Raw genomic sequence first — 72089 nt, forward strand, 5'->3', positions numbered from 1 at the left:
ACTGCCTTTCTTGGTGACAGGCATTGAGTGTGCATCCAGGTTTTCGCTATCATGGTTACCATTACAAGACGAAGGCCCTTGTATGTACCTCCTGCTGAGCATATGCAAGAAGCTCTCTTGCCTAGGAAAGGATGAGTTGGCTCTAAACTGCTTGAAATAAATCTAAAGGGCAGCTAGAGCTAAGCAGGGCAGAGAGAAAGAGGAAGGAAAGAAAGAGGAAGGAGGGGAGGAAAGAAAAAGCAGATTCTAAAAGCCTGACTTGGGGGCAAACTCAGCATAGGAGCAACATTGCTCTTTGTGATTTGATGGCAACAAAGGACCCAGATACAGACTTAGCCATGTTCATTGGGGAAACAGAATTCTCCAGAAACAGTTAAATCTGTTCTGGTATCCCAATAAGTAATGTAAAGAATGTCATTGTGCTTGGAAAATAGCCAATCCTGACAAAAATGGGGTAACATGTGATATCACTTCTATATAAAAAGAGCCTCAAATATGTTCACATCCTCTGTTCTAGAGACAATTCTTTTGGAATTGCATGCAAGATGTAAAATATAAAAACTCTCCTTTCTAAATGCCAGTATTATTGTCTCTGGTTTCAATAAACTAATAAGAAACCATCCAAATGCACTTTAAGTAGGTGTTGATTAAGTGAGTACTTTTCATTTGAAAGGTATATGCAATCCTTAATTTTATTCATGAAATTTCATGAAATGCTGCTATTCAGGAAAATGAGCAGAAATCAAAATGGGATGTACAAGGTGATCCTAAGAATGCTTAAAAATAAAAGTGGAAATACTTAAAAATTAAATTGGAAAGAAATACTCTTTATGTTTTAATACCAGTTCCTAGTGGGTTCAGAACAGAAGCTAGAAAACTACTGCCCATGGCTAATCCAGCCAGCTCTGTCTTTGTATGGCCTGCAAACAAAGAATTGTTTTACATTTTTAAATGGTTATATAAGCACCTACATATTAAAGTTTGCCCCTTGGCTCATAAATTCTAAAATACTTACAATCTGACCCTTTACAGGAAAAGTTTGCCAACCTCCTGTATAGAGATTGTGGATTATTGTCTTGTTTTTTTTTTTTTCAGTTTCCTAAAGTCAAAATATGTTACTTCAACAGTCAGAAAAAAAATAAATAAATAAACGGTTTTAAAAATGTAAACTGTACTTTAGAAAGATTTCCATTCAAAATGGTTATATTTTTTAGGTGGCTGTGTATCAGTCATTAAAAAATTCTTCCAGCGTATACAGAGCTCATTTCTCAAGAGAACCAGAAAGTGGGGTGGGGGTGGGGGGAGGCCCTGCAGCCATCGACATCATTCCAGGAAGATGGAGCTGTGTCCTGGATTAGCACTCTTGCAAGAAGCCTGTGGATGTTGCACAAGTCAAAACACGCTTAGATGTCAAGAAGTGATTGCTGAAAAATGACTGTTTTTTTTTTTCCCAATCTGGGAAGCAACAGGGAAAACATTTGCTTCCCCATTTCAGCTGCCCAAGCTAATCCCTCATCGTACATTATGAGGAAATTGCCATGGTACGGTCTGGAGAAAGGGTGACCCGGAAAACAAGGATGTGTAGAGATGGGTGGAGGGACAACCGTTGGGCAAAGAGAAGACACAGAAAAGCAGAGAGACCCTGAAAACATTAATGCCAGAAGCCTCCTCAGCAGTCACAAAGTTCAACTTCTTGGCCCCATTTTACAGAGAAGAGAATGAGGCCTAAAACTAGAAATGATTTAGAGACATCCTGTCTCAGTGAGATCAAGAGCTGTGAAAGATGTCAACTCCAATCATCTCTTCAATAATTGAATTTCCTCTAAGACATCCCCCAATAAGTAGCTGTTCATATCCCGTATTTATTCATGGGACAGAGAGCTTCCACCTTTAGATGTATCATCAAATACCACTGACATAGTCTGAAAACTGAGCTGAAATGTTCCTTGGTACTTTCCACTCATTGGCCTGCTTCAACTCTCTGAATATCATACAGAATGGTAAAATAATAACGACAACAGTGATGACAATACAAGTTCACAGCCCAAAGTCCAAAAAGCTCTAAAAATCTGAAAGTGGTTATGACGCATTTGGAAGCAGAAGCTGAATTGAAAGGCGCACGTGTGCATGTGTTCGTGTGTGTGCATGTGTGTGCATGTGTGTGCGTGTGTGTGTGTGTGTGTGATTGCTGGGCTGCAGAAATATTTCTGTGTTTGATTGTAGGGTGCTGTTCCAGAACAACTGAGAATGTTATTTACTATAAGGCACATAGAGTGCTTTATTAGGGCGAACCATACGAAATTATTACTGTTTAGGTCAAAAAAGGTCAGATAATGTCAATTTCATATGATTCAATTTAATGTTTTTTTCTAAAACCTGACCCCAAATCCCAATGGCTCTCTCTTCTTCACTAGGGCGACAGCCTCGGTGTGTCATCCTAGGCTCCTGTGGCTTCAGCTGGTTGCCCCAAAGACTTTGGATTAAGGAATTGACCTGCGATTAAGAGGAGCCTTCATTTTGGAGCATAACTCTGTGGTAAGTGCTGTGCCAAGCAAGATTCTCAAATTACCATTCCCCCCAAGCCCCTCTCTGCAACTCTAGAGTCATCATTCAACTGCCTCCATGACACGTCATCTCCATTCACATGTCTCAAAGTTGCCTTAAATGGTGCACATCTTGATCTGAGCTCTTGAGCTTTCTTTCCTGTTTTCAGTAATCGCATCTCCATCCTTCCAATGTTCCAACCAGGAACCTGGGACCCAGACTTTTCTCTTTCTCTCTCATCTCACATCCAGCGTGATCGTTATGTCTGCTCTACTTCAAAATATATCGAGAATCCGCCATTGTTTTGTGATCCTCACTGTCATCACCCTGATCAATCCACCAACATGACTTGTTGCAGGATCATTCCTGACCTGTTGTCACAATAGCCTCCCTGATTCCACCCTTCCCTTTCAGGCTGTTCTCAACACAGCAGCCAGGATGATCTTTTTGAATTGGAATCAGAACCTACTACCCTTCTGCCCTTCACTTTCCAGAAGGAGAAGCCCAGTCCTACCCATGCCCAGAGGCCCTGAATGGTCAGCTTCCTGCAGTACTGCTCTGATGGTGTTGCCCCCACTCCCCTTCTTACTCATCGCTTCAGCCAGGTTGGCTACCTGGATGTTCCTAGAATACACCTGCCTCAAAGCCAGAAGCAGTCATCTGCCAGACACGCATGTGGTTTCCCGTCACTGCAGGTCCTCACTCAAATGTCTCCTCTCACAAAACGTGGCCTTTTCTGACCACCTTATTTTAAACTGCAACTAAGGTTGACTTCTTATCTCCCTTTTCTGTTTTTTCTTCCTAAAGCACTAAAACCATCCAATATACTATAAATTTAATTTATTTATTTTATTTATTGGCCATCTCCCCCACTGGAAAATAAGCTTTATCCCCAATACCTAGAATACTGTCTTGCATGTAGTTGACACTCATATGCAGTAACTCATTTATTTGTAAACTATTGACCTCCGGCCTTAGAATCCACTGAGAACCAAAAAGGAAGTGAGAAGTACCTTGTCACAGCCAAACAGATGTCTGCGTCACCAGGGAGTTTATATGGATGGAAAATAAACATGCTCAACATTGTTAGCTGGTAAGGAAATGCAAATTAAAGCCACAGTGAAATATCACTATACACTTCCAGAATCACTAAAATAAAAATCAAAATTAAAAATTAGTGATAGCACCAAATTCTGGAGAGAGGCTGGAGAGAGGGAAGAACAATGGTACAGCCATTCTGGAGGAAGGTATAGTGGTTACCTACAAAATAAAACAGGTACCTGCATATGACCCAGAAATTTCACTCTTGGGCTTTAAACCAGAGAAATTAGGACATGTTCACACAAAAACCTGTACACTAATATTTGTAGCAGCCTTATTCATAATAACTCCAAACTGGAAATAATCCAAATGTCCTTCAGTGGGTGACTGGTTAAGCAAACTGTGGCCCATCTATACTATGGACTACCATTTAGCAATCAAAAGAAATGAACTATTAGTCATGCCATAATTTGGTTGAACTTCAAGGAAATGATGTTAAGTGAAAAAAAATAAAAGCCAGTCTCAAAAGGATGTAGACTGCATGATTCCATTTATACTTGCAAAACGATATTATTATCAATTTGGAGAGCAGATTAGTGGTTGCCAAGGATTAAGGGAGGAGGAGATGGAGGGCAATATAAAATATAGCATGAGGGATCCTTGCAATGGAGCTTTCCTGTATGATGACTGTGGTCACAGTCGCACAAATCTATACATGGGATAAGTTACACAGAACTAAATATAGATACACAAATGAGAGCATATAAAACTGGTAGACTCTGAATATCAATGTCAATGTCAATTTCTTGGTTGTGATATTGTACTGTACTTATGCAAGATGTTGCCTTTGGGAAAAACTGAGTAATGTATTATTTCTGACAACTACATATTATCTCAAATACATATCTATAGGCCCGTGACTTAAAAAACTCTTATTCTCTTCCTAAAGGACATTCCTCAGGCACAAACTCAGAATCCGTTGATACTTTAAACAGAATTATGGTAATCTTAGTTATCAAGTTTTGCAGTAGCTGTATATGTTAGAATGGGAATGTTCTAGAGCTCTCAGGCTCACATGATAGAGGGACTAAATGCCAGGTTTCCAGATCCCCAATGTGGTGTTTTTTATTTGCTATCTTTCTAGACTTTTTTATATTGCAGATGATAATATATAGCTCTTCACTTGAGCCCATACATTTACCACTTTTAAGACTCTGGTTTGATCAGGCATACCAACTTTCTAAAAAAGAAATGCAAAGGTAAGAATAAATTTGTAAATTCCTTCAGGATGATGAGATATTAAGTGAGATTATGTGTTTAAAAGTTACAACAGCAAATATTTAGGTTAATCTTAAGGAAAAGTTTCTTACTAGATTAACCAAGAATGGGTAACCAAGAGACATAAAAATCATCCTATGCTGGGATTCTTTAAAAAAAATATGTTAGATGCGTATTTCAATAGATATTGGTTCAGAGTCTATTATGTGACAGTCACTGTTAGGTGCTATAGCCACAGGGAAGGAATGTAACCTAGTACTTGCCCTCACAGATCTGATGGTTTAATTGGGGGTGGGGGGTGGGGTGATGGAAAAATAGTCAATCACAGTCTAGTATGAAATATTCAATGATAAAAGATCTGCAGTTAGCATTAATGTAATGTCTAGGTGGAGGGCCAGAGGAGAAAAAGAGCAATTAAGGGGATCATTTTATAAACTATATAAATAGCTAACCAATGTACTGTATACTTGAAACTAATTAAAATAAAATAAAATAAAATAAAATAAAATAAAAAAGAACATGGATGAGCATCTCACCCAATCTTAGAAGCAGGGAGATGCAGGAAAGTTTTCTACATGAAGTTGAAAATAGAGGAGAGTGGTGATATGAAGGGAAAAGACTGGAAGCTTTCACAGTGAAGGGAAGAGTGTGTACAACAACGCGGCTAGTCCATAGTGCATTGTGGGGCATGAACTGAAGCTTGGGAAAGTAGTAAGAGATGAGGCTGGACAGGAGCAGGCAGGAACCAGGTTATAGAAGGCCTTTCCAAGTACCCTGAAGGGTTCGGGCTGTGATATAAGCAGGAGAAGCAACCGAATGGCAATGCTTAGGTGGACTGGTTTTCATCAAATTCCATGAGATATCCTTGAGCTTGTCTCTTTCTGTTACCTCTCTTTTTGCAGGGTCCCCTGCTCTTATCTGAGATCACCCTCTCGAAGCTGCAAGGTCTAGTTCCAGGACTGCACCTTTCTCCAGGAAGCCTCCCCAACCCCTAACTGGAAGGAGGACCTCCTGCTGAGTAGAACTGGGGCAGGTGTCCGTGTACATATGCCATAGAGCAGCACGTCCAGGGCGGTGTAATGGAAAGGTGATGTGGAGTGACCCTGGCCAAGTTCCAATTCTAATTTCACTGCTTACTCTCTATGCTTCATTTTCCTTAACTGTTAAGTGGGAATAACAATATTATTATGTCACAAGGTTATCTCAGGATCGAACAATTTCATTGATACATTGAACTCATAACAGTGACCAGCACAGCAAGTATTTAATAAACGTTAGCCTTTTTCACATGTTGTGGGCCCCATACATACCCAGCTGTGGGCAAGGCCTGTCGCTGGTGTTCAATCAACTTTGGACTAATTCAAAAAGAGAAGTCAGTGTCCTCTCCTCACGGAGTGTCACCTCTATGACTTCATACTCTGCCTAGACAATTGGTCAGCACAGGCTAGAAACTTACTTTCCTTTCACAGGTAGTTGTGTGGCAGAGGTGAGAACCCCGAGCCATGATTTAGGACACAAGCATGTCCCTAGCTTCTCTGTCTTAATCCCTGTACAACCTAGGACACATGCCTTCACCTTCCAGAACTTCAGGATTCCCATCTGTGCAATGGAAACAGGCTCTTACAAGGTTCGAAAACGACGAGGGCTTGGCAGCACTTTGAAAAGGGGTGATGCAAACTTGATTTCCATTTTCCAGTCTGCAAGCCACATCGCGCACCTCCCCATCCCTCACTTTCACTTCCAGAAGCAGCACACTCCCCAGACCGGCATACTGGCAGCCTTCCAGCACAGAAACAGGTATCTTTTAATTTGCTCCACCCACCGACTTGATGAATTATTTTTCTCCTCCTGCAGGGACTTTCCTGACTTCCTTCTGTAAATGAAGGAAGGAGCACATGAGCACACTGTACGTAAATACACTTGGGAAGCTTTCTTCTTCTTCTTCTTCTTCTTTTTTTTTTTTTTCTTAAACCAAACTTGGTTTCTGTTGTAGGCGGTACATTCCCTAGCAAGGCGGGGCACAGTGTGTTGTAGGGTGAGAGAAGGGGAGGCCAGGGGGAGGAGTAGGCAGTAATTAATTCACCCACTGTGAGAGCTGGTCTTCTATTTAATGGGGGGTCTCTCTGCCCAGGAGTCAGAGCCGTCTCCAAGACCAGCAGGAGCATGGCAGAGGATCAAGGGCTGGGCTTTGGGGAAACAGCCAGCATGGAAATGCTGCCGGAGGACGGCGGCTGCAGGCCCAAGGCCAGAGCTGGGCTCGCAGCCAGGAGCAGCAGCACCTGCTGGGCTCTCACCTGCTGCCTGGTGTTGCTCCCCATCCTGGCAGGACTCACCACCTACCTGCTCGTTGGCCAGCACCGGGCCCAAGGAGAGGCCTGTGTGTTCCAGGTAAGCAAGACTTTCCACTGCCTGGGGGATCGGTAGACCCTCTGCAGGCTTCTGGCAGCTACTGCCACCCTGGACAGAGCTCCTTGATTGTCAGGCTCCTTTTCTTTCTTACGTCCGTCTACATGCAAAGGAGACATGGATTGTGAGGGGTGGAGAGGCCCAGTTGGGGTTTTATTCTCAATATTTCCAGGAAACGAATTGTTCCTTTTTATGTTTATATGGGAACAATTTCAAGCCACACATTTTTAGATAATTATAATCATAGTTCACTGATAATTTAGGAATGTTCCTTTTCTTTGGGGGGAAAAAAACCTCTTTAAATTACATAACTAACACAGTCATTGAAAAAAGTCAGAAAACACAGATGTGGAAAAGAAATAATCATTATTACCCATAACCCCATAGAGGTAACCACTCTAAAATGTTAACATTTTGGAGTACGTAACTTCGTATTTTTAATAAGATGGAATTATTTGGAATGTCCCAATATGTTATCATTGAATTTATTGTTACTAAAGCCACGGCAGCATGAGGATACAGGTGGTTGTATTATATTCCGGTATATGTATTTGCTATAATTTATTTAATCAACCCCCTTTCTCAAGTTTAGAATACTTTTTCAATGCTCAAGAAAGAACCATCTGCCAGATGGTCTTGCTGGGGTTAGGGGTTATGGGGGTTGGGAGGAGCTTCGTCAAAAAATATACATAGGGTCTAGAGAGAACAATGAGGGGGTACAGGTGTCAGGCTAAAATGTATAATTCTGCACTAGGATCATCAAAAACGTTACAGCCGGAAGAAAGTACCATTCAAGTAATATCCCTTTTAAAAAAAATGCTCTTGCATAATCTGTTGATGGCTGCTTTAACTTCAGTCCAAAGTATTAAATTCCAGAGAAGAAAACAGAGTTTTCAATGGATTTAATTGGAAACCTGGCTTCTGAGCAATACTGGCCACTTCAAAGCAGAGACGTGGTGAGCAAGCCATGGTGAATGTGTAACTCACACTGGTCCACCAAGGTTAGCAAACAGAATGTGTGCGATTCAGGCAGCAGCATCCATGGCCACATGCCATGGTTCAGAAAGTGTAGAAATGTGCAGACAACAAGGAAATGCTTTTTGTGTTAGAGAAGCACTGCAGGGCAGGGAGGTCAGGCTGTGAGTCCCGGACCACCACGGTGCTGCTTCCCGGGAATCGAATGGCCATGTCTGGTCAGTGCTCTGGGACTCTCCCTCTTCAGCCAGAAGAGACTGTTTTTGCTGAGGCATTGAGTGACTCCAACAACCTGAGCTCTCCTGCGTTCTGAAGGGAAACATTCCCTCTGCCCAGGATGATATCTGGGATCACCTGTGTAGGCAGAAGCCAGAGAATACCTTTGCTGATCTAGAAGACCATCAGATAAATAGAGTCCAGAGGGGGCCAAAAATTTGCCAAGTCAGAAAGAGATTTTGAGACACGAGCTGTCACTTTACAGGAAGCCTATGAGGGAAGGCACTGAGTGCTGCCCTATTGTAGGTATTCATGACATGAAAGGGCTAAACTTAAATTCGATTATAGTTAAAGCATCTCCAGGGAGAGTGGACATGTGAGGACATTTGGAGCTGTGGTTTGGCCGGGAGATGTAACTTGTTGGTGCCTCAGAAGAGGAAGGGAAATGGGGGTGAGGCACATGTAACAATGGGGGTCCTGGAAAGAAATAGCTGGCCCATTCAAAGGAGAGAGTTTAAAGAAGAAAGTTTAAAGAATTTAAAATGGGTTCAAAGAAGGGTCTGTATGCTGAGATGCTGAGATGCAGACAGAATAAAGGAGCCTTCAGGACTGAGAGCATCTTGGGGTTAGCACAGTGGAAGGCCCATCACCACACCTTGGCCTGAAAGGGCAAAAGGAGGGAAGAGATTTAGAGGAACCCAAGGAAACTTAAAATTAAAGGGGGGAAGGCTGCCTAGAGGAGCTGGGATCTGAGTAGGGGAAAGGCCTGTAGTCTGCCAAAACAGCAGGGAGGGAGCATAGAAAGGGAGGGAAAACTTGTCATTCTGCTCCCAGCAGGCACGTGTGTCCAGTGATCAGCCTTGCAGGGCACAGGGAAGGGCCGAGAAGGGCAGAGAGGGTATCTGGAGGGGCTAAGGGATAATGACCAACTCAAAGGAAATGAAAGATGGGATTCAAAGAGGGAAACCCAAGTCACCATGCAGAGCCTTATTGGAAGGAACAAAGCCTTTTAAGGTTATCGAGCCTAACGCTGGAAACCAGACCACCTGACACCCTGCTCAGTGCTCCCCTCCACAGTGTTGCTCCTCTGACTTCAAAAAGATGGCTCCCAGGTCACTGAGGAGAAAAGGCTCATCTGGTCTCCATAAGGATTTATATACATTTCAAAGAAAAACTTACTTACATGTTTTTCTAAAGTTAAATGCTCTAGGGAAAAGGTGAGATAAGAAATCTCTTCTTTTACTTCAACAGGAAGAACTAAGCCTCTTAGTTTTAACCTGCTTTTGTTCTTATGATCTAGATCCTTCACTTAGAAAAACCTACATCTAGAACTCGAACCTAGATCAGTCTCCCTATAAGGCAGGGACATTTCACGAGCCCTACAGATACAAAGACCCACTGTAATCCCTTTGAGTAGATCCCCTCAAACTTACCTGGGGACAAATAAACACTTCGGTCTCCCCCCTGCGGTCCCCTCCCCTTCGTGTCCCAGTCCTTTTTCCCTTCTTCTCTTTACCTCCCCCAACCGAACTCCACTGTCTTCTGCCCACAGCCTTCAACTAGACTCATGAAATCTGAGATTGTTTATGGGATGAGTTTTCCATCCCCATAGTGAGCCAGGCTCAGGTTATTCAACCCTAACACAAGGAGAATTAAGAGAGAAGGATCTCACAGCCTTTCTAATACATTCATAGCAAGCCCAGCAGCAGAGGATAGTCCAATGATAATAATAACAATAAGAACGACATGGTGTTGACTCCCATTTCACATTTGCAGAGAGCTCTCAAAAAACATGATCCCACTGGATATTTATAGCAACCCAGAGATGCACTGAGGGCGTGAGCAGTCACACTTGGCAGATGAGGAACTTGAAATGAGAGAGTTAATGTGAGGACCCAAGATCACAAGGCTGGAAGGAGACCAAGCTAGGTCTCAGAGTTGGCAAGTCCACGGCTCTTGTGGTTTTCATGTTGCTTCCCCACTCACAATCAAGCATTATGATCACCGAAAGCACTTTCCATCCATTCCTTTGATAGATGAATGAATGGATCACCCTCATGTAAAACAAGAAATTCTGTAAAGATAAGCCTGGGCTTGAGTCTCCATACAAAAGCCAAAAGGATTCTCTGAAAACTTTCACTGGATTATGTCATGACCTTGCCTCTGTGGCCTCGTTTTTTACCACTCTCCCTCTTCTTCCCTTCCCCATCGGTGGCCTCTTAGCCACCCTGGCTTCTCTCAGTTCACCAGCACTCAAATATTCTCCTGTTCCCAGTCTTTACTTGGCTGTTCCCTCTGCCAGGACTGCTCTCAGGGACTTCCTCATTCCATCCTTGTACCAACCACAAGAGACTGGCCTTGCTAAGAATCTCTTCTAATCTAACACAAAAAAGGAGTTGAGGATTAAGAGGAGGCTCAACGGGGCTCAAGAAAAAAAAAATGTGAGCAAAGTACATAACCTCTCTGAGGTTCAGTTTTCTCATATTATCTACCTGATTCAAGTGCTGTGAGGATTCCGAGTAATCTCCATAAGGCCCCCAGTGAGTTCCTACCGACATGGACACTGGGTGTGTGTTTGTCCATTTCATTCCCCTAAGTAGAAAAGAACTAGGAGAAGAAAACACCCAAAGGCTAGGGGTCAGCAATTGTGGCCCAGGAGCCAAATCTCACCCACTTCCTGTTTTTCATAAATAAAGGTTTATTGGAATGCAGCCACACCCATTCACTTATGTATTGTCTATGGCTGTTTTCACACCAGGACAGCAGAGTTGGGTAGTTGTGACAGAGACTACACTGTCTGCCAGGTTAATGTTTACTATGTGGCCCTTTACAGGAAAAGTTTATTGACCCTTGATCTACTCCAATCTCTTCATTTTACAGTTGAAGAGACCTAGGATCAGAGATAGAAAGGAAAAGTTGTTCAGGGTCATAGAGCATGTTAGGAGGGCAGAACCAGACCTAGATTCTATTTCTACGTTGCTTGGCCTCATTCTACCAGAAAACAAGACTGACTACATGCTTGCTGGGTCCCCGGATACAGACATTGGAAAAAAAACATCAACTGGTGTGGAGATGTTCCAAATTTTTAGAAGCGGCAACAAGAACAGTTCAGGACTTTTAAAAAGATATCTTTTAAACTGGACTCTTCCTTAAGAGTTGTGTAAAAAAAGATTCAATGTGACAAACTCATTAACCAGGTACGTTACAGAGCAGAAATCGAACTTAGATGTGAAAAGATTTGGGATTAATACCTTTAGGTGATGTGTTCATAAATACGGCATCAGTTAAATATATCACGGTCCTTCCATGCAATGGAAATCTGAAGCTGTCACTTTTTTTTTTTTTTTTTTTTTTTTTTTTTAAAAATGAGGAATCTTTATATGCAAGGAAGAAGAGTTTCTCTTAGAGATGTCATAAAGAGAAAGAAGCAAAGTGCATGATGGCATATAGAACATGAAACACTTCATTTCTAAAAAAGATAACATATTCACACATATAAATAAGTTTACAAATGCACAGATTATCTTGGGGAAGACAAAAGAGACTGGTGACTCTGCTGGCGCCCAGGTAGGGGAACCAGGGAAGACATTTTTAAACATGTACCCTTGTATGTGTTACTTACACAAACAAAAAAATAGACATGTTAAAATGTGTTAGGTATTTAGACTCCTGGAGAATGTTAGGTAGATGTGCATCTTGGAAAAATCATGAGTCACAGGTTCAAACCCAGTTTGAATTCTGGCCTAGCCATTTCTTAGCCATGTTACTTAATTTTCTTGGGCCTTAGCTTCTTTATGGATGAAATAAAGATAATTAGAAATAAAGTATTTAAGGTATCTGGCAGAAAGTAAGGGATTAGTAAATGGCAATTAGGGAACTTCCCTGCTCACGGAAATTACCTCATAGAAAACAACTTCTCCACCTGCTCTAGAATCTGCTATCAGCAGGCCAGAGGATAGGTTTTGGCACCGAAAGGCTTTTCTTGGTCTCTGATGTTTGTGAGCTATCTCCATGCCTTGTTCTCCACCCTGTCTTGCACCCTTCAACCTACACTCAAATCCCTTCTTTACCTAGCTGCACTTGACCATGGCCTGGGCCTTCCGTAGGTCCTTAATGGCTTCCACTGTGCTCCAAATTGGTCCACAGACCCCACTGAACCACAGGTGCCCTGAGGCCAGGCCGTCATCTTCTCCAGACGCTGTGCTCTAGGCATAGCAGAATGCGTGACAGTGGCTCGGCCCCAAGCCTGATGCAGAGTCGGCACTCAGTATTATGCAATGAATTGTCAGGGATGTCATAGGAGGCATTGCTTCTCAGGGTTCTACCAGTGCCCCATCTCTGTCCTTCGCTTCCAGGTCCTACTAGAATCACCTGCACATGTTCTCTCCCATGTTCTCCCTGGTTTCCTCCAATCTCACTTCCACCCCTTCCTGAAAATCACTGCTATGCTCTTGTCCCTTATTCCCTGCACCCCACTAACTCCCCCGTACACACGCACATCCTCCTGAGAACCCCTCATCTCCCCCCAGAACAGGATCCCCTAGTGATGCTGGCTCAGGATTCACAGGTACACAGACTTGAGAGAAAGCCATGGCTCCACCACGTCACAGTTGCGACCTTACAATAATGTATTATAGACCAGACTCTATTCTAAGCTTTTCATACTTACGATTTTGAGAAGAGTAAATAAGATCATGTTTATAAAGTCCTTAGTGTGCTGTCTGGCATAAAAACACATGCAACACATGGTTGCTGTTATTACAACAGGCATCATCTCAGTTAATCCTTGAACTTGCACAATGAGGAAAGGATTACTATTCTCTCCATCTAGAGATGATGAAACTGAGGCTTAGACTAGTTCAGCTACATGGCAAGTCATACGGTTAAAGTGTGACATTGGGGTCAAACGCACCATATACATTCTTCCTAACTGCTATGCTAGTCTGCCTCTGGGTATAAGCCTAACAAATTATTCACCCCCTGAGGTGATCAGGATAATTCACCAATGATACCCTGAAAAGTGCTTGTCACATAGAAAGTACTCAATAAATGTTAGTCCCCTCCCCGCCCCCCCCCCCGAGAGCACCTAGCTATACCTAGCACACAGAAAGTACTTATTAAGTGTCTGCCGGATGGAGAGAAGAATGGACAGATGCACAAGGTACCTGACCTCCCTAAGCTTTACGCTTCCTGTCTATAAAATGGGGAGGTTAACATGCTGTCTTCATAGCACCATGCTGAGAATTCTGCAAGAAGAAATCCAAAAAGCGATTGCCATAAAACAGTTGCTCACCTTGGGTGAGCACTTTTATCTCACTTAAGCTATTTCCTCAGTTGGCATAATGACAGTAATAATCCCCTTTCAGTGTTTTCTAGAGGAAACAAACAGATAGTTGAGATAAGTTCTTTATAAATTACAAAACACCAAGCGCTCAGTGATGCTGCCCTTACTGTAGCCTCAGGAAGTCCCAGCATCCCTCAAACAGAAGCCCAAAGGTCAGGCTGTGGGCAAGGGGCAGAGAAACAAGGTAGTGGGGGTGAACTGTATAAGTGCAAAGAAAGGGGGGCAAGCGGAGCTGTGAGCATGAATCTCAAACGTCCTCTGGGAATTCCAGGATCCATTCATTCACCTTTTAAAGTAAACACACACATCACTCAATACCCAGTGTTCCTTACAGTCCTCCACAGACCACACACTGCCTGGCTGCAGCAGCATGGTGGCTGCTAAGAGATTCTCTTCCAGCCTGGTCTCTTTAATGAGGCCCAGCAGCTGACAGCAGCAACGAGCTTGGGTCGTGAAATGTGTAGGCTGAGGTGTACATGCCATTCCCTCAACCCCTTTGCATTCTGAAAAGGCAGAAGTCCAGAAGCAAACTGTGGACTGAGGAAGCCTCTCCTGTTGGGAGAAGGAGGAAACCTTCCAGAACTCCTAAATGATCCAAATCTGTTGGCCATAAAGAAACGCAAAAGTGGCTTCTGTTTGTCACTGAAATGATAAAGCCAAAGAGAAGCTCTATAGAACCAACAGCACATACCCCAAGCATTTATTGAGCCCAAAGAAGAAAAATGAATTAGATATTCATTTTATGTGTATGGTCTTTCTTAGCCATCAAAATAGTCCTGGGAGGAAAGAATCATTGTCTATTTTTATTGATGAAGAAACAATCTCACTGAGGTTAGGTGACATGCCAAAGTCAGACCACTAGGAAATAACAGAGCTGGGATTTCCACATTTGTTCTGCGGCAAACACCATTTATTTGCTTTTCACCACTCTGAATATTGCGTGTAAAGCCCTATCTGCTGCACCTTAGCAGATGATGAAATAAAATGGCCTTGGAATAAAACATTTCTAGGTTGGCTTTATCCCTGTGTAAGTATAGTCAGGGAAGCAAAAGGAAAAGTCAAGGAGGCAAATGTCTGTTTATTTGTTCCAGGGAGGATATTATGAGCCCTAAAACACTTAGGCCCTTGCAATTGTGCAATTTATGAAGGGGAGAAATGGATATGTCATCCTGTGTACAAACATGCTAGAGAGTGACTATGGAAGATGGGAGAAAGGCTAAATAGGTCATTAGTTTAAATAGACACAGGAATTTTTCTAGGGAAATGCCAGTAAGAGAACCTCAAAGACCATCTTGCTTCAGGTTCAATCATCCACTGTGTATGTTCAACTAATGATTATGGGGTTCCTGATATGTGCCAGGGTCTATACTTGATCTAAAGGTTCAGATCCCAAACCCTCCATTTACTCTTTGACTGTTAGCTTACAAAGGCTATTAAAAGGTGAGATGCTCCTTTGAGAGTAGCTGGACTATTAGATAAAGAACACATGTAAACACCCAACACAGGACCTGGGACCAGCCAGCACTGCACTGGACAGCAGTCTCCTCCTTTCCTTCATCCTTCTTTTTTATTTGAAGTATTAGAGTCATGTCAAAAATGTCTATAGTAATCAGCTATGGTTAGTTTGAGTCAGGTATCACAAATCAACATATCAAAAAAATTAAATTGAGAAGAAAAAAATCAAATGAGAGTAAAAATTTCCTGACTTATAGGAAATAAGGGGCAAAATGCCCCAGCTTGCTCAAGTCTAAGAAATGCTGGTGATGGTAGGCATGTATGCCCATGAACAAATGCAGTTGCCTTTTCTGGCTCTGACAGCCAAAGCTCACAACTTTCAACACACATTTCTGGAGCAATGAGTATGCTCCAAGCAGAGCAGGGTGAAAACCTGCAGGGGCCCCTGCAGTTCTAAAAGAAATGTTTCAGGTACCTACCTCTAGTATTAAAAATAAAATTTTTTTGTTAATTTAAACAAAAACTCAAAAGTTCGTATGTTCTCTTTCTTAGTTTTTCTGGATTGCAAAACTCTGGCTAAAGTCACTGAAGCTGAACCTTACTCCTTCTTCTTTCTTTTCTGCCTATCTTTCTGATGCCCAAGCATCAGCATATTTTGCCAATTGGATAATCCAACAGAAGTTCCAGGCACTGTCCAAGGCACTAGGAATATAGTGGTGAGCAAGATAGACAGACCAGGTACACGCTTGCATACAATTTGAATGCTACTAGAGAGAGAAATGCAATAAACACACAAATAAGTTATATCACAAATATCACTTCAGGGGGTGATAATGCTCAGGAGGGGAAATAAAATTGGATCCTGGTTCTCAGCCAGTGGTTTGAGAAGGCATTTAAGGGGGAATAAATCACATTCTTTTGGGGTGCACTTGCTTGAATGCTGTGTCTAAACAGATTTGGAAGTCATCCTTTAGGAGTCACTGTTTCCTATATTCCCTGGAGTAGCCCAGAAGCAATGGAAATGAATCAAGGCAGGAGGACAGTAAAGTTTTATTAGCCTGTTGTTGCCAGCAACCATCTGGAAAGTAGGCACTTAGCCAGCTCAAATGCATAAACCTTTCCCAAAATTAGCTACTATTTCTTCCTGTCAAATCTCTTCATTTATTTCTGTTTCCCGAGACAATAATCTTCTTCCAACGATAGACAGAGTTATTATTAAGAGAAGTAGCAATGGAAGGCTTTAGATGTTGTTCTTGGAAAAAGAGTCGCAGACAATGTTCTTGAGGACTGTGGGAATGTTGTGTTCTTCAACACCTGCCAGCTGGCACTATTGCAGCCTCCAGATGTTTAGTGGCATTCCGAGGCCACTAAGATCCATACATATCCATTAATAATTGGAAATAAAACGTGTGCGCAAGTCAAAGAAACTCAGCAGAGCAAATAGGGAAATATACTCACACTCCCAAATACGCGTCGGTGACAAGGGGACTGTGAGCCAAAAGGAGCACTCTTAACTCTTAGCCGAGTGTCTTCTTCACCAAAAATAAGCAGGATGGTTAAGATTTCTCAGCAGAATGAGTGAAGCAGAGAAGACCAACCAGGGAAGGTACCATTCTCTACACGAGGGGCTGTAACCAAGCTCCCCCTCCCCTATTTTCTTTGAGAACCCCCTTCATCAGTTCTGTCAATAGCAAGTAAGGAAACAGGATACTTTGTTAAATAAGTTCATTTCTAGGCTCCTTCTCCTCCCTCCAAACCCATCAAAGTTATTGATGCTGGACAAGTAGTCACATCAGTTGGGTTTAGCTTTTCAAAGATCACTGTACTCATTACCCTATGCTAAATGTATGTTATGATAGTCATCTGGCAGCAGAAATCTTTGCAATTTCCCAACTGCTCCCACACTCTATTGGGCCTCCTTACTCTTGCACAAGTTGTTAGCCTTTTCTGAAAAATAGCCATTACCTTTTATCACCTAGCTAATACCTGTGGGACTTGTAAAACTCAGTTTAGGGGTAATTTCTCCTGATTCCCCCACTTCTGGGATGGGGATGGTAAATTGGGACTTTGAATGCCAAGATAAATGTCTCAATAAAGTGATGTTTTAGAGAAAGGCTAAGAGATGGATTAGAGAAAAGGAGAGAATTGATGCAGAAGAGATCTCTTAGGAGGTTCTGGGAGGATCCAAGAGAGCAGCATGTGAGACCTAGAGTGGTGGCACGAAAGACAAAAACTGCAAAATAGAAATGACAGTTTAGGTTTACGAAAGAAGGAAAGCAAATGTAAGCCTGGTAACTGAGGGGAAGCAGTAGTGGCATCATTAACAGATTAGGAAGCAGAGAAAAGGGAACTGGAGAGACTATAAAGTCAGTTTATCAATCAAAGACAAGATCTTTGCCCTCGAGAGAGCTTAGGTTAAGTTAGGTAATGAGGCTTAGATGTAAAAAGAGCCTCACTGTGTGGGTTCTAACAAAATCACTGTTATCACAGAACTGTTCATAGACCTAGACTTGGAAATGGCACAGCCACATCCACATGGCCACACATATGCTCACAGAGACACCTGTGCACACACCACCACACCACAGACACATGTATAAACACAGATGCATATGTGTGGAGCTGTCTTCTCTCAGAGTCACATAGACACACAATTCCTCATTCACAAGCACACTCACACACATATGTGGGCTTTAAGATGTAAAACTGATCAAGTGTCCATGGTGATGGTGAATATCACTGTGGGGACTGGATACAAGAACCAAATCAGAAGACTTGGTTGAGTCAAAATCATTCCAGAGAAGGTTATTCAGAAATATTGTAAAGTGTAAAATTGTGCTTTTATTCCTAAGCTAAGAGCTTAATGTTACTCCTCAGCTGTCTGTTCAAGCATATATATCATGATTCCTTCCATTTCCATACATTCTCTGGACTGACTCATATTTTCTGAGTTGACCTTCATCTCAAACCTGGGGGTTACCTAGGGCTACAGATGTTATTATTCCTATTTTATAAACAAGAACACCAAAGCTCAGAGGATAAAAGTGTCTTGCTCAAGATCATATTGTTAATAAATGGTGGAATGGATTCAAGTCCAGGTCTGACTCCCTCCAAAGCTGTTATTTTTCCATTCCCATGTGGTATCTGAAATGGCTCACAAACTAGGGTTGCAATGAAGAAAAACTTATCATGTATCGCAAGGAAACAAGGAAGGATTGTAGAGGCTGATGAGAAAGAGAATATAATCATCACTTCTTTTTTATATCATTGTTTGACTAATAGTTCCAATTTTTAAACTGTGGTGAAAAAAAAAAAAAGAAAATAAAGCAAGTGCTACTGTTTGTTCAAATAATAGAAGCAATGATAAGATGTTGGAGTGCCCTAGAATGGAACAGGAAAACCTCTCAGGACAGAAAGTGAAAGCTGAGCTTCAGAGATAAGCATAACAGAGGGAAAGGTCACCGGGGTGCTGCAGGAGGAAAGAGGAAAGCTTGGTGCAAGATTCCCATCAACCAAATATTTTCATTCGCATTTCCCTCATTCCAGAGTACCCAGGCTAGGTAGTAGCAGCATCTGAATTATATCCATACTCCGGGCAGCTGTGTGGGTGTTGGGGTCAAAAGGACCACAGATGGTCTAAACCATATCTTTCTTTCCCAATAGACTCCAAAAGGACAGGAGTTTGGACCTTCACATCAGCGAGCTTGTAAGTATATTCTTATTTGATGCCTTTTTTAATGGGGAATAAGAATATATCTAGTAGTTCTGGTATGTAGGCAGTTCAGAGGGATGCAAACGCAGAGAAGTAAGGGGCCTGCTTAGCTGCTAAGAAGGTAAAATGGTGCCATGGCCAAGTGCATGGCCTGTGGAATTGATGACCTTTGGGAAAATAATTTCCTGTGTCTCCATCTCAGTTTTCTCACCTATTAAAATGGTTATAACAGTACCTACCTCCCAAGGGTAGTTTAGATTAAATTAGTTATTTCCTATAAAGGTATTAGAACAATGCCTAACAAATCAAAAGTATGCATCATCATCATCATCAACATCATCTTTATCTCTGCAGTTAGAACACACTCATCCAATATAATCATCTCAAAGAACCAAAGGGAAATTCTGAGGATTTCTGGAGAACTGATAGAGAAACTGAGGACCAGAGAGGAAAAGGGACCTATCAAGTTCGTATAGCTATAAAATAGTTTCTACCCCATTGTCCAGGTCATCTAGCTGCCTCAGTGGCCATAGTTAAAGGACGAATGAGATGGCAAAAGGCCAGTTAGCTCCCACAGGAGGAAAGCAAAGGCAAGGTGAGCTTTATTGAGCACTGACCATATACCAGGACACATCCTAAGCACTCTCCATCCATGGTAGGAGTTGAAGTGCCCATCTTAGAAATAACAAAAAAGAGTCTCAGGTTAGAGAACCTGCCCAAAGTCATGGGGCCAAGATTCATTCAATGCCCCGAATGCTATCTTCACTCCAGTCGCCCTTTTACTCATAGACAACTTTTTCTCTTTCATTACAGACGTACCTCCCAGCACTGGTGGAGATAAGCCAAGGGCACATCTGACAGGTAATGCTCCTTGGAATGTTTTCCAGAAGACCATAGGTCATGGGCCTGAGATTTCTTTCTGCATGTTTGCCAAAACTTATTCTAGTAGCTTCAAACTGGAAAGCACACCCTTTGATAAGAAACTCCTCTCCTCAGTCAAGGGTTTTCAGATGTCTTCCTTCTTGGAGGGATTCAAACACCCAAGTTTCTTGGGTATTTTCTTTCAGATTCTGTCAGCTCCCCTTCCTTTCACTACTGTTTTTCTCTTTCATTAATACACTCGGTCACTCAGAAATGGCTTTCCTTAGACTCTGAGATTCTCATAATTCAAAATCTGGTCAAAAATGAACAATCCCAAGTTGCCAATTTATAGAGTCCATCCATATCTTACTCAAAATGAAGTTATTGGACATTTACATTCAGGCAGGTATTTCTAAAGAATTTCCACTGACATGAAGAGATTAAGAGTAATCTCGTAATATCACCAATTGGCCAGCTCTCCAAATCTAGTGTTGAAATTTTGTCATCTTATACCTGGAGCTGTACATACCTCTAAGACTCCAGAAGGAAGAGCAAAACAATGCAGAAAGATGTTAAAACCTCATTGGAAAACTAGAGTTAAAAAGCAAGCATACTCTCCTGAACTATAAGAAAATTTGCAATCCACAGGGAGATATCCTTGGGCAAGAATTTGTCTTAACATTTAATCCAGAGGAAGCTGTTTATGGGGAGTTTTGAGTGAAAATTAGGACCAGGGATATGTCAAGTCACCATCACTTACCACTTGCCTATAAGGATAGGAGGTATTGAACAGGCTAGGTAGGGAAATCTTAAAAACTAAGTATGGAGATGCCACCGCCCTTTCTACTAAATAGGAGGAATAGAAATTGGTAAGAGAATCCAGGTTCTACTGAACTCCTAATATGTACCAGACACTGTGGTAGACATTTTACATCCATGGCTCATTTAATCTGCATATAAGCCAAATGACATGGGGAAACTGAGACTTGGGCAGCTAAATTCACTTGTTCCAAGTCACATGACTAAGAAGAGTGAGACTTGAGCTTGACTCTCGGAACTACACTGTTTCCATCACAACACACTTCCTACCCAAACTCCTGCTTGCTGCTGTGTTGACACAACTAATTGCATGCTAATGTAACAGAACTTGCTTTATCTAGAGACTAAATGACTTTTGCTTTTGTATCATCTGAGAAGAGTTTTTCTTTTTTAATCTACTGTTTCACCAGCAAAGAAGTAGAGACTATCACGGGTGACTACAAAAGTGCCTTTCAAAGATTTTACAAAAAAGCAATAGAGCTCTCCAGAGGCCACTTAGTGCAGGGTCAAGGGAAGACCACACACATTCCGAACATGTGTCATAGTTGCAAAAGAAACAATAATCCAGTTGGCAATGGGAAAGATGATTTAGAAAAATCCAGGAACCACGTTTCTGGTCAACTACTAGGTGTGACTAAGTGCTTCTTAAAACATAACCTGTCCCCAAACTGTGACTGAGAGGACGCAATGATATTTCTATGGATTTCAAAAGCAGTCGTAGACTTAAAAAGGGTTTTTATTTTTCCTGAAAATTATTAGTTTTATTGCAGATTATCTTATTTAAAATAATGGTTTGATTCTATTCATTTTTCATGCTATAGACATACTTCATGAAAGCATGCATTCATGTGTTCTATAAAATGTATATGTGTAAATAATGAAAACATAAGAAAATATAAATATATATAAAATAAATTAGGCCTATTTTTTAATCTGTCAAAATGAAAGATGCTAATTTAATTGAGGAAAAAAAAGTATGTATTAAGTATGCTGTATCCAGCTATCATGATAAAAATGTCCATGTCTTTTTCATTAACTTGATCTTCAGAACAGTGCTGTGAGGGAGATTTATCTCCAGTTCACAGACAGAAAATTGAGACAAAAAAGAGAAGCCAATTAATAACCTAACATGTTGTAGAGTCAGAATTGGAATGGGGTCTTAGTTGCTGAGAGCCCTGTTCCCTGTTATTCCACAACTCAATTACATTGGCTTATATTTAGGCCCTGTCAATGTGGAAGAAAGATTTCAAAAATGTTCTGGATCTCTGGTTCCAATATATATCCTTCACATTGATTTTTAATAATTACTGCCTGGATTTCATGTGGCCTTGGACCACAATGTTAAAAGGGAGTGACAAGAAACATCTGACTCTCTATGAAATGTCCTCTTTGTAGCAGAACATGTCTCAAGCAAAAAATCTAGTAAAAGTGAATGTAGTTTAGAAAATATCCCTAATAATAGGGTTTTTATACATACCATGTCTTCTAATCCTGTCCATGGGTATTATTATCTCCTTTTTAAAAAAAAAAAAAAAAAAGGAAGGAATGTTAAATAAAAAACAAATCCTGACAGAGTAAGATGAGAGTTTATGCAAAAGGATTATTGCAGGATGGGGAGGAGAGGTAGGGAAAGGACTATGGCAAAAGGGAGAGGTCAATTTCAATAGAAGAGCCCCTAATCATAAAGTCTGCAAATGTTTCAAGAGTTAGACTAAGAGGATTTTCCTTTTCTAGAGAGGAGTGAACAGCACTAGAAAGAACCAGGTGTAGGAATGCAGGGAGAAAGGTTGTCATGATAGGAGAAGAGGATATTTTAGAGGCCACCCTATAATCAGGAGAGACTATACTGGCTCAGGCTGAGGGTGGGCCAAAGCTTGGGGTCCTAGAGAAAGGAGAGAAACTTAATCAGTTTGGTTAACAAGTATTTTGTTCTTGATGAATTAGTAAAGATAAAAGAGTTTGGTTAATCATTTATGAGGCAAAGAATGGGAAACTGGAGGGTTTGATGTCTGGACTTGTCATAGGTAAACAAGGGGGAAGGAGAGGCATTCCCCAATCTTATCTAAGTCATTTGGGGAAGACTGCTTCCTGATAGTAAGCTATTTTACAAAATGAAAGAGTGAGGAGATTTCTTAACTTTCATTGTTTTCCAGGATCACGGGGCTAGGTAAAATTTTTAATTGTCAGGTAAGAAAACTCAGGCTCAGAAAGGCAAAGTAAGTTGCCCCAGGTCACCAGCCTACGATGCTACTTTCTGAATAAATATCCACACACATTTCCACTCGTTCCTCCTCCAACAGCTCGTCAGCTGTGGGTTTTAGTCAATCACTTTACTCTTTAAAAATGATATGAGACAATCTTTGCAAAGTCCACAGGTTCTAACACAAACAAAATAAATTTCTCTCTTGTCTTTGCAGTCGTGAGACAGACTCCCACACAGCCCTTAAAAAATCAATTTCCAGCTCTGCACTGGGAACATGAACTTGGCTTGGCCTTCACCAAGAACCGAATGAACTACACCAATAAATTCCTTGTGATCCCAGAGTCAGGAGACTACTTCGTTTACTCCCAGGTCACATTCCGAGGTACCACATCCAAGTGTGGTGAGATCAGCCAAGGGCACAGACTGAATAGACCAGATATCATCATCGTAGCCATCACCAAGGTAACAGACAGCTACCCTGAGCCCACCCAGCTCCTAATGGGGACCAAGACGGTGTGTGAAATAAGTAGCAAATGGTTCCAACCCATCTACCTAGGGGCCATGTTCTCCTTGCGAGAAGGGGACAAGCTGATGGTAAATGTCAGTGACATCTCTTTGGTGGATTACACAAAAGAAGACAGGACCTTCTTCGGAGCCTTCTTGCTATAGGGGCAAGGAAGACATCATTGACTGAAGGTCCTCTCTTCCTACCTCCTACTTTTCTTCATTTATATATAATGACAGTCATGGTTTTCTTGGAGTATTCCAGAGAGATAGTGGTTTAGCTATGAAATTTAGGGCCCAAGAGTTCACACTTTAAATGCATTACTGATGAGAATACTAACAAGAAAAAGGCAGAAGAAAGCAGACATACTTGTGGTTACTTAGAAGTGATGAGTTTCTAAACTTTTAAACTCTGGTCACCAAATGAAATGATGAGATCTACTCAAAACCCATCCACACTTTTCTACTACACCAGTGGGCCTAGTTGTCATTCAGTTCAATTATGAAGCATTTTCTTCAGTGCAGGAGCCTTGAATAAAATCCAAAGCCACAAAAAACAGTGTGAACCTTTCAGAGGAGAAATCCCTGATCAGTTTCCCCAAACATGGACTTTAATGCCTTGCTTAAAAAAAAAAAAAAAAAAATTAAAGCTGGTATTTTCATGAATGCTCTCAAAAAAGAAGCTAGTTTTCATGCTATCTATGGCAAATGATAAAAACTGCCTTACTCTTTGTTATGTACACCAGAGTCAAAACAAGTAAATATGAGTTCCACAGGCATATCAAAAATACAATAGCATTCACCACAGTTTTCTTGAGCACCTACCTTCTGGGAGCAACCGTAACCGAGAAGACACCATGAAGAAAAAGGCAAACTCTAGTCAAAACTTACATTAACATCACCAGATGGCTCCTGGTCAAATATGTCTTAACATACACCAAGGACTAGCTTCGAGTCCTAAAAAAATTTCGTCTGACAGTGTTACGTTGAGTTTCTGAAACACTCCTGATTGTGTCAGATATCCATCTGGTTAGGTCACTCAAGAAGACCGAAGACAGATTTCTAACTAACTAGACCAACTGTTCAATACCCTTGATTGATGCCAGGAAACAATGGACTTATCCTCTAGGGGGAAAGAAAATCAATCACCAAGTGGAAAAGTGAACCTAGATGTACTTCGAGGTTTTATTTACAACTTTATATGCAGAATGTTATATGGGCATTTTTCTCTTAACGTAGTCAACAGGATTTAAATGTAGGATTAACTAATCAGTTCAGCTGAGGCTGCTTACCTAGAGGGAGGGGCTGGACATTGAAAAGTCCCCTCCTGTGCTTCAATGGGTCTGTATCCTCTAACCTGTATGATTTTCCTGTATTAATATGTCAAAGATGAAAAGAGCATTTCTGCTCTCTTAGCCTCTGTTGACTTGTCTGTAAAGCAGGAATCCACCAATTTGCTTCCCAGGATCAAACGAGTTCATGGGCATGAAACGTTAACTTTGAGCATTCTGTGAAGGCTGTAAGCATGTCAGTGAGACATGCAGAATGACCTTCAGCACCCTGGGAGACCTCACAGATGGATCTGAAAGCAAACTTGGCACTGAAATCATTCTTCCCCTTGTTTCCTGGAGAATATAGAGACCAGAGGTGTGTGATGGGGCTCTTGAGCACAGTGATTGGTGTAGTGGTATGTGATCAATGTTTGTTGTTGGAATTAAATAAAAATTTCCAGTTGTTCAGTTGGGAGATTAAGGCTCTAAAGCCTTCAGCTTCTCCAAACAGGAAGCGCAGCGCTCAGCGGGAGCACAGAGGAGGGTGTGGTCTCCTCCACCTGGTTCAGAAGAGTCTGCATGAAGGAAGTGAAGCCTGAGCCAGTTCTGAAAGAGGGTGGGCGGGCAAGAGACAGCCTCAGAAAAGGGCATCTCATTTGGAGGAAATACCCTTTACTTAAAGCAGAAAGGAAAGGTTTCTCGGTAACTACAAAACCAGCTTGAGAAGAGAATGTTTTCTCCATGGACTGACCAACTCCGAGAAGAATATTTATTGGTAGAGGTCAGCAATGTTTTATCAATGACCGTCAACTGGCTCCATGATCATAACTAATGACTCATTAAGAAAATAAAATACTCTTTCTGCATCTGCACGAGAGCACCAAGCAACTTGGGATACGGGAAAGGATTTGCATAGTGGAGGCCAGAGTGGCCTGCCCATCTTCTCCACTAAAAGGACTTTTGTGCCAAGTGTCCACCCACTGTTCCATAGGCGATCTGGTGGATTTGGAAGTTTACTCAAGAAACTGGCGTTTCATATGATTCTAAAACACTTGAGGCATTGGAAAATCCTCTCACATATTTATTTTGCTCCTGTCATAAGCTTGTTTATTGAAGAATGTATTATGCTCAAGTTTTCACTGCTGAATTTGTTAAATTCTCTATGATACATCTTTTACTGTTTGGAAAGGCCCAGCCAAACATTCCTAATAGGACTCAAGTCAGAACTTCTGTTTCCTAGGCATTATCTCCATGGCAAATATTCATGCTCTAGTACTTAAAATGAAGTGGAAGAATGCTTTTTAAGAACATGTGGAAGACTTCTAAAAGGTATAAAGGGAATGAATTCAAAAGTTTGCAAGGGAAGCAAAAGCACGCTTTAGAAAATAGTAAATTCAGGGGAAAATGGTTTACTTGTTCAATGTCTCTCAAAAGGCCAAATTCAAATCAATTCCACAAACATTTACTGAGTACCTACTCACCCTGGGGACACAAAGATAAATTATTTTAGTCTCAGATATGTTTATTCTAACTGCTCAGCATCTCCGTTGTCTGCAGATTCTTTAATTTACTTTGGTTATATTAGCTAATTAATTAGCTAACTTTAGGCACATGGATATTTTCTCACTATGAAAATGGGTGCCATTTGATGAAGGATGATTGTTAACAAAATTGTTTACTCTAAGTGACTTTTTAAAAAGCTACCCAAAGATAGTTTTTTATAAATAAAAGAGGAGAGAATAAAGATATTGTTTCTATAGTAGAATCCATTATTAAGCCAAATGTGGACAGAGGTTATTATCTCTTGGACTCAAGTTTAGCCAGCAACACTCTTGAAAATAATATTAGAACTTTATAGATGACCCAGAGGTGCACTGAAGAGCCTATGTCTCTTGGTAAAAACAGGAACCATAACCAAAGTGCATGTCACTAGTATTTTGATCCTAGCATGGTTTAGAACCACTCGATAGAGCAGAATTGCTTATTACTATAATTCCTAAATTTTTAAATTAAGGTTCAATAGAATATGAAAGGGTATGCTGAAAAATATCTGGTTCAGTTCAATAGCAGGACATGTCAGAGCCCTTGGCTCCATTTCAATCTAAGCAACGTCACTCTAGAGGAAATTTCACCTCTGTGTTCGTCAATAATCTCTCTGGGTTATAAAAGTTCAGCTAGCTCACTGTGCATGAGGCACAGTCATTGCCAACATTCTCTTGCAAGGTATTTTCCAAGTCCTTTCTCAATCGTATTTCCATAATTATGACATTAGGGATTTATCCTTCAGGACAGGGTGGTTTACATTCTGCACCTTGCAAAACATGTGCAGAAGTCTCTTGCCTCAAGATTTCTTGCTCTCTTAGGGCCCAGAACCCTAGAAGTGTTTTGTCATTTTTAGCCAATTTTTTTTAAGTGTGTATCACTATCCCGGATATTAACAGCAATTGCATCATATTGGCAGCTGGGCCTGATGAGAATTCAGTGGACTGTTAACTCCTGAATGCTTTTGCTCCAGTGGTGAGAGAGTATGGGTTAGAGCACTCACATCTGTGCCCTGCCCCACTCCAACCATATTTACAATTTCCCGAGCTCTGAGATATATTTGCCCCCACCCCTTTCATCACCTCATTTTGAGAAGAATATATCATTCCAGCTCAGATGAAAGTTACTTATTCAGAGCCATATAAGGAGTTAATGGCAGATCTAGAGCCAGGATACCGTCTTCCTGAATTATAATGCTAGGCTCATCCAATTACCCTCTGCTCTTAGCAAATAGTATTCGTTGTAATAACTGGATGAGAAATTGGAAGAAGACATGAGAAGTTTTATCAAATGCCTATAGGATGATGTAGAAGGGGAGAAGAGACTTCTTCCATGTCTCCCTGGAGGAAGGACTAACGAGTTGCAGTTAAAGGGTCACCATTTCTGGGTTGATACTCAAAGAAACTTTTCACCCCAAAACGGAATGTACTCAGTGATTTCTCAGTCTCTGGAGATATTCTAGCAAGGGGCTTATCTCAAGGGTTTTATAGAAGACATTCCTTCATTGAGGTATGAGGGATTGAGCCAAAGGATATCTGGGGTCTTTTCCAAATCTATGATTATGCCATTTTTTAATTAACTTCTGTGTGTTCTATTTGATCATTAAGAACCTGGGAGGTCTTGTCAAGAGTTCAGTAGCTTCCAAGCTAGGAGTGAATGCTATTTCTCACTTGTTCAAAGAATGTCCAACACAAAGTAACTCTGAGATCTTGGCCAATAGAGAAGTCATGGAATTTTAGAGTGAAAGGGATATGTTGAGTTTACCTCTTCAAGTTACATCATTTAAGGATGAAGAAACTCAAGCTCAGAAAGATGACACGAATGGCCCAATACTAGACAGTAGCTAGTAGCAGTGTTGAGACTAAAATTCATATCTCCTGACTCCTAGCCCATCAATCTTTCTATTTCATTCATGAATCAGTTATTTTTGAGCATCTGTCACATGACAGCACTTACCTAGAAATTAGAGAGCCAAAACAAGAGGCAACACAACAGGCAAGCCCCGCTCTCCCGGTGCATATACTCGAGAGGAAGGAGACACACAGTTTCAGGTAAATAAAGTAGCTGAATTTAATTAAATGATTTTATTCTTAAAGTCATTAAAATATGTAACTTTCCCCTCTTTTGTTTCAGAGGTGTTGATATTGAACAAATGTAGGTGTTTATGTGGTTTTAGTGATAAGCCCCATATGCTTTCATTGATTTTATGTTTTATGTTAAAACGTCATAACCCCATGGTAAATTGCATATTGTATGTTGTTGGATATGTACTTCACTGGTACACAGCTCATGTCTTCAGGCACTACTGTGTCAGCTCCAATCTCTGTGAATGAAAAGTTGTATGTATTAATGTATTTAATAGATGTAATTTAATAAATTGGCATAGAAAGCCATGGAATTTAAAAAAATCGGTCAATCTTTTGTTAATCTGTTAATTTAAGGTCTCTGAATAACCTCTTGGGGTTTTGAAAATGCATCTAGTTCTTTTATACTTCAGTGCCAAATGGCAGCCAATTTTCACAGGTTGTAAAAAATCTTATAACAAATTGACTGTGAAAACCCATAGATTGTGCCACTGCTCAAATGAGGAGGGAAAGGGAGAGAAGAAGGGAATCTACTGAGTTCCTTTTATGAATTAGGAGACTCTGCTTAAGTGGCCTAAACTCATATCCAGAGAGGCCAGAGAGAGCCAAGTTAGTATGTGTTGGAGCCAGAACTTGGACCCACATCTGACAGTGCACCCTGCTGCCTCTCACAAAAACAGCTACCGGCAGGAATCAAAAGGGTTCAACCCATCCATCTCTCTCCATTTTCCAGAACAGTAACTGGAGTCACTATTGTTGTTCAGCCAATATTAGATTGGGACCTTCTTGAGTTACCATTTCTGTGGGTCAAAAATGGTCAAGTAGAATGTGAGTTGTTTCCATCTAACAGTTGTAAGTAAAATCAGACGTAGATTAAGAGAGAAAAGGGTAAGACTCTCCTCAAAAACACCAGTCTCAAAAATTCCCCCTCCCAATGGGAAATCTGCAAATGTATTTATGTCCTTCCAAAATCGGTTCCTACGTTTAGCTTGCACTCACTTCCGGGGGTGATAAAAACAAACACTTTTTACACTTATGAAGAGATATGAATTATTTGCCCTAAATTTATTAAAAGCCAAATATATACAAAACTCACAATGCTGGTTCTCCAGATGAAAACCACTGTTAATCTAATCTAGCTCACCAAAGACAACTTTTCAATCAATTCTCAAAAAAGACTCTCCCATCCCTAGGAACTCTGAAGCAGGAAGAGAAAACTAACCAAATGTTACTCCTGATATTTGCCCAGTTGTCCATAGTAAACATATCAGGTGTCCAATCAGAGTCCAGCTAACATTCATCCAAGATGCCCTGGGGCAGTGTCTGGTTTGGTTTGTTAGACATGATTCTGACTGGTGAATGCTTATGGCATACTGGTTGTTAGATATTTTGAATACCAACCCTGTTTACATTGCTCTCACTCACACACACAAACACACCAAAATAATAATAACCATCATCATCATCATCATCATCATCATCAATAATAATGATAATGCTCCAGGGTGGAACAGTAGAAAACACAGTGGATTTGGAGTCAGCAGACCTGTGTTTCAGGTCCAGGTCTGCCAGCTGGCAAATTCTGAGCCCTTGGGCCAACCACTTTATGTTTACAGATCTCAAATTCCTCCTCTGAGAATCAGGAGCAGAGGTGGATGAAGTGAGCTAAAGTCTCTTGCATTTGCAGTTTAGAAATAGGTCTTAATAATTCTATGCTTGGCTTTCAAATGAGCTTCCTTTTTTCAGGTATAGGAAAGGGGGAGAGAAGAGAGTTTCTCCAAGAGAAAGCAAAATTCCCCCATCTACCTCGTGCTGCAAAGCTCTCCAACTGGCACGTGGGGACTTTTCACCCCATCAGTACAGGAAGTAGAAAGGTAACTGGAATCAAGATGTAAACTCCAGGGCTGGTGAATGCTGTTCCCCTTTGACAGCTCTCTTCTTTCCCACTCTGCTCAACTGGCCCTGTAACTTTCACTGGGCTTGGCAGCCCACTCGCCATTCCATGTAACTAGGGTGGCACCCTCATAGGCTAATGTTGGGCTTTCACACCAATACTTAACAGCAGGCACTTCTTGTGTTTCTACGTGATGTTAAGCTTGGAGCTCCACTCTTCACATAGGTCATCTAATTCCAAAATGTTATGAGACTGGCATTGTCATCACATTATACAGATGAGGGAAATGAGGTCTAAGAAATTAAGTCCACTTGCCCATAATTACTCAGCTAAGCCAGATTCAAACTCAGACAGAATCAAAGTGCCCACCTCTCAGAGTTTACTGTTAGAAGTAAATAACATTTACTGGGCTAACATTTATTGGGCACTTAGAGCAATACTTACTTCTCCTGCAATATCTCATTTAAACCTCAGAGCCTGGTTTCCCAGCTCCAAGTTAGTAGAACACATCTTTGCTCAGAGAGATTGGCGTTCCCAGGAATGGCCCTCCAAATCCCCAAAAGGTGACCACGTCTTTCATTCAATGCAGTAACCATCGAGGGAACAGCCACACTAACTCAAGCAGGGATCCAAGGATTCCCTCCCTTCCTGAATGCCAGGTCCCACTTGCTGTCCCATCCCTAGGACCTATAAAGGCAGCACTGGCACTGTGCAGCCTTTCCCAAGCTGGGGTGCCCTAACTCCATCACGCCCAGCCCTCACACTAGCCCCAGCTCCCTACCACAGGATCATTTGGGTCTTTACTGGCTCCAGGGTCCTCTGCAATGTCATCACCCACCCAAGGTGGCCTCTGTAGCCCCATTTTGCCTTTGTCTCTAGTCTCTATCCTGCTTTTTTCAATCACAGGAAGACGTGAGCACCTACCCTGCATCAAGCACGATACTATGCACTTTGTAAACACTATTTACTATCAGCATCACAAAAACCAGGACTGTACATACTACTATCATAATGTCTATTTTGCAGATGAAGAATCTGAAGCTCAGTGAGGTACAGTGATTTGCCCAGAGCCACAGAGCCAAAATGTTAAATCTAGACTTTGACCCATCAGTCAATCTAATTCCAATTTCTTGTTCACTGTCCTGTTCTGATTCTCTGCTTTGCCCATCTCTCTGCCTCTTTCTCACTGTGTACTCTTGGGCAAGTTGCCTGACTTCTTTGGGCCTCAATGAGGACCTCTTAGATCACTTCCAGCCCTAAGGGTCTATGAGCACAGCTAAGCAATGCCAGAATTGTTATCATCCCTATATTACAGATGAGTGAGTTCAGGTCTTGCTTTCCTACCCAGAGCCTTCTCCTCTCCAGGCTATGCATTCATCCCAGGGGTTTCGATGCACCATCATTAAGGCCTTTCCCAGGGGCCCTTGCCTGGTGCCTCCCCCAAGCAAACCTGCTTAACTAGCTCTATGTTTATCTCATGTTTTTCAGGACAATAATTCTCAATTTTGACTACACGTTGGTGGGAGTAAGGGATGGGGAGATTTGAAAACCTAATTCCCAGGTCATACCCCAGATTAATTGTTAGAATCTCCAATCATGGAAGATGAACAACTGTATTTTTTTAAAACTGCCAGGTAGGTCAAAAGTACAGCCAGAGTTCAGAATCAGAATTTCTGAAACCCTGGCATATGAAGCAAAGAGCAAGGCATTGAAGCTGGACAGCTCTGTTACATTCTCTGCTCAGCTACACTCCATCTGTGAGATTTCTCATAGCTCAGTTAGTCTAGCTGAGCATCACCTTCCTCATCTGTGAAATGAGAATGATAGTGGTATATGCCTTATGGTGCTCTTCTGAGGATAAAATGAAATAATGCCCATAACAGTGCATGGCTCCAGGTCAGTATGCAATAAATGACAGTTGTCATTCTGTCAGAAAGTGAACTAGAAATTCTGTTTCCTGTATTTCTTTTCTGTTTCATTTAAGAAAGCAAAACCAAATTATGGAAATCAAAAATCACAATAAAATGGGGTCGAGTAAATGATGAGCTGGGGACTTGGTTATTCGCTCATTCAACTGATATTCGATAAGTACCTTCAATAAATCAGGCTCCTCCTGGGTTGAGTGAGTAAAATAAACATGATTTGGCTTCACCAAGCTTCTGTACTATTGACCTGAAATTGTGAGGGGTACAATAATGTAATTAATAATTGTAATAAGTAATCTCAAGGAAACAAACAGGGTGTGAAAACAGAGAACAAGGGGTCCTCCTATTTTACATGAGTGATTCAGTGTATTTGATTTCATTAACATTTGGACTTGTGACTCCACAATACAATTACTAACTGATAGCAAGTGTGACTCATTCGGCAGGTATTGCTAATTACTAGAACCTTCAAGGGCAAAGAATTAGATGACTGAGCACTGGCCAGCTGCCAGCTGCCCACGAACCAAAAGCAAATGAGTTGCAACTTGGACTCCTCTGGCATGACTGGTGACAACCACCCCGCCGATCCCTAGAACCCCATCCACACTTTCCAGTGGGAAACATTTCTCCTGCAGCCACTGCATAGGGATCCAGAATCTTTCTTGGCACTCCCTGTTAATTTTCAGCAATGACACCCTGTTGCATTTTTCTTCCCTCTGTACCAGGGAATTATCCCAGTATTCATCCTTCCACTAGAAAACACAGTCTGACATCATAAGAAAAAAATTACTAGTCTGTATCTGTTCTCCCAAGAGTTCCATGTGGAGGAGAACAGGGTCTGGATGACAATATCCATTTTATAGAGAAGTAAACTGAGACTCAGAGAGGAAACCATGGTGCCTAAAGATTTATAAGACTAAAAAGAGCCATGTCCGGCTGACCCCAATACTGTGCTCTCAGTCCCATGATGGCTCCCTAGAGGATACAATTCATGGGTTAAAGGATTAGAGATGCCCTACTCTGAGAGTACACATGGCAAAAGTAAATCCCAAATGCTTGTGGATTTGATGCAAGCAGGAGCAGAGGAGTAAGGCCCCGATGCACTAGGACATTCTCATGTCTCCAGGACATCCTCTCTGTTAATACATTCATGGGCTCCAGCACATGAGGAGCATCATCATCTTCCACCAAGTGTCCAGAGGCAGAACCAAGGGTTCTAGACATTTAATCACTCACTAATATTGACCCTGTCTTTTCTATTTTATTACAATGGCTCCCTCACTGGGCTCCCTACTCCAAGAGAAGTTAACTCTAATCCATCCACCACGTAGCAGCCACAGCAGTCTTGCTATAAAAAACTGGACCATACAGTTCTGTTTCAAAATGCTCTAATAGCTTCCTATCTTCTTCAAGGGGAAATCCAAGCTCCAGAACTTGGCATCCGAATCTCTCTGCTTCAGCTGGAATCCCCTCCCACTATGTGATAATGAATGTTTAATAACCGGCTCTCCAAAATAAAACTCTGATTTACACTATTTGCCAGTATCCATGGTGCAAATATTTCCACTGTGACCAGTTTGAAGCAGCCAATGTGTTGCCACTGAATGGAGGAGATGAGAGGAAGTGTACAGTAACACAAGTGCAATAAAAATAAATAATCTCAAAAGGATAGATAATAGTAAAATAGAATAAGTTGTATTTATCACCTTTGTTTTAATATAATTTATTTAAATATAAGTTTACATAATTTAATTTTTAATCACGGCTATGTTTAATGACGGGCTCACAAAATTCTTGAAAAGTTAACATTCAGCTCTAACAGGCTGGTACACATTGGCTTAGGCACCACTGGCTAAGACATTGCTTTTTCACATTTCTTGGCCTACTTTTCACTCTGGGGAGAATGCCTGACCTCCCTCCTACTTCATGGTGAACTCTTATTTTTTCATCACTTCCTCTGTGGAGCCTTCCTTGAATGACACATGCAGGAGCTCCCACGACACCACCACCCCTTTGCCCATCTCAGGTTCATTGTCTGCTTGTTTATCTTCCCTCCATTAGATGATGCCATAGTCACTCTTGGGAACTAGCTTCCAGTGAATGCTAATACATGTTTGTGGAGCAAACTAGTAAACATAATTTCAAATGTAGAGTCTCCTTCTGTTAACTTCTGTCTTCCAATTTCCAATTGAAGATTATTTTTGTTAATTATTTCTGATTGAAAATTAATATTATAGGATTTATCCAACCCTATTTATCTCCAAGAATTCTGCCCAGAGCCAAAACAGGCTTTAAGTGGGGCTGGAAGCTGGCTGAGGAAAGTGAAAGGGGAAGGTTCCAACAAAAATTTGCAAAACAGATTTTTAACATTTACGTTTTTGTAGAAATATAAGTTCAGATACCACCCACATGCCCACTCCAAATCAACTCTCACTAGCAAGAGGAAAGAAGAGGAAAGGAGAGGAAGTCAGAATGAAAGGTAGGTTGACCAACCAGGCAGCTAATTTCAGGGCTTGTCCTAGGATTGATCCAGAACTAACTGGAAGAGAGGACCTCAGAGCACCTGCCACAGAACAGGCTCAGGTGGCCACTTTTCATTAACTCAATTTTTATTCAATTATCACAATAATTTTATCAATCAGGAATTGTTCCTCCATTTTTAAGCTGAAGAAATAGGCTTAAAGAGGTATTGTGTCTCTTCCAAGCCTCAAAGGTAATGAGCTAGGAGCCAAGATTTGAATTGAGGTCTGGCTGATTGCAAAAACCATGGTCTTCTACAGCTTTTTGTAAGTCAATCATAGCTCAATAAAATGTTTTTTTTTTCTCGACGTGCTTTTAAACACTGTAACAAAATATACTGCTCCTTTTTACCCTGGTAGAAAAAGAAGAAAGAAATAAAAGAAGGAAAGCAGGAAGGAAGAGAGGAAGAAAGGAAGGAAGAGAAGGGAAGGGAAGGGAAAAGAAGAAAAGGAAAGAGAAGGAATATTTACCCTTGTTAACTTATTTAACCTTACCTAGAAAATAGGTATTACTAATTTCCATTTTATAGGTAAAGAAATTGAGACTTAGAGAGCTTAAGATAATTGACCATTAATGCACATCTCATAAGCAATAGAATTCAGTTTTCGGAGGCCTTCTTCCTTCCATGGTTCACATTTCTGAACTGACTCAATTTTCTAACCCTACTTCCTACTGTAGCCACTCCTAGGGAATGGCATAAACATAAATTAATATCTTAGCATCAACTTAAAAGAATGTAAGCCTGCAAACAGTTGCTCCAGAAAGACCAAGCTAATCATTAGGAGTATTCAAGAAGACAGGAAGGTAGATGCTGATTTCATCAGACAGCAATGTCCCATTGCTTTGGTAAATGAAGAAGGAAGCCAAGAGAGTACTGAAAAACACTGGACATTTCCCTGTGCTTCCCCAATAGTCCCCCAAAGTGAATCCCAAAGGTTAAATGTGGTTTCATTGCAAGTGTGGGTGTCGATGTCATAAAGGAGGGAAGAGGAAGTCATTTATGGAGAACTTAAGCCTTCTTTCTACAAAGATATGTTGCATGAACTCTGGTACCCAATTCAAGACCACAGAGATAAGAAAATTAAGCTCCATAAATTATAGCATAGACAAAGACCAGAGGCATAGGATCTATGCATTGTTCTACCATGTGCCCTTAGCCAGGACACACAACAAAATTATTGTAGACTTATTCAACTAACATCAGCATCTATTTCTAAGCACTAATCTAAGCTCTGAAAAAAAAAAAAAAGATAAAGAATACATTGGGACTTCCAGTTCTAACCATACAGAGTAATGGCTTAGGGACTTCACTTCTTGTCATAACAGCTTTAAACTGGACAAAATATATAAAAAAACAGCTGCTTCATGGCATTGGACAACAAACAACCTAGGGTCATGATCTTGGAGAGAAGGGAAATATATGAGATGCATTCCACATTCACCTCATAATAATCTTAGCTTTCTGTCTGTGCAATTTCCAAACAGTGGCCCAGAAAAGTGGAGCCCAAAGAGAAAGCAGCAGTCTTAGAAGGTAGAGGAAACAGATATCAGGTTTGGGGACTTCTGAGGCAGGCTCTCAACAGCATATCATCCACAATATCCAGCATACAATAAAAAATTACCAGGCATGGAAAAAAAAAAATGACACAGAATCAGGAAGAAAAAGAAATCATTAAAATATACCCAGAGATAGCAGAGTTGTTGGTAATGAGACAAGGACTTTCAAGTGACTATTATAAATATGTTTAAATGAAAAGATGTCATAACAAGTGCATATCTAGGCACTCACAATAAATAACTGGAAACTATAAAAACAATCAAAAGTAAATTCCAGCAAGAAAAAATAACATATCAGAAATTTTTTAATTCTCTGAGTGGGCTTAACAATATAATGTACATTGCAGGAAAAAAAATAATATTGGTGAACTCAAAGACTGGTAAACAGAAATTGTTGGAATTATGGCATAACGATAAAAAAATACTAAAAAATGTTAACAGAAGTTCAGTGACCCGAAGGACAAAATTAGGTCCAATGTGTGCTTAATTAGAGTTCCAGAAAGAGAGAGAAAGAAAAAAAAAAGAAAAAGAAGCAGAAAAAATAGGCGAAGATATAACAGCCCAAATTTCCAAATTTTATGAAACACCACAATCCATGGACCCAAGAAACTCAATAAGCCACAAACAGGATACATTTTTCTCAAAAAAAGAAAGAAAACCAAACAAATGCTGATCATATTCAAATAAATAGAGAAAAAATTTTTTGAAGCAGTCAGAGAAAAATATAGATTACATACAGAAAAACAATGATAAAAATGACATCCAACTTCTCAATAGAAACAAGACAATTGAATAACATCTAAACTGCTGAAGGAAAAAATATATTGACACACAACTCTATATTGCTTGAAACTCTCCTTCAAAAATGAAGGCAAAATAGAAATTAGATTGCAGCATGGGATACAGGAGAGAACTGCAATAGTCTAGATTTGTCTGTAGATGAAATAAATCATGACTCTCAATTTCTTACATTAAAATTTCAGAGCATGAGAGAGATGATTTTACTCATCCACCATCAGAAGGGCAATTTCTTCTAGTTGTTCACCCAGAAATAGCTTTTGCCTACCAAAAAGAGTCTTTGGGAACCTTAACAGACAAGACAGAAAGGCAATTTTCCCAGGGGATTAAATGGAGAGATACTGCATGAAAAACTTCTCATCATTTAATGTTTCAACTTATTATGGTACAGAGAAAATCCGGGCAGTGTTTTCATGGAAACAATAAAGTAAGTGTGATGTTGTCTCCATGATTACAAATTGTGTGTGAACTGAGTACTTAGGATTCCCTTCTTAAAATACTCCCAGAGAATTTCACAAGAGGAATTTTCCTGTGATTGACAGCATGTCAACAGAAAAGACCTATGGGCTTAATGTCATTTTAGGAGGCCAATGCATTCAGTTTATGCATTCAATCAAGATTTATTGAGTACTTAGCTTGTGGCAGGCAGTGTTCTATATGCATTAGGTTATAACCATTAACGACATATGCAGGGTCTCTGTTCTCAAGAAGCTTACATTTTAGTGGGGTAGAGATACTCTAAAAAACACGATTTGGGCAGTGCACATGGTCTGTGTGAGCAATAGGAGCAATGGAGAGGGCGAAGGGGTGAGATGGAGATCTTAAACAGGGAGATGACGATGACAGTTCTAAAACAAATCAAAAAACATATCGAGTGTAACATTGCTGATTTCAAGGTTTTTCATTTTACTTCCAGAAGTCATCAAGTCTCCCTAGCTTAAGTAGTTGAACATCTGAGGCCCAGTTAATTGAGACCTCTTCTTAATTCCACAGTTAATAAACTCCTAGCTGAAGAATTTTCAAATCCAGAAACTCAGAATCTGGATGCCTGGAGCAAGTTGGTCTGGACTCCTCATAGTTTGACGAACTTGGTATTTAGGTACCAGAGAACTTTTCGGAATCTACCACAGGCCTTTTCACCACAAGTCTTAGCAGTAGCTCTTGCAAGGGACTAACAGTTCATCAGTTAATGCAGCTTAACTGCAACAATATGCAATGGTCCAGTTCGGCAGCCACAAACAGGAATGCCTCTAAGACTGAATGAAGGAAACTGATCCCATTGCCATACTCAAACTGAAATGAATCTCCGATTGCCTCAGACAGCCTGTTGAAACCATCCCTCTCACCCATGTCTTCATCAGTAGTTATTCAAAGCTGTTCAATTCATTGATGACCACCTTGGTGAAGCTTTGCCTGATCACTCTACATAAAGCCCTGAATCTCTTTTGTTTCCTTCACAGCACCTTGAATAGTCTATTTTCATGTGTTTATAAGGAAAAACATCTGGCCTTTTCACTGCTAAATCTCAGCACCTCGCACGGTACTCGTGTATAGTCGGTACATAATGAAAATCTGTCCAACGAAGGAATATTCAACTGGAAAATAGCTTAATGAAAGGAAAAAAATGTAGATATTTTACACCTTTAAATAGTTGCATTGCATAGCTTTATAGTTTTTAACTATAGTGAATCTATGGGACTTTAAATTTTAAGGTGAAATTGAAGTATAAAAATATAAACATCCTACTGAAACTATGAAACATAAAAATATCACAGCTTAAATGTCATTACAAAAAGTCTTGAATATATCTATACTTTCTCCTCTTTAATAGTTCTCCACATGGATTTAATTTCGGTAATCTTAAGAATAGTAATTTTTATTTAACTGAATAACTGCAGTTGAGTGATAATTATGTTATCAAAAATAGTTAAATCAAGAGCATGGAAATATATAGGAAAGTAAACCTTAACTTTAGCAAAGTTTTGGTGAAGATGGAGAAAACAGAGAGGGTGTAACATAGGAGACTCAGGAAAGGGGAACTCCAGATTTTCTTGACATTTGTAATGGGATGCACTCATATATCACACGCATACACATAAACACGCACATGGGTGCCTCTTGAGATGTGCATTATCACATAAATAAACTTACGAGCATCATATTGGAACTAAGGAAGGGAGAACAGAAATCTTTCCCAGAAATAATCTGAATGCTTATTAGAAATTAATAGTACTGGATATTTTGATGAGCAAAACAGAACATAAACATGCAATTCCATAACACCCGTCGATACTTCTAATTTCCTTAAAATGTTATTAATATTGTCTTTAATATACTGCTTTTGCTCTTTCATTTTTGTTAAAATAAAAATACTTAAAAGAAATAAAGAAAGCAAAATAAACCTTGTAAAATATACCAAAACTAGGAGAATCCATCAGCAGTAAACCTGCATTGAAAGAAAAGTTAAAGAAATTTCCTCAGGTCTGAAAGAAATAATACCACAGCAAAGATATACACAAAGGAACGATAACACCAGAAATGGCAAATATAAGTGGGAATAGAAAATAAATCTTATCTTACTTGTTAATGTTTTAAAAGACAATTGACTGTTTAGAGTAGACGTTGGCAAGCCATCACCAGCAAGATAAATCTGGCTTGCCTGCCACCTATTTTTGTACAGCCCACAAGATAAGAATGTTTCTTCACACTTTTAAATGTTGAATGGTAGAAAACAAATTTTTTTAAAAAAAGAATATAATAATGTAATAAGAATTTCCCACAACATGTGCGAAATTATATGAAATTCAAATGTCAGTGTGCATAAAACTTGCTTATTAGAACACGTATATGCTCATTTGTTTAAGTAGTATCTATGGCTGTTTCTACACAGCAATGGCAGAGTTGAGAAGTTGCAACATAAACCATATTTGCCACCACCTCTCACTGCTGTGTGGGAAACTACAAATCGCAGTAATGTACTTACTTGTAACTTAACAGTACTTTGAGTCTCATACTTTTATTATTATTATCAGCACGAATTCATAATGTTAAAACAAAAAAGGAAAAGTGGTGGACTTCCTTTTCACAAAAGAGAAAATGTCTCACATTAAGGCAAAGTGGTGCGTGAATTATTTTCCGAAATAGATGGCAACGCAGAGGTTTATTAGGCAATGGTACTACAGCTGTGCTAAAAAAAAAAAAAAAAAAAAAAAAAAATGCAATATAAGTCAACATTAAGCATTTATAACAACATTTCCAACCTGTGGGCTGGCAATGGTCAGAAAAACTAGGAAATTTAAATATCTCCTCACAGCATAATTTCTTCACAAAAATAAAAACAAAAATGAAAGTGCAATCAAAGGAAGTTTCCAGGTGACTCATTTTTTGGCCAAGGAGAGAAAACTATTTACCAGTGGCGAGTTAATTAAATTATGTTTGCAGCAGCTAAAGAAATGTGTTCAGAGTAGAGAAAATAAACTTAAAGACTATTAACCTTTTGGCAAGAACAGTTGCTTAAAGAGTTGAGGACACTGGAAGGAACATCAGTAGTCAATTAAAAAGACAGATGATTTCTTTTTCTTGGCTATTGATGAGCTGACAGATGTTACCAACACTGCTCAGTTGTTTATTCAAAAAGTCACTGCCAAATTTAAATGACTAAATAATGAGCCTCCATGTATAGTCTGTGGAAAAACCACGGGTTAAGAATTTTATCAAAGAAGTTGAGAAAACAATAGGTGAGAACGATTTGAAGCAGAATCTGCTAAAATGCGTTACAATTGATGGTGGTAAAAATATGTGTGAAGCAGAACTCTTAGTTGGACAAATTTGCAAAGTTTGCAAAAAGGTAAGGAGTTTGAGGCCACTGGTTTATTAATTACATTATTCGCCAGTAGGTAGTCTGTAAAAATATTTAAATCTATCATATGTTATTAAAAGTGTCATCAGTGGTGAAATTCATTCACTCTCATGTGAAAGAAGTTCCAAGAATTTTTGTCAAATAGAAATGAATATCTTGATTTGCCCTACCACATAGCAGTTTGATGGCTTAGCAGTGGTAAACATTTATTGCAAATTTTTTTAAGCTCAGGAATGGGATTGAATTTTTCTAAATAAGAACTTTCCTCAACCACTATTATTAAGCACTACGTACCTTCAGAAATTAGTTTTTGCTGCAGACCCAATAATGTTCTTGATGCATTCAACTTGAAATCACAAGGCAACACAGCATGCCTCTGTGAAACATACTCTACCATAAAGTCATTTGACTAAAACAAACATTGTCTGAATCACAAATAACATCGAGCTGCTTTATGCACTAACCATACTGTCAAAAGTTAAAACAAGAAGTAAAATCTCTACTCCCACAGAAATTTGCAGCATATGCACTTTCTTAGCCCAACCTTTAGTTCCAGCGATGTTTTTCAAATCTCCATAAGTGCAAAGGAGATGTCCATATTTCAAAATCCATTCGACTGCAATGTTGAGGAGCTTCCGCCTAAATTTCAGTTGAAAGTGATTTATCTGAATTGTAATGACATGCTAAAAGGAAAATATTAGAGAAAAATCTAATAGATTTTTTTAAATGCTTTTCAGGTGGTGAATATGCTCAGTTACAGATATGCTCATGGTTTGTTACCAGGATTCTGAGTCCCTATGTGAAAAAAAATTTTTTTTTCTAAAATAAAATACAGAAAATCTCACTACAGATCAGCATTCACAGATGAACACTAGCAACTGAATCTTATGATAGAAAAAACTAACTGGGCTCCAACTAAGCAAAATGTTACTTCTCGAAAAATAATTCTATTCTCATTAGCAGACCTGGATTCCAAAAACTGTACCTAAAACTTTGAATTTTGCAAATAAAGTACTGTGGAAATTTATTTTCCCTCTTGTTATGTGAGAGCCTAAATAATATTTGATTTTGCCTTTTGGCCCATGAAGTATAAAATATTTACTATCTGGCTTTTTATCAAAAAAGTTTGCCAACTTCTGCTCTACACTGAAAAATGCTAAACAATGTTTAGAAAACTTGAAGATCTTAAAAAGTGGTTAAATTTACCCCTTCTTGGATCAGAAAACTAAGTATTGTTAAGATGTCATTTCTCTCTATTATTGATAGATAAATCCAATATAATCTCATTCAAAATAGAAATCAATGGATTGATTCTAATGCAGAAGGAATTGAAAGGGACTTAGAATATCTAATACAATCTTGGGGAAGAACACAGATGGAGGATTTATGCTACCAGATTTCAAGACTTATGATAAAGCTATGGTAATCAAGACACTGACACGAGAACAGGTAAATAGATCCACTGAATAGAATAGAGAGTTTAAAAATACTCTCACATTTTTTACTTTCTATTGATTTTTGATAAAGGGCCAAATAATTCAAAGGGGAAAAGAAAGTCTTCTCTATAAATGATGCGGGAACAACTAAATAGGTATATAAAAAATAATAACTCACTTCATGCATCAAAAATCATTTGAGATGAGTCACAGGCCCAAATATAAAAACTAAAAGTAAAAAAGCATATCTTCCCAACTTTGGGCAAGCAAAAATCTTTCAGACACAGAAATCACTAACCATGAAAGAAAAAATAATAAATTGGACTTTAAAATATATAAACTGCTACAACTCAAAAAAAAAAAAAAAAAGTCACACAACACAATAACAATGTAGGCTAAGACTTGAACATATATGTCCCTTAGGGTGATAAATAGCACATGAAAAAGTACTTAAGATCATTAGTCATTAGGATAATGCAAATAAAACCACAATGGGAAACCACAGCACACTCACTAGAATGATTAAATATTAAAAATACTGATGATACCAAGTGCTGTCAAAGATATGGACCAAGTGTAACCCTCACTCATTGGTGGAGGGAGTGGAAAATAGCACAACTACATTGGAGACCTGTCAGCAGGTTCTCGTACAGTTAGTTATCTTTTATATCTACCTATGACCCAGTAATTTCACTTCTGGGTACTTTTCAAGAGCAATTAAAATATATATTCCAAAAAAGGATGTATTGAAAAAACTTAATCATAATAGCCCAAAATGGGAAACAACCCAAATGTCCATCGACAAGAGAATGGGTGAACAAACTGTAGTATATTTATACAAAAAGATACTTCTCAGCATGTGACCACACGCATGCATCTCAAAGACATTGCGTTGAGTAACAAAGCAAGACGAAAGAGTACACGCTGCATGATTCCATTCAAATGAATTTGTAGAATAGGAGAAAGAATCTGCAGGGATAGAAACCAGAACAATGATTGTCTCTAGGGAGAGCCATGAATGTACTGAAAAGGGATAATAGGGAACTTTCTGGAACGATATAAATGTTCTGTATCTTGAGAGGGATGTCAGTTATATTGCTGTACGTATTTGCCAAAATTTATTAAATTGTACACTTGAGATCTGTGCATTTCATTGTATGTATATAAATTCATTCCAGTTTTTTTTAAAAAAAATCTTGACTTTGTCATAAAGAGGTTCGCTCTCTATCAAAAATTATTTCAAGACATGAATAGAATCCTTCTTTATCATCTCTCCATTTTATGCTTCAACTGCAACCTAATTGCTCCATACCAGTTGAGGCTCGACCACTGCAATGGCCTCCTAACCAGACTCCTAGTCTGCAGCCTGACCTTTCCAATGAGTCCCCTGCACCGCACTCAATGATGAGCCTGAAACAGAAATATTCCAGTATCACTCTCCTTTGCCCCTAGGATAAATTCCGTCTCCTCCCAGGTACAGTCCTTTGTGATCTAGTTCATGCATACCCATGCCTCACCTCCCACCACTCACCCTTTGTAAACTGTCTTACAGTCCACTTAAGATGCTTAGCTCTGATTTTTCACGTTGCTCCCTCTGCTTTTAATGTTTTAATAGTCTCTAGTCGGTCCATGAATTCAGCATCAGCTGAATTTCAGAACTATTCTCAGTGCTTGACTTCACAGACAATTCCAAAGCCAAGATCTCCAGAAAATGTGAGTCCTTGAGGGTTTTTCTGTAAAGATTTTCTTTTACTGGTCAATTAAATAGCAAAGAAGTGAGCATCTTTCCAAATGAAGTCTCACTGTGATTGTAGGTCTTAGAAAAAGTTCAACAAGGAAAAAATCTTGGGAGATGGTGTTCGCCCCGGCTAAGTCTACCAAGTCTGGTGTTAAACTGCTGGGGTTTTGTTCTCCACTCTTACTCCTCACCTACTCAGTACCTGCAGGCAAGCAACTTAGGCTCTAAGTCCAAGGAGTTGTATGACACAGGCGACAGCTCGTATCATCGGCCTCTTCATTAGCAAAATGAGGATGAGGTTAATTATGTCTTCTCATTCTGTTATTGTGCACATTAAATGAAACCCCATCTATAAACTGCTTAGCACTCTCTACATTCTCCAGGAATGTTATCTATTACTATTATCTTTGTGTCCGAATTCTATTTATGTAGGCCGAACACTATTGTTTTAACTCCCTTCTCCACGGTTGTGCAAAATGTTCAAGAAGGAAAGGCAAAATTCTCTTGGGGGATATATCAGCTCACAAATGGTTTGCTGGACCTGAAACTTGAAGAGAGTGAGGAGGAAGGAACAATGAAGAAGAAGGAGTAAACAGGCAGGGGCCTCACAGGTCATGGCAAGGAATTTGGAGCAGATGAGCCTGATGGGCCAAATACTTGAAAGAAAACTCAAAGGAGCAAGAATCTCTGTGGTGGAAGAGGTCTAGAATTTTCTATATAAACTAGAATAAAATTAAAGTTCTAAAAGAAGCAAAATGTAAAACTCAAGGAAAGCATCCTTTGACAAATAGTTTTGATATATTCATTATTTAGCTCACAAGAGAAGATTCTCCAGTAGCAATGATAGCTTTAAGAGCCAGGGAGAAGATGTTCTTCACCTGGGGCAGATTCAGGAAGAAGAGTGAAGCTTTATTTCAGGACCTGGTGTGGCTTTGGAGCTCAGCTACTATACTTCCCCCATTGAAAAGGTTAAAGAAGTTACCAAAAGCATTACAGAAGCTAAAAAATTTTAAGAACTTTTGGGCAAATACACTAACTTCCCTTAGATGTAATGAAGACATCTTGGCCTTGGAAATGAAATCTACAAGATATGGGGCTTGGAGATTCTAAAACCATACACCAATATTAATTGAGTCCACTTAATAAAAAAGAAAGGCTCTTTTTCTATTTGATTATTGCTAAAAAATATATGAGATAGATCTTAAACCCAAGACGCAATGGGAAAATAATGGACCCCTCCATGTAAGAGTTAGGAAGCATCCAGTCCTGTCTGATGCCACATTTCTGCAACAATTCTCTTCTCACCTGGAATCTCAGCCACTTTCTGGCCATATGAGCTTGGACTGTATCTGCTCTCTCATGTGCTCGTTACAAGGTATACATAGCACATAGAGCACTAAGCCCAATAGATTTGGTGCTCAACAAAGAAATGATAGCAGTGTTCAGTTTCTGACATCATTTTTGAATTTTAACCATTCTGTTGCATTTGCTTCATTGTAAGCTTCACTCCAAACTAAACAGGAAAATATCTAATTAATAATGCATGACCTTAATTTCCTATCTTGTAAACATCTGCTGCAAAGGGGGATCAGATGGAAATGCTGCACACCAGAAACACCCAGGAAGTGGTTAACACTCCAATGTTCAAAAGCCTGATAACTCTGAATCTCTAGGATCAGGCTTAAATGGGTATTACTTTAAGTCTTTTCTGTGATGTGACTCAGAACCTCTGATCTAATCTTTCTGCAGGAGAATAAATTAATGAATCAAGCGAAAAATGAACGATCCCACTCTCCTGCTTAAAGCCCTCCAGTGACTTCCCATTGCAATTAGAATCAAATTTCCACTTGCTGACTGTGGTCTACCACATCCTACATAACAGGCTCCACCTGCCTTTGACCATGATTCCCACCACCCTCCTCCGAGGTTCCTCAGGGACTTTGCACTGGCTTTCCTCCCACTCATACTGTTCTTCTCAGAATTTTGTGTGGTTCACTCTTTTTCATCAGTTCATCTCAGCTCAAATGTCACCTTTTTGGAGGGGCCTTACCCAACCCTAGTAAGCCTGATCTACACCTCCTGCTCCCATCGCTCTCTTCATTGCTCCTGTTGTCCATACATACCACGTAGCAGTGTTCAAAATCACCTTTGTTTGTTCTTATTGTCTGTCTCTCTCCACCACCACTAGAATGTAAGCTCCTTAAGAGCAGATACCCTGCCTCTGTTGTTAATGGTAATAGACCAATGCCTGTGGGATTCAGCCTGTCACAGAGTAAGCACTTAATGGAAATTGGTTGAATGAATAAACTGAATGCATTGGTCTCTTAAAATGACAAGTCCACAGTCCTTTCTGCTGATATGTTGCGAACCACAGGAGAATTCTTCTCTTGAAATTTCCTGGGGCATTTCAACAGGGATTCTAAAATCTAATTACTCAGTTTGCGCAATGCTTAATGAAGCCACTTTCAGCTTATTCCACTAAAAATCTTTTTTTCTCTTGACCTTGGCGACTAAATAGTCCTAAGCTTTGAGAAGTTAGAATAAAAAGAAAGGGGACAAAAGGCATCTCAATAGCATTCTTTTCAGCCAAAACAGCTTGATTTGATCTTATGGATCCACATTTCTCATGGTTGTATTAATGGTGCGAAGTGATAAATTCCCTACTTCTAAAACTTTAAAGCAATAATTACACTGTGAGCCTCAGAGCCTCCCTAAGACACAATGCATATGCGTTTTGCATCATGCTAATTCAGCAATTTGCTGAAGTACAGAAGACAATGTGTAGAGCTGTGGTTTCAACATGTTAATAGCAGAGCTCTTTATTGAAGTGAAATGTAAGAGACTTTGAAAACAAGGCAGTCTGTAGGCAAGACTCAAAGCTACCATGGTTACTGCCTGCAAATACAAAATCAGCAAATTAGATCACGTGGGATCCTGCTGGTCAGTCTAACACGTAAGCAGGTGCAATGCTGCTGGGCCCATGGAGGGTCTCAGCTATGCCTCCTTTAAGAGTGTGAGCAAAAGGTGGCTCCATCATTTAAAAGTGTGTGTGTGTGTGTGTGTGTGTGTGTGCATGTGTGTGCATTATCCATGCAACATGCCCAGTAATGGCAAGACAGTGTTGCTCAAGTAGAGGTACAGCAGCCCCACTAGAAATACTACTGGCTGTCCCTTGCACATTGAGAGTTACTCTTCAGAGCTGTGCCTTCTGAAGGGTTTTCAAAAGCTGACTAAAATCTCATCCTGGTTAGGATATTAATTCACCATATAAAAAAAGATAAAATAGAGCTACTCCGATGAAGTAAGGCGGAAGAAATTCCAAGAGCCTCCCTGTCCCTGAAGCAGCCTCCCTTGACTCTCACCACCTGTCTAGAGATCAAGCCCAGGGCCATCTTTGAAAGGCATGTAAGGTGTGGTCCTTGCCACTATGAGGGCTTCCAGAGATTACATGACTAAACGGGCTTGACTTGTAGGAAGAGCTCAGCAAAGGTGTGTCAACCTGTTGAGGTGGGGCTGAAGGTAGGTTTTAAAGGAAAAGTTGAAACAAAAAGGGCGAGCATTTTCGTCGTTGGAACAATGTGAAAAATACAGGAACGAGGAAAGGAGTTGGATCTTTAGAGAAGCAGATGAGTGTACTGGAAAGAGAGAGAGGCATAGAGCAGCAATGCGGATAAGACAACAGCAGCAGGTGGAGCTGGGTGTGCACCTTCTGAGTTGTGAAAGTTCTAATAATCAATGACACTGCTGGGCAAGATGGTGTTTCTGGGAGACTCCATTCTTCTAGTGTGCTGCTCGCTTCTTACCTTTTTTACAGCATTTTATTTATCTGGTTCAAAGGGACCGGACAAAAGGAAATAAAAAGAATTAATGAATATTTATTTTAATGAATATTTTTTGAGTGTGTACTATTTGCCAGAAATTATTGGAATAGCCAATAATTAAATAATAATATCTGGACATTATTGCTGGAGACACCATAGTGGGCAGTACAGACAAGACCTGTGGTTTTATGGAGGATATATTCTAGTGGAGGAAACTGGTAACAAATTAACCACTACATGGAGAACTAAAACATAGTGACGGAACCAGGAGTGATTGGGGAAACAGAAAGAAATCAACTACAGTTGATAAAAGAGAGATAATTTCAGGCGTAGAGAATCACTAGTGCAAAGGCTGTAAAGTGTGATGAGCTTGAAATGTTCAGAGAGCCAACGGAAGAAGCCAGTGTGGCCCAAGAAGAGGTGGGGGCGGGGAGGCAACGAGGTCGGGGATGAGGTCAGAGAGGAAGACAGGAGCCAGACCATGCAGGGCTCTGGACGAGGAAGAGCTGGGATTCCTGTGAGCAAGTTTCAGAAGTCGTGGAGCACTACTTCTACCACATTCTACTGATCCAAGTAAGCCCAAAATTAAGGGGCGGGGGAATAGACTTCGCCTTTCAATAGAAGATTAGCAAAGAACTGTAGCCACCTTTCATCTTCCATAGGACCATAACTTGCTGAAATTAGTTGAGAGGACAATTTGAAGTAGAGAAAAGAAGAAAGACACCCTCGTACAATTCAAAATTGCGTGATTTGAAAAACCAACCTAATATTAGGAAACTTATTAATAAAGTTACTATTTAAAGAATCCTTACAAACCAAGAAGAAAAAACACTTCGGTGGAAATGGGCAAAGGATATACATACAAAAGAAACAACAAAATAGCCAATAAATAGATAAAATATTTAAACTTTACTGGCAATCAAAAAATGCAAAAAAAAAAAAAATGCCACGATGCCATTTTCTGAAAATCTAATGGGCAATTATTTTTAAGTAAACACCCAAATTAGGCAAAGCTCAGGGAAAATGGCACCTCCATAAACTGCCAGAAAAAGTATAAACTGAAACAGGCCTCTCAGGAGGAAAATTCGCATTACTTATCAAAAATTCCATCTGTATAAAGTATATGATTGCTCATCAAGCACAAACTGTTCTTCCTTTTCAAGCCTTCCTTCTCTCCAGGATTCCTTACCTAGCACTCCTTCAGGAGGAAAATCCTGTTGTTTAAAACCCAGAACCTAGCTCAGGTGTTAATTTCAGAAGCTGGACTCCCCAAATTCAGTTCCAAGGTGGGAGCAATCCCACTCTCCTTCTTACTATTTCTGTGCCTTTCTCGAGTCCACATGGCTATCACACCTTAATATAATAATCTACCTTTTGACTGGGCAGTCTTCAGCAAATCTCTTAAATGACTCTCAGTTTCTTCATCTGGAAATAAAGAAAATAATACCTATTCTGCAGGGCAGTTGGAAATTAAGATTCTTTCAGTTTGTTGGTACATAAATAACAATGACTCTAATTGTTAAATTCTTGCTACTTTTATATTCTGTCCAGTTTTATTTGCCCACCGAGTAATGAATTTTCTTTTCTAATTCTACTACTTCTAAGTCACCTTAAATGTTAAAAACAGTCCTGTATCTATTATAATAGCTTGGTCCATCTATTTTCAATTCTCATCCCATAAACATGCTCTTCTTCCTCTGCTGCTGAGGCGGGAAGCAGGGAGAAGAAAGTTGATGTTTGTTCTCATCTGACTTTTGGTGGGGAGGGTCTGTTCTCTTCTTCATTGTTCATAACTCCTGTTCTCCTATGTGAGCAAACCCAGGGGGATATGTTGGGGTGAAGGTGAGTTCCCTTCTTGTCCAGTGTCTCTGCTTCTCAGTCTACCTGTTGAAGCATTGGCTGTTTCTCTCTAGGGACCAGAGTTTAAATGCAGGATCTTATGTTGGCCCACTTTGTGTTCTTTAAAGGGCTCTCTGGGAATGGGAGGTCCAGCTGAGGCTTGACATCCTCTTCTCTCAACCCTCCCATCCCTGGGTGGTGCGACCTGCAGCCCCTGCCTATACAGGTCCCTTCCCCACCAGGGTCCACTTAGAGGAGTCAGCGAGAAGGTTTAAGCCCCCAGCACCTTCATGGGGTCCACTCCACCCAGTGGAGACTCCGGAATCATTTCAGTGGAAACACAGCTTGCCCACACTTCCTCTCTCAGATCCACCAGCTCACCTACCCCTTTCTCCACAACCAGCACCATCAGCCTTATTGTATTAAGTTCTCTACAGGTCCAGTTATTCAAAAGATTTCAGAAGTGAAATAATTAGCCCTCCCCAACTTTGTGGGAGGGTGAAGGAGCAGATGTTGGGCTTTCCAAGTTTAAGAAGGAGAGGGACAAGTCAAATGCTCCTCCGTGAAGAGGGGAAGATGAGGGAGAGTTGAGAGTCTACAAAACCAGTATTCCCCTCCCACCTACCTCCCTCTCAATACTTCTCTTGGCTTTTATGCCCTACTCCTTCACTCTTACTGAAAAAGGTCATCAAACTTGCTCAGCCTCTGGTACCTGGAGGCACATGAGAAGTCTTTCCCAAGGAACTAGATCTTTAAACTAGATTTGGAGGAATCTAATAACTCAACAGGGTGCTGTTTCTATAATAAATTCAATAATACCTGGTAACCTCCAGTGACATGAAAATATGCTATTTTGGACAATCTGTTTCATTTTGAGAGAGAAAACAAGAATATTGCATAGTGTTAGTGTGTGGTAGATAATGCCAGTCTTTGTCTTAACCAAGGACTCTTTCAGAAAAGAGGCTATATGTCGTTAAGTTCACTTTGGTTCATTTTAACAATTATCAGTTATGTGCTCTAGATACCTGGTTAGCCATTACCTCAAGGAGCTTATATCTAGTGCTGGATATAACAAGGAGCCAGATGATTACAGGAAAGGAAGGAGTAAAAGGGGCATCCATCGCAGGCGAGTTTCCCGGAAGAAGGGACAACTGACACCTCTTCCCAAGCTGAGCGTTAACCTGAAGAAGAGAGTTTGAAGTAGAAGAGAGAGCCCAGGCAGAGATCTGGAGGTACAAGATCAGGCTGGTGTGTTCGGGAAGTTGAAGAGGATTCGATCTGACTGAGAAAAGCACTGAGGGTTAGAGGGGAGATTGAGGGGCACAGATGGAAATAAGACTGAAGGGGGGTGGGATGGAGCCAAGAAGGAGATACATTGTAGGCTGTGTTAATGATTTTCAACTTTCTCTAGAGGATTCTGGGTAACCATGAATAGCCTTGAGACAGGAGAACTTTTATGATTTCCAATTTGGAAAGATTATTTTGGCTGCACTCAGGTGAAAGAACTGGTCAGAGGCAAGACTGGAGTCAGGAAAATCTATTGGGAGGCTGTCGGTATCATCCAGGGAAGAGGTGACAAGTATTGTCAGAGAGGTCAATGAAGACCAGAGATGTTAAGAAGATATATTCAGCAGCCCTTGACAATTGATAGAATGCAGTGGTTGAAAAAGAAGGAAGTGCAAGTAGGATGTCCAGGCTTCTGGCTTAAGCAACTGAGTGCATCTGAATGCTACTCTCAAAGCTAGATGACCCTAGAGGGAAAACAGGCTTGGCTCGGCGGGGGGATAGGAGAGTGATGTGTGTAATATCGTGTGTCATTTCCATACCATTTGCAACAACTCTATAAGATAAATAACACTCATCTCCTGAATGGAGGCATTTCTATTCTGCAAGGTGAGAGGTCATAAAGTCAGGAAGAAGTAGAACAGAACTCCTCTTGACTATAAGGGCCCTCGGGGACAAGGGAACCCCAATGGGCCAAGTTCCCAAGAACTTGGGGCTGCTCATCATTAATATAATCCTGAAAACTCACACTTCCTTTTTTTAGGGGAACAAAGGAAGAAACTCCAAGAGCTATTACCTGCAGTCATTTCTGTCCATTTCAAATTCCCCACCAGACTGAGTTGGGGCCTGGACTTCCTGCATCTCCACCACACAATTTACCAGCCCTTCGCCCATGGTTAAAATGGTCCCTGTGCGTAGGGAGGCAAAAGGTAGCATTTCCTCTTGTGGAAGAAGTGTCCCCACCTACTCCTTAGCCTCACCTTGCATATCCACGGTTCTTTGGCCACTGTGGTCTTGGTGTCATAGCAATGTCCATTCTCCTCATTTCTTTAAACAATCATACAAAAAGGAAGTAACATGCCACCACAATTATTGAACCACTTCTCTCTGTTCAGAGCTGGACCTAAAGCAACCCATGCTATCTGACGTCTGTAACTTCTGGACTTTTGAAGTATGCAGGCCTCAACCTTCTCCCCCTCTCAACAAATGCAAATGATCAACCACCAGATTTGCATCAAACACCTACTCTATGCCAGTCATGCCTGACATAATGAGAAGCTTAGTGATAAAGAAGACTCATTATAAGCCAGGGCAGTTTTATGTATAAGACCCAAATTAAAGTCATAAATTCAAAAGATGGGAACACTAAACATTTTTGAGGGCCTAATATATGCCAGTGCTATATTAATACTTTCCATATGGTACCTCATTCAATTATCGTAGTAAGCCATGAGATGAACATTAATTTCCATGTTTTATATACAACTGGAGAAAAAACTCAATGTGGCAAAGACTGAAAAATCTTGAATAAATTCATTTCTTTTTTTCCTGTTCATACATGTAGATGACATTTTTCAAACTCCTTTGCACGTATGGCTATGGGTATGAGTCTCGACCAATAGAAGTTTCATGTGCCATTTCCAGACCTGGCCCACTTGTGAGCCTTCATTTTCTATCTTCCCTATTCCATACCCATGAAAATCTGGGAAGTCATGCGTTGAAGATGACAGAGACTCTTTGGTCTGATTCCTTGAATCATTGTATAGAGCAGAGTGCTCCTTCAGTGGACTTTGAGTGAGTGAGAAATAAAATTCTATTGGGATAAGCCACCAACATTTAGAAGTTGATTTATTACTGTAGCTAACATTAATGAATACGACAGGCTCCAAAGACATCACATTACCCACACGAATGGAACCAAATGGTTAGTGCCAGAGAACAGATTTGAATTTAGGTTTACCTTATTCCAAAGCCACTACAACACACATTGTGCCTATAGGTGGCCTAGAGGAAGTATAATTTTATTATGACTATAGCAAATAAGGAAGATTTTAAAAGACAGAAAGAAGGGTTGCAATGAAAAGGGTCAGAAAAAGGAGGATATAAATTATTTTTAAGGCATCTTAATGGAGTAAAGGCTCTCTACTGGATGATCACAGGAGAGAAAATTAGAAGTGTAGATTGAACTACAATAGAACAAGTTTGGTTACATTCTGTTAACGAACAGAATCAAAATCTCAATGGCTTAACAAAAGCAGACTATTCTGGCTCAAACTACATCCCGGTGTGGGGCCAAAAAAGTAATATCACCACACTTAACCTCAAAGTCGGAGGAAGTACAATTCTACCATTTCCCCAGGAGGCAAAGATCTGGAAATATTTGATAAGCAGCACTTCTGTCTATTATAGGGTCAAAATGGGAGGGGCCTGGATCGCAAAGAAAAGAAATGTATGTTCCTTTGGGAAATATCTTTATTAGTGGATTAACTATCTGGCACTTACCAAAAGCAAGAATTTTTATTTTTTTTAGATAGAGAGCAGAATTATAGAGGGAAAAACCATGTCAAGCTTTTAGAAAGGCAGTTGGACATATACTGAGAGTGTTAAGATATGCGTAGCTTTTTCCCTCAAATTCCTTTTATTTACAAGAATTGCATAGCATTTAGCCTCTTTTGTCCTGAATTCAGACATATCTGAAACTCAAATCCAGACTCTGCCATTCACCAAACGTGTGATATTGAACAAGTTATCCAGCCTATTTTAGTCTCTCTTGCCTGTAAAGTGAGAATGATAATAGCAGTTATCTCATAAATTTGTTTGGGTATTATATGATTTAACACATGTAAAAGCCTCCAGTACATACTTTAGAAAATATTAGGTACTGATAAACACTCAAGCATTCATAAGGGTATATACATTCTTTACAATACTATAATTGCAGAAAATTTGAAGTTATCTAATGTTCCATTAATGTAAAAATCATTACATATATGTGCAGAGAGAAAGAATACCAAATAGTTATTTTTCAAAATAAGATGGAATCATCTATATTGACCTGGAAAGATAGCCATAATACATTGTAGAATTGTGAAAATGGGGAAACCAATTATATAGGTTTCAAGTGTACAATTCCATAATACATCATATGCATATTGCACCCTGATATTCGTTGCAGCATTAATCATGGTGGCCAAGACATGAAAATAACCAAAGTATGTGCCCTTTGATAGAAGATTAGATAAAGAAGATGTAGTACATATATACAATGATAAATAATTTATATTAATGTTTGATGGTAGACAACTGTGGGATGTTTGAATTGAACCTCGAGACTGTACAGGGAATTGAGTGACATTGCTCTAAAACAATTCCTTCCATTTTCATTTATTTATTTATAGAATAAGGGTTTTCAACGCTTGGATCTATAAAAATATAATCGGATATATAATGGTTATGCCTATTCTTCCTGGCACTAATATTCAACCATGGACACATAAATTAGCTTTTTTTAAAGCCTCGGTCCTCTCATTTAGAGATACATTTTATGTTTCATACATTATTTTTTATCAATTGTATAGTATCAATAATCATAATGATAATTTAAAGAAAAATTTTAGTAGAGTCTTATAGCCACATGAAATTTAAATTTCCAGTTCTATACGTATTATTATGACTGAGAGGTATAATAAAGTGACAGATAAAAAAGCTCAAGCAGAAAAATGTATATGAGAAAAAATTCGTAGAGGAAGCAGAATGAGAAAAATGAAATGACAGAAATTTCCAACTGCTTAAGTGCTTGTTTGTTTATTTTTTCAGATGGTACTATCATTATCACAGCAGCATTCACATTCCATTGGATGTATTCTATTTTTTATACTTATTTACCATTCGATGTATTTTGAAAGATGATACAATAGTTCCATCTTTTATAGCAATACTTACAATGGGTGAGAAGTTGTATCTTTCACATCCATATACATCTGGGATATAAATATTTTCAGGGATAATATAAAAATGTATATAAGGTGGTTGGTAGTTTTTCAAAGTTCTTTTAAGGGATATGTGAGAAATGTTGGATGATAATAGGCCTGTCCAATACCCATCCTCTCTTTCTCTCTTTTCAGAGCTGTAGGATGTGCCCAGCTGAAAATCCACCCTTCCAAGTCTCTTTGCAGATACTTATAGCTAAGTTCTTTCTCACGTTTGCCATTCCTCTCATCCACATGGGGTGTGAACACAATGGCAGGGCTCCAGCAGCCACCTTGGACCATGCGCTAAGAATGGCCATAATAAAGGACAGAAGGAACCTGGGTTTTAGATGACTTTATCACTCCTCTGTACCATCCCCAAACTGCCTACTTCCAAGTTTCTTTTAGGCAGAGAAAAGTAAATCCATACATGTTTAAGTCACTGTTATTTTGGGTTTTCTGTTATACACAGCCAGATCTAATCCTAACTGGTAGGGCGGTTATAGCATGTTTCATATAATCAATCGGTTGTTGAACATTTAGTTTTTTTCCAGATTTTTCTGCTTATTAAAGCCATACTGTGATTTTTATTAGATGTGTTTTCAGACACTTTCATAGTTACTTTTCTAGGAGATAGTCTACGAAGTAAATTCTGAGTCAAAAATGTTTTGGTACATAATTGCAATTCTTTCCCTCACAAAAGTTAATTTACACTCCCATCAATAGTGTATGAGACTTCAGAATTCCACACAGCTTCACCATCATTGGGTAGCCTTTTTTCTCAAATATTGCAATTTGATAGAAAGAAAAAAGGAGGTTTATTTGTACATTTTGATGTATATAGTTACATATTTTTCCTATTTATCTGCCATTGGGTAATCATTATTTTTATTATTTTTAAAAATTAAGAAAAAGAGATAAAAGTGTTTTGTTCCAGATTAAGCTAAGGTTAGAGAACCAGAGATGAGACTACCTACCTGTGGAGTCTCTGTTTACATAAAGCTCCATGGCAACAGGGAAGTTGTCTGTCCTACACTGTGTGTATGCAGTGCCTTGCACATAGTAGGAGTTCATTAAATAATTGTTACATGTATGAAAGCCACTATCTTACTATATGACTCTGAGCAGTTAATTTCCTGCTCTGGGCCTCAGTTTCCCAGTTAATAAACTAACAGGATCAAATGGGTCTATGTCATAGTCTTTTCCAAGTCCAATGAGTTTTAATTTGAAGAGAGCCAGGTTCGAGAAATCCCCATGGAGGCAGAGGGAAATAGTCTCTTCCTTTGTGGCTATTTCTGCTTGTCCAAAGGACCAGAGACAACAGAGTCTAATTTCCGCATTACCAGAAAATAAAAACATTACAAAAGCAATAAGAAACACCATGAAAAGTCCCTCATCTCCTGAAATTGCCCTCTGAGAACTGTAGGTAGATGCTAGCTCCAACCCAGCAACTACACTCTCTTGTTCTGCTAGAGCCCAGACTTTGAAGTCAGAGAGGCCTGGGCTTAATTAAATGAGCAAGTGTCAGTAAATGAAGGATAATGATAACAATCCCGAAGGATCAATTGAGATAAGGTATATACGCCCAGCACATGGAAGGGGCTCGATCAATAGCAATTCAGTGGTGGTACCCAGTCTCTAACATCATAGGTGCCAAGCAGCTGTGGCAGTGGTTTTTTCCTAGAAAAGCCCCCAGAGTGGAACTAGTCACAGTTTCTAGATACAAAATTTTAGATTCTCGCTCTCTGACCCTCTTGGAGATTCTGAGAATTTCCTAATACCCTTTCAAAAATTCCTTTGCTACTTAAATGAACCAGAGCAGATTGCCACCTGTAACTTAGAACCTGGACCATTATAGCTCTCATCGGTCACCACATTTTACAGATCATTTAGTCTAAATCCTAAAAAAAGAAAAGAAAAAAAAAAGAACTCATTGGAAAGAAATTTTTGTGTACTTAAGCAGGTCAGTTTCCACCCTCGGGTCTCTAATATGGATTTGAATTTTGCCCCAATCATCTTGTCTTCTCAGCTCAACAGAAGCAGCCTATCAAAGCCCAGTGGAAAATGGCCAGAGGAATGAGTGGGGATGAGGAGATAAGGTTCTAAGGTCACCACTGGAAACCCACACACCCAGAAGCAATTCCTTTCAATGCCCTGGATCCTAGTTTCCTGGCCCATAAAATGGGAGGATAGTATCTGGCCCAGAGAACTGATGCAAGATTAAAAAGACAATAGACCTGAAGGCCCCTTGTCAACTCTAGACCTAAGGGACAACTTAAATAGTTTCTTTCCTCATCTGCCTCCTGTGGAAGTCAGAGACTAGGTCGTGTCTTCCTTTTCCCTTTTTCAGGGCACTCGCGGGGCACTTAGGTCTCCTGGGGCTGTGGGAGGAAACAGAGCTAAAACATGGGTCTTATCGCCCTCTTGTGGAGTAAAATGGAAAGGGTGTGGTTTTCAAATGGGCTACAAAGCTACAAAAACAGAACTCACAGAGCCCTGGAACTCCAGAAGTGAAAGGGATTTTGAGATCATTTAGTCTAACATCCTCATTTATAGATGGGATACCAACAAAAAGCCAAGAGAGAGAGATAGAGAGAGAGTGATTTGCCTGAGGTCATACCAAGAACAAATGTCAGAGCCAGGGCCAGACCTCAGTCCCTAATGTCTATCCAGGACTGAGATCATTCTCTCTGACGTGAGACACAGAAGTCCTCATTACTTGTAGTCTGTGGCCGCATATCTCTAAATCCTTGGCACAGCTCAGCCATGCTGTCAGCAAGTAGCACTTTAGCTAATTCTCCCTCACCCAGTTAGTTGTATTGTCAAAAAGTCATGTTACTTCTCTTTAAAACCTACCATGTTAATGTTTTGATTTTGATATTAACAGAGCTATAACTGTGGAAACTTCATGGGAACTTAGAAAGAAAACATCCTCAAGCATGAGTGGATAATTCTAAGAGAAATTTTCAAAAAACGGAATGCCCGATTTCTCCATGAACTAGAGAAACCCTTTATTTCAGACACCAATCTCTTCCACAGGTGGTATCTATAAAGATACAAGTCCATAAGAAATAAAAGCACATCAACACAGCTACCAAGATACATGACTTGCATAAGACCCCACATTCTAATGGTGCCCAATTAGATATCTTCATAAACACCAAAAGAAATGGGTCATGTTGTGTCTTTGCAATGGAGAGGAAATGTCCTTTTCAAGGGACTTCTTAGAAATCTTTGTTTTAGTCTCTAAATCCCTTTGAAAGCTGAGAAGGTACAGGAAAGACTTCAAGGTAGCTCTCAAATAAACCACCTGAGTTCTATCCTCAGAGAGAACAGGTAGGACCCTGAAAGAGTCACTTCCCTCCTCCCACCCCAGCTCACAGGTAGCAGAAGGCCATTTAGCAGGTCCTCCTGGTCTTACAGGGTTACTGAGTGGACTTCATTTTGGGATCATAAACATCACTAATGTGCAGAATTTTAATCACCCACGATGGAGTAACCTGGGTATTCTTCTCATTTCCTGACAAAACTCAGAAGCTTAGACAGATTTGATCATTTTATTATTATTATTATTATTATTATTACTCAACAATAACAATATCTAATATTGAAAGTTTACAGCAGTAACATTCTAAAAGGTTGGTATGTATTAACTCAATTCCTACCAGAATTCTGTGAAAAAAGCACTATTAATTATTCCCATTGTACAGATGGAAAAACTAAGGTTCAGAGAGGTTTAGTAGCTCACCCAAGATCAAAACAGCTCATAAGTGGAAGAGTCAGTGTTTGAAGCCAAGTCCAGCTGACTTCAGGGTCCATACTCTTAAATCCGGCCCCACTCTGAAGGTTACCTGCTCGGTTGCAGACCAACTTCTTTACTACTCCCTAACTAAATCCCAACGGGGACTGGGATATCCATCAGGGATTAAAAGTCAAAATTATAACAGGGTCTGTTGTGATTTGAGCCCCGTATCCTCCCCCAAACACCTCTAAATTGAATCTTCATGCTCATTCTAAGCGTTTGTGTAATCACCCTGCTTCCCCCCAGCAACGTAGGTGCACATGCGTCATCAGAGTCAGATAGGAAGTGACACCACGTTGGGAGCACATTCGGTGTGATCCTCCTCTGAAAGCAGTGGGATGTTTTTAGAAAAAGGCCTTGAAGTAAGACTTGTATTTGAGACCTAACTCTGCCATCTCTCTGCCACCTGTTTGACCTTGGATATTTACTCACTCTATGACTTATTGTCCTCACCTTGGAAAACATGGAGAATAATATCAACATTGTACTGTTGTTATGAGAATTCATTCAGACCCCTCCGTGAGTTATCTAGCAGTGTCTGGCAGACACATAGCTGGCATTCAAGAAATGGTAGCAATTAGGGGACAATTAGTCAACCAAATGCAGAGACTTACTTTCCTCTTACGCTAACTTGAGGAACAGGAGGTGACAGTGACTATCAAGGGAGAAGGGAACGAACACTGTGACCACAGTGTCATGCAGTGAGATACGCATGGGCTTTGGACAGACGCCCATTGTGATTTATGGCAAATTGTTTAATTTTGCTGACTCTCAGTTTCCTTTTTCATAAACAGAAGTGATATATCCTCATTATATATTATACATGCTCATATTACTTAACATCTATTCAGGAAACCAGGGCAGAGACAAAAATAAAAGATTTAAGTATCTCAGATAAGAATTTTTAAAGGCACTTCAAAGATGTAAGCTACTGAGTTAAAGATTCCGAACTATCTTATTTATGTTAGTAAAAGTGATAATTACAGGAAATACTAATAATATAACAAAATATTAGCCTTCTGGGATGTTCTAAAACCAGAGTGCTATAGTTAAGATTTCTAAATTGTTTCAAACAAACAGACAAAGAATCTACTTGATTAATTTTAAACAAATAGAATAGAATTATGTTCAAACATTTTACATTTCTACACATTCTTTAAATTTTTTAATTATAAAAGTATCATAGGTGATACCCAAGACACACTCTTGCAATAAATATTAGGAGACTTGCACAACAATGTTCAAAACAACATTGTTTGTAACACCAAAAAAAAAAAAAAGCTGTAAAGAATTCAAATGTCTACCAACACCAACAGGGAAGGAGTAAATTATGGAGCATTTATACAATGGAATACTACATAGCAGGAAAAAATAAAATTATACCCATAAGTGACGTGAATGAATGCTAGAAGCATAACACTGAATGGAAAAAAAAGCAATTTATAGCACACTACATGATACCACTTTTATAAAATTCGAAGACAAGCAACCCTAACTTAGATCATGTTTAGGGGTACGTAGAGAAGTAGCGTAGCCATATTTTTTAAAAATGAAGATTATTTTTTAAAATCTCAGGGCGGTGATTACAGCTGAGAGAGAGGTGGAGGAATAGGATTAGAGAGCAGCACATGGATCGATTCAACAGTACTGAAAAAGTTCCCTGCTGGGTGGTGGGTTCACCCATTTGAATATGATTCTTAACAGTTTATTGTATCTATAACTATACTTAGGCATATGTAAATGCACATGTATAATATTACTTCTAATAATATTACATACAATACTTCTAAAACCCACGCTACTCAATGTTGGACAAGAAATCTGACTTCCTTGCTCCAGATCCTGTGCTGTTAATATCGTGGGCATTTTTTTTCTTATGTTTACTCTGTGAGTAGATTGTACAACCCAGTTACTAATTTAAAAAGAGGTCCACTAAGGACCTAAGATTAAGGCTATAAACTTAATCACAGGAAGAAGGCAATCCACAAGGGTGCATTCGTGCCTCTAAAGTCAAGTGACAGAGGGTGGAGATGGTAAATCACACTGCACACCAGGGAGGATGTATCAATACTCATGGGAACATTTGAGTTAACACTCATGCCAAGCCTATCAAGACTAGTTCATTTCCACAGGCCAAGACTGTACAGAATTGAATTCCCAAAGAGTTCAGTGTACTCTTCTGTGTTGTATGCAGATCAAAGAAAAGTCACCAAATTAGTTTGCTCAAGCTTCCATTAAAACAAAACAAAACAAAAAAGTACCACGGGCTGGGTGGCTTAAATAACATAAGTTTATTTTCTCACAGTTCTGGAAACTAGAAGTCCAAACTCAAGGTGTTTGTTGGCTGAGTTCTTCTAAAGGCCTCTTTCCTTGGCTTGTAGACAGCCGCCTTCTCCATGTGTCTGCACATGGTCTTCCTTCTGTGTGTACCGGTGTCCCATCTCCTCTTCTTATAAGGACACCGGTCAAATTGGATTAGGGTCCACTCCAATGGTTTAATTTAACCTTAATTATCTCTTTAAAGATGCTATCTCCAAATACAATCGCATTCTGAGGCAGTGACAGTCAGGGCTTCAAAATATGTATTTGGGGGCAGTACACAGTTCAACCCGTAACAATCACCAAGGACTCTTTGGAAAATAATAGGCCTGATTATATTTTAAATTAGGTTAGTATTGTCCAAGAGGACTTTCCATAATGATGGGAGTGTTTTCTATCTGCACTGTCCTAAAAGGAGGTAGCCTCTAACCATATGTAACTATCAAGCACTTAAAATGTGGCTAGCGCAAATGAGGGAATACATTTTTTATTTTAATAAATTTTAATCGATACTAATTTTAATTGTCACATGTGGCTAGTGGCTACTATTTTGGACAACTCAGGATTAAACCAAACATGATCACAGGGGAGAATGTTGGCAGGCTGGAAAAGATAGAGAACATCAGAGCAGTACTTTTTAGGGACCATCCAGGCAACCTACCTACTGCCCAGGAGGAATCTGTAGTCCAGAGAGAAAGAGTATTTTGTCCAGAGTCCCAAAGAAGTCTAAGAATCCTCTTGCATGTTTATCTGTTATTCTATCTTTTCTTCATTTAGATTCTTCTTTGATTTCCTCACAGCATTCATTCCATACATTTTCTCTACTTCCCCTTGCCAATAACTAACAGCCCCTGTCCTCCTGCGAAACACCAGCTCCTTCCCACCTCAAGGCCTTTATAGTTGCTGTTCCTTCTGCTAGAGGATTGTCCCCCAAGATCTTTTTGTTTGTTTAATTAAAATTATTGGAGCGACATTGATTAATAAAATCATATAGGTTTCAAGTATGCAATTCGATAATATGTTATATGTATATTGCATTGGATGTTCACCACCTGAAGTTAAATTTCCTTCTGCCACCATATATTTGACCCTCCTTATCCCCATCTACTTTCCCCCTCCCCATCTTCCCTCTGGTAACCTTTAACCCATTGTCGGCATCCATGATTCTCTGTTTGTCATGTTCTTTGCATGATAGCTTCCTTCTTGCCATTCGGGCCTCAAATCAAACATCATCATCCTGATAACTCTGTTTAAACTAGCAACCTTCTCCAATCCTATTACCTAGTTTTATTTTTATCATAATACTTCCATCTATCTGATATCATCTTGTTTATTGATTTGTTGTTTATTGTCCATTTCCTGCTCCCTACCCTCACTATACTGTGATCTCCATGAAACCAAAAACCTTGTCTGCATTACTTGCCGCTTTATCCCCAGTACCTAGATAAGGGCTAGATCCTCGATAAATATCTCATGAAGGATGGATCATGGATGGATCCATAGATAGATAGATGGATAGATGGACAGATGAATCTTTCTCACCTTCTTCTTGAGAACCACACTGTAGAAGGCCCCTGTCATGCAGTAAGTCCTATGAAGCAATAAAGATCTCCATTCCTACTCTCTCACCTTTGCCCTTTACACAAGCAGCTAACACCTTGGCCTCAGCCAGTCAGCAGAATTGAGGGGATCACATCGTACCTAGGAAATTCAAGAAGCCAGAGTACCCGTTCATGTGTACAGAGTCCTATTGCTTGCTCACCTTCACAGTCTCGGCCAAGCAAAACGGTGTCTTCACACAAGTCCCCCTCCCTGGATTGTGGAGAGGGTGACCGTGTGTGGGAAAAGGTCACAAACCCAACAATTTAGGGGGCCCAACCTGGAACCAGCCACAAGAGCTATGAAACTGCTCCTGCCCTCTGATAAAATAATTCCACTCTGGGGAATATTCCCAAGGAAGTAATCCCAAAGGGAGGAGGGGTTGGTGAGGAGTGATACTTTGCCTAATAGTGTAGAGTTAAAAACGTTTTAACACACAGCAACAAGAGAGCAGCCAAGCAGCCTGTGTGGTACATTATACAGGTGCACAATAATCCCTTATCCAAAACACTTAGGGCCTCGTGTATTTTGGAAATCAAAATATTTCCAATTTTAGAAAAATGATACATTGCTTCTCTTCTATTGTGTATTGAGCCCAGCAGAGTCAGGGGCAGCATCCCACACTGAAATATTAATATCTGCAGCAAAACAGAGGCTTAATCATTCTAAGTGAAATAAAAGAATGCAAAAAACCTCGTATCAGTTCCGGTGAGGTTTGGAAAAAGAACTTTCTTGGCTGAAGAACTTCTGGTTTACAGAGCATTGCAGACAAAGAATGAAGGCCTGAACTATTGACAAGAATGCAATGAAGACTTTTAGGTTGATGAAGAGACAGGCCTTCATTATGTGGTGATACTGAAGAACTTAGGGAAAAGGAAAATAGAGCAGCCAATAGAATGTGCTTCGCCAACCTGTAAAATATACGCTAATGAAGAATGGAAGATGACCAGGGTCTTGGAAGTTTCAGTCCATAAGGATGTAAGCATGTTGTTCAAAGAAAAAGTGAGTACAGGGACATGGAGAGCAGGACAAAGCAGAAAAGAGAAAACAGAGCCATCAAAACCACTGCCTTTTTCATCACCGTCCCCCTGGCCCCAGAACCTTCTTGTCTCATTGATGAAAATCTTTGGAGTATCTTCATTTCTTATTATGAGGAAACAATAAGAAAAGATACAGTAGAAAGTAGTGCCTAGATGATGTCAGCTAAGCCCCGAAGGTTTCTTCTTTGGCAGGGATAATCTGTTTAATCCCTGGCTGTTAGTAGGATGATTTCCAACAAAAGAGCATGTGCCAGTACCATACTGTTTTAATTACTATAGCTTTGTGATATATTTTTAAATCAGGAAATGTGATGCCTACAGCTTTGCTCTTCTTTTTAAAATTTGCTTTGGCTATTCAGAGTCTTTTTGGTCCTACATGAATTTTTGGATTGTTTTTGCTTTTTTTAAAAAATGCCATTGGCATTTTGATGGGGATAGCATTGAATCTATATATTGTTTTGGACAGTATTGGCAGTTTAGCGATGTTGACACTTCCAATCCATGAACACGAGATTTCATTCATTTATTTATATAAAGACAGGCATATAGACCAATGGAACTAATTTTTTTTTTATTTGAGAAGGGTAGCTGTGTGATCTTTAGCAAGTTACTTGGCCTATCTGTGCCTTATTTTCCCCACAGGATGAGGATTAAAAGACGAAAATCTACAAACAGTGATAAGCACAGTGGGTAGCATACAGTCAGGGCCGCCGAGAAGCCAGCTTTTGTCGTTAATAAACCAGAGTGTAAAGGCTGAGTCTAGGTTGCCATCTGAAGTCATGTTGATGCCCAGTCCCTACTAACTGGGCCTCTTTCTTTGACTTCAAGCTTCTCAAACAAAGGGACCATCTGCTGAGTCACAGCAACCCTTGAATGTGGGGATCCTTAGCCCAACTTTTAGGGGAGAAAACTGACATTCAAAAAAAAAAGAATGACTGGCCCAAAGTCACACAGGTTCTCAGGTCCAAAGAGATTTGGGCCAGGTTTTCTGACTCTAACATGCAGGATTCTTGTCACAGCACAGTTGTTCCATAGAAAACTCTTCTTACTGGGGAAATCTATGTCCTCAGGGGTAGTTCGCTTTTTTTAGAAATACACAATGAACATTCGAAGTCTAGATTAGTGAGTGATGTAGATATGTGAGTAAACCAACATAGAATTTCGACCTCTGAATAGAAAAACAGACTTTGGCAAGGCTTGTTGCCAAACCGGGCCTCAGCTTTCTCATCTACAAAATGCGTTTGCTGGACAACATGCCCTGCAAGGGACCTTCATGAAAGGTTTCAAAACGGCCACCCCACTGGCTTTACGCTTATTGCCAGATATATGAGCTTAGCTAAATGTCATTTATATTAGTGTTAACTCTATTGCAGAGGTGCTTCTGAAACGATGAGGGTAATCACTTTATTTTATAGAGAAAAAGAAGAGGACCTAGAGAGGTATTAAATATTATTGAGGAAAAATAAACCCTGACTGTTTGCTTCCTCATCCCCGGTGATGTTCTCAGAATTTGTTTGCTCAGCGACATAATCAGTAACATCTAAAATTAGCACTCGGGCTTCTTTGCCTCTTGCACTTCATCATCTCTGAGAGGTTCTATAGATTGGAGAGTTGCTTATAATGATGATGAAATTACTCATTTAAAAACTCGCAAACTGAGAAAACAAGTTTACTGCCTTATCTGTCAATAGTTTGGGCCTGAAAGGAAAATTCTATCTTCTGCCAAACAAAAGGATAGAAGCAATAAACTGAGATAAAAAAATTAAAAAAAAAACCCAGCCCATCACTGTGCCTCTCCGGAAGATGGAATTCATTGATCAGAGTCAAAGTTCCAGGCTTAGGTGGAAAAAAATAAAGTCCCTGCATCATTAATTTCAATAGAATCTAAAATAATAGGATGCAGCCAAGCAAAAATACAATGAAATCTAATGTTCCCTGTTCCCTAAGTCACCTTCTCCCAGAGTGCAATGGGGTAGAAGACACACGCACATTTTTCTGCCCAGTAACAGTTTTCAGAACTGCTGGGATTTTTTTCTTTTCTTTGAATTGTGATGTATTTCAAACATTCAGAAAAATACAGAGGACCGTACAATGAATATTTACACACTAACCCAGATTTAATAAATGTTGACACTCTGCCATATATACCTTGGACATTTTAAGACAATAAAAAGTTACAGATATACAACTAAAACTCCTTCACTACTTCTTTTCTGCTCCCTCCTTCCCCAAGATAACCACTATCATGATATTGGTATGTGCAGTTCTGCACAAGTTTTTATACACACTATCTGTGTTTTCTGCATGATTTTTGTTGTGGTAAAACACACAATAAAATTTACCACTTTAACCATTTTAAAGTGTAAAATTCAGTGTCAGTACATTCATAATGTTATGCAACCATCACCTCTAACCAGTTCCAGAACATTTTTATCCCCACAAAAGGAAGCCCCGCCCCTTTGAGCAGTCACACCCTCCTCTTCCCTGCCCCTAGCAACCACTAAACTTATTTATATCTCTACAGATTGGTTTATTCTGGACTTTTTTTTTTTTTATATGCAGTCCTACAATGTATGTAGTTTTTGTGTCTGGTTTCTTCCATTTAGCTTGATGTTTTCAAGGTGTATCCATGTTGTACCATGTATCAGTACTCCATTCTTTTTTACGGCCGAAATGTTTTCCATTTTATGGATATATCGCATTTGTTTATTCATTCATCTATTGATGGACATTTAGGTTGTTTCCTCTTTTGGGCTACCGTAAAAATGCTGATATGAATATCCGATGTAAGTTTTTGTGCGAACAGATGTCTTCACTTCACTTGGGTATATGCTAGAGGTAGAATTGCTAGGTCAATGATAACTATATGTTTAACGTTTTGAGAAATTTTCTGTTTCCAAAACTCCATGTTTTTATATCAGTATCATTCTATATCTGCTTTTTCCGATAACTGCTATGTTTAATTTAATGTTTAACTGTAGTTTATTTTAATGGTGGTATAGAAGAATCCCACTGCAGAAGCAAACCACTGTTCATTTGCCATTCCCCTATTGCTGGATATTTAGGTGTTCCCAGTTTCCCATTACCATAAATAACACTGCCGTGATGGGAGTTTCAAAGGTTGCAGTCTACAAACCAAATCTGCAGAGCAAGAGACCCTCACAGACCACATATGGTACCTATTCTTAGTTGACAGCCCCCAAGTATCCCTGGGTGATGGTTCTGGCTTATGATTAGAGAATCAAAACAAGCGAGCTGAAGGGATGCGTTCGACCATCCCCCCAAAATAACTAAAGCTCTCAGACAAGAGGGAGCTCAGTGTATTATCATTCCCAATTATTGGCTGGCCTCCCTGGAAGATTAGTCATCCCCACATACTGCTTTGTGACCTGCAGGGCATCCCTGGGGAAGGATGGTCTCCCTCTCCCCATCCCACCCCAGACATCAGGCGTGTCCATATGATTGCTGTAGCCTCAAGATGTGAGTGATAATGCCATATACGACATAGGGGTGGGAGTTTTGGGATCTATCCCTTTCCTCTTCCTTCTGCCTGGACCCCAGAATGAAGAAAGCACATGGATAAGAGCCACAACTGACCCACAAAGACCTACAAAGTGAGCAAAACAAACTTTTATTGTTGTAAGCCTCTAAGATGTTGGTGTTGTTCATAATTGCAGAATAACTTAGCAAAAGCTAATGCGAGGGCTCTCTTCCTTATCTTCATGCCTACTGAATTCTCGGCAATTTTGACCTGAACATCCACTGGCCTAATTTCTAAACCCTTTCAAACTTCATTCCAACTAAAATGTATTTACCAAGTTTGGACTCTGCCCATTACTCAGCTTAGAGCTTGGGATTGAGTAACATAGGGAAAATAATAATAAGGTAGCATTCATTAGAATCCGCTCTGGCCCCGGCACACTTGGGCAGGCAGCATGTCATTAGCCCTTACGTCACCCGGAGGAGGCAAACACTGCCATTATCCTCATTTTATTACTAAGGAACTTGACACTTCAAGGTATTAAGTTAACTGTCCTCAGATAACACTTGATCCAGCAAGAGGCAGCTGGGGAAACTGAACCTGAGCACTCTCACTGCTCTGGTCCTATAAGACACACATCCGGCCTCCAGCGACATCAAAGACATGTCCTCCTGTCATGCCACAGCTGTCTGTCTGTGCCAGGGACTGCCACACTCACCAGCTGGACACCTCAGCAGATCATCCCACTTAGGTAAGCCCCAACTTCCTTTGTGTGTCAAGGTAACAACTGATCAGGGCCTGACAGTGAGTGGGGCCCAGTGCATACTCTTTCCTCTACCTATGAGCAGGAAGAGCAGGGTTCAAGTCGCAGTCTGACCACCTATTGGTGATGACTTTGGGCAAGCCCCTCTCAGGGGCTCAGTCTCTTCATTTCTTGCCTGGGAATAATAATTGCAGCCTCACTGGATTGTCATAAAGTGGGAATGAGTCGAGGGGTGTGAAAGCGCTGGGTAAACTCCAGAGCCCTCTGGATAGGTCAGCTGTTCGCCTCCTTTCAGGACACAATGTTTCAGAGGTCTTCGTGAGAGGGCGCTCACACCCACACACCCGATTCCAAGAAAAACACAAGAGGTGTGGGCCATGTGGTTTCATCGATTGTGACTCACAGAGGCCACTCCTGCTGGGTATTCAAATCCTGTGGTCTGAGGAGCTGTGCTTTTTGCTAACCACTCCCTAAGGCTGTAACTCACACCCACTCTTCTCTGGTCCTGAGGGAGGGAGTAGAAGGCCAAAATGACTTGGAAATTTATTCCAAGGCAGTGTAACCATTGTGGGGAGGGGAAGTAAACAGGGAAGTCAGGAGGGAGCCTGAGTTTTCTGGTCCATGGGGGAGGAGAGGATGCCCATCCCTGACAGCACACGTTCCAAGTAGAAAAGTTCAGGAGTTGACAAGCAGTGCTAGATATTTATTTTCTCATAATTCTGGAAACTAGAGGTCTGAGATCAAGTATTCATTAAGGTTAATTTTTTCTGAGGCCTCTTTTTTTGTTTTTTGTTTTTTTTCCAAAGCCTCTCTTTTTGGCTTATAGATGGCCATCTTTTTCCTGCGTCTTCACAACCTCTTCCCTCTGTACCTCTGTGTGTCCAAATTTCCTCTTATTATAAGGATACCAATTCTGTTGGATTAGGTCCCATCCTAATGACCTCATTTTAACTTAATTCTCTCTTTAAGGATCCTGTCTCTAAATACAGTCTCATTCTGAGGTACTGGGAGTTAGGACTTCAACATGTGAATTTGAGGAGGACACAGTTCAGTCCATAAGAGGTGTGTTATGTTAATGGGGCATCTGGAGAGATACCCTCGTGGTAATACTTGATCTAAGGTATTTCACACATTGCTGAATTCAAATTGCTGGTATTTTATATAAGATTTAAAAAATTCTATGGCCATATTTACACTTGTCTTGCATTTTATTTTATGGTGCCATCCCTGTAGGCTTTAAGTATCAAGGTTATAATAGCTTTATAAAATATGTAATTTCTGCTCTTTATTCTATTCTACAAAACAACTGTTGTAACCACATTTTATGTGTGCCTTGAAGGCTTGGTGAAACTGAACAGTAAAACTCTATTCCCTTGACAAAAAGCAAATCAAAGGGAGAAAAAGTAGGGACCCTCATAAAGGTGGATGACAAACACCATGAGTATATTTTCTGCACCCAAAGTCCAATTCCCACTTCCTCAAAACATACAAAGGAACAAACTAATCAAGTTGGACCAAGTCGCTCTCCTACTCAGACTCTTTAGTGACACCCCCCCGCCCATTGCTTTCAGAAAAGAACCCACACTTCACCATGGCCTTCCAGGTTCTTTGTGTCCCTTCTCTGCCAGCTCCGTTGTCTTCCTCCCTGAACCTGGCACAGATTCACATGTGTTAGCTTTTGTCTCCCTTTAGGGCTTTTGCTTAGAATGCTGCCCTTCCCTCAATACCTCACCTGAAGAATTCTTCCAGTTCCTGCCTCAGATATTGCCTTCTCCTAGAAGCCTCCCAGAGCTCTCCCAAACCTCACCCCACTCCCGGGTTCAATTAAGTGCTCTGTGCTCCTCCTGCCCCCTGCCCTTTATGCTTCCCCCAACCTCAGCCCTTGCCACTCCATCTCTCCCAGTGCCAAGAGTCCTTCCTTAGCCTGGGCCTACTATCGTGGTTGGTCACACCATAGAAACAATCTTCCCTCATAATGATATGAGAGTCAGCCTTTGTTTTGAAGGCCAAAGCTTTTGGGGGAAGATGATGGCTCTCGAAATTAATCTAAAGTTAAACACTACACAAGTTCTTATTTTTGAGTGAGATGGAGTTGAGTGGGTGGAGAAATGCAGCCCCCCTCCCTCTTCTCTTAAAGCACAAAGTCTGGAGGAGGCAACTTCTTCCTGGGCTGCTTTAGGGCTAACTGAGATAGGCCCCCTAACTCTTATGGGAGAGTTTAAGCCTCTAACCTTACTGTTACCTCTTATCTTTTCTTTTAGCCTAGAATGAGCCTGTTCCAAACTTACCCAACTCTTGTTTGAGCCCCGGGGGCATTCACCCCTTGCAGTGATAGCTTGACAGTATCCCAGTGATCTTGGAGAACATCATTCCCTCTTATATTGTATCCACAAGGAAACTGAGACTGGAGAGAAAAAGAGACTTGTCCCATCGTTCTCTAACAGGGGCAAACACAGGTCTGGAGACAGGGCCCTTGATACCCAGTGAACACTTGCCGGGGTATGTTCTAGGCCCACTGTGATGCCAGGACCCCGCCACAGGACTATCATCTTCCCTTTTTCATGCCACCTCCTGTGAATGGTGCCCCCCACCAAATTTATATGTTGAAGCCCTAACCCTCAATGTGACTATATTTGGAAGTAGGGCCTTTAAGGAAGTAATAAGGTTAAATGACATCGCAAGGGTGGAACCTTGATCTAACAGGATCAGTGCCCTTATAAGAAAAGATCCTGGAGAGCTCACTCTCCCTTTACCACTGGAGGACACAGCTAGAAGGTAGGTGTCTGTCAGCAAGCTCTCACCAGAACCCAGCCATGTTAGCACTCTGATCTCAGAATTCTAGCTTCTAGAACTGAGAAATAAATTTCTTGTGTTTAAGCCACCCAGTCAGTGGTACTTTGTTATAGGAGCCTTCATAAACTAATACAATACCACAGTAAAAGATCAAAGTAGAAAATCCATATAATCTATCAATAAAAGCAGTTGCTAAAGTTCAACGCTTTTTTAAAACTTCCTTTGAAGGAAAACATACTGACAGAAAAGGATACAAATCATAAAAAAAAAAAGTCTATGAATTTTTACCAACTAAACACAACTGAGTAAACAACAGCTAGAGCAGGAAACAAGATATAACAAGCATCCCAGAGGCCTATCCATGCCCTCTTCAAGACTTATTGGACTGTAATCGTCTGAAGTGCATCTCCCCACCCACCAAATTCATATGTTGAATCATTAACTTCCAATGTTACTTGTAGATAGGGCCTTTAAGGAAGTAATTACTGTCAAATAAGATCATAAAGTGGAGTCCTAATCCAATAAGACGTGTCCTCAAAAGAGGTAAATACACCAGGGAGACATCCACACAAAGGAAAGGTAATGCGAGGACAAATAAAGAAGGCATCTATCTGCAAGCCAAGGAGAGAGGCTTTGGGAAAAACCAAACCTGCCAATACCTTGATCTTGGGCTTCCCGCCTCCAAAACTGTGAGAAAATAAATTTACTCACTGATGAGAAATCCACCCAGTCTATACTTCCACCACTAGTGTACAAAGGTCCCTGGTTCCTCACATCCCTGCAAACAGTTGATATTATCCAACTTTCTCATTTTTGCCAGTCCAGTGAGTGTGAAGTAACAGTTCACTATTGTGTTTACTTGCATCTCTCTAATTATTGAGTTTGAGAATCTCTTCATATACTTACAAGCCATTTCTCCTTCTGTGAATTGCTAGCTTGTACATTTTGTCCAATTTTCTAATGGGTTTCCTGTCTTTTTCTTAACACTTTATAGGACATCTTGAATATCCCAGGGTTTGGTCACATGTTGGTATTAGATGTAGCATCTGTTTATGACATTTGTCTGTAACAGGGTTTCTCAATCTTAGTACTGTTGACATTTTGGCCAAATAACTCTTTATTAGGCTTTCCTGTGCATTGTAAGGTGTTTACCAGCACCCCTGGCCTCTACTCACTAGAAGCCAGTAGTGCCTCCTGCCTAGTTGTGACAACCAAAAATGTCTCCAGATAGTGCCACATGTCCTGGAGTAGGGGACGAATAACCCCAGGTTGAGAACCATTGATCTGCAGGTTATCCCTCTCACTGAATTATGGTTATCTAACCTCATTGATGAGAAATCCATAATCTTGATTTAAAAAATGAAATTCATTCATTTTTCATATCATCTTTTGTGTTTG

General features: G+C 40.1%; 1 protein-coding gene across 1 annotated transcript; it reads left to right on the plus strand.

The window, feature by feature from the left end:
- Positions 1-6909: 6909 nt before the first annotated feature.
- Positions 6910-28580, plus strand: TNFSF15 (TNF superfamily member 15). The gene is made up of 4 exons (XM_016152452.2): positions 6910-7251; positions 18923-18965; positions 19785-19832; positions 23069-28580. Exons 1-4 carry the CDS (start codon positions 7027-7029, stop codon positions 23521-23523), a joined length of 771 nt encoding a protein of 256 aa, XP_016007938.1. The 5' UTR covers positions 6910-7026; the 3' UTR covers positions 23524-28580.
- The last annotated feature ends 43509 nt before the right edge of the window (positions 28581-72089 follow it).

This window comes from Rousettus aegyptiacus, unplaced genomic scaffold (genome assembly GCF_014176215.1).
Source record: "Rousettus aegyptiacus isolate mRouAeg1 unplaced genomic scaffold, mRouAeg1.p scaffold_m13_p_3, whole genome shotgun sequence".
Classification (NCBI taxonomy): domain Eukaryota; kingdom Metazoa; phylum Chordata; class Mammalia; order Chiroptera; family Pteropodidae; genus Rousettus; species Rousettus aegyptiacus.

Bases quoted from the DNA above. Each gene is read 5' to 3' on its own strand.
- TNFSF15 (XM_016152452.2), top strand. From the start codon at position 7,027: ATGGCAGAGGATCAAGGGCTGGGCTTTGGGGAAACAGCCAGCATGGAA. The intron at 7,252-18,922 runs GTAAGCAAGACT...CTTTCCCAATAG, and splicing joins GAGAGGCCTGTGTGTTCCAG to ACTCCAAAAGGACAGGAGTT. The intron at 18,966-19,784 runs GTAAGTATATTC...CTTTCATTACAG, and splicing joins ACCTTCACATCAGCGAGCTT to ACGTACCTCCCAGCACTGGT.